The following is a 72,089-nucleotide window of genomic DNA, read 5'->3' on the forward strand; positions in this document are numbered from 1 at the left end:
TTTTTTTTGTTTTTTGTTTTTGTTTTTAGCACAGGAACGAGATCTGCTGACTGAAAGTAAGAGATTCTGCACAGCACGAAGTGCACAAGGCCACCATGGCCTGTTCGGATTGTGCATGGTGACATTCTGAATCTTATTGTCACAGCTTGTTGAAGCTAAAGTCTAACAGATATTAGATGTGCAATAGGGATACTCAGCTGCAATAGTCAGTACTAAAATATACTTAAGTAATTAACTTTGAAAGGTCTGGAGTAACAAAGTATTTAAATATAGCATATTAAGGCTATAACTTGGTGTCTCTCCAAGGCTTTCATAATTTGATTTTAAACAACATCATATTGGTTAAAAATTCTGCAAGTAACAGTCTTAGCAAACAAATGAGATCCACTTGCACTCCACAGAAACATATTTTAAAGAAGGGGGGGGGGGGGGAAGCAAAGCATTTATCTTAAAATCATTGCAATATGCATATGCATAGCATTTACATTTTGAAGAGTTTTGAACTCACTGTAGATATTTTCTATACCAAAGAGGATGTATAGTTTCTTACACAAAGCTTAAAGATAATTTTGCAATGAAGTAAGAGTTGGAGGAGGTAAGGGGGAGGGATGATAGAGAGTGAGAATCTGAACTGGAACATTACTAATTCTCACAATGGTAGCTCAGTGAAAAAAAATGCTGCAGAACAAACCTTCCTCCATCCAGTCAATTTTTGGAAAGAATTATAGCCATTTGGAACTGAGATTTTACTTGAAAACTCCTTGGAAACAGGATACCGCTTGCAAGCTCTTTCAGCCCTTTTGAGACCTAGAATGAGATTCATCTCACTCAGCTTTAGACATCTGCATTGTAGCTGTCTGCATCTGAACCCTATGTCCCTTTGTCACTGGAAAGAAATACACATTTGTAATGTGCAATTCATCTAGCCTATTATGGACATCTACTGTAGGGTGAAATGAATAGCATGTGTGAAGTGCTTTCCTCTATTGAATCTAAAAGGCACCTATAAAGACTATTTCAGATGCAGATTCTGAACTCCACGAGAAGAATACCCTCCATAGTGTCTTCTTCTTATTATTATTATTGAAAGACTATGAAACAGTTGTTATAGTTTCATGTATTTAGACGCAAAAAAGGATAAGCTGAATAGTGTAATACAGTCTTGGCAGAGAACATTCCACTGGAAGTAATTTATGACAGCAATGTTTGTCTTCATTGAACAACTTACATAAATATCAACCATAAAGTAGTCTGTAGAGCAGTCTGAGGCCAGGGATGGATTCATCTGATCAACGGTGAAAGCCTCCTCCACATCTAATAACTTGGACTCTCTCTGCCCCCTTTGCAGTCAATGGAGAGAAACATGAACACGGTCTTATAAGATCAATGGCAAAAGCCACAAGCGTTTGACCCTCCAAGTGTCTGCTTTTCTCCATTGACTAGCAACGGTGCCCAGGTTGGCTATTTAAACACACTTAGAGAGTTGCTTTAGGCAGAAATAGCGCTCCCATCAGCAGCGGGGAACTGCTTCTGTGGACGCAGTTGCAAGAGAAAACCTGAATGACAAAAATAACCAAGAAGGCCAACCTGATGCTGAAAGCAGCTGTTAAAAATCCTGGTAGGAGAGGAAGAGTTATTTTATGCTGCTGTTGGGGAGCCTAGCAGCCCATGGTAATTCCCTGGCTATGCTTCTGCTCACTGTGTGACTTAAAACAGGATAACTATGGATTTTTTGTCTTCCAGTTGCTACCTCTGGGAAATAGGAGTAATGGTATCTTCTGGTGCCTCTTTGTTTGTCACCACTTCATTTGACCTAGGTAGACATAGGTGAATTCTGACACATTCCAGCTCAATTTTGCAGTTATCAGAAACCTGGGGATTAAATTTTGAATGGCAGCCCTTTCTTTAAACTAGGATTTCTTTAAGCTTTAGTCCTGGATCAATGCAACATAACTTGTTTGGGAGAAAATCCAAGCAATTAATTTATCAGTGAATCCTTGGAGATATGAACTTTATTTTGTTTTGCAGTATGAACAACATATATCAGAACGTAAGCTGCAGGGTTGTTTTCCCTTTTCTTCTAATTTCTTTTCATTCTGCTATTGTATACCAATGCAATGCATTCTGGCTCAAGTTTGGGAATTGGAGACAAAAGCGAGGAGCAGTCCACTGTCCATGTAAGCATTCTTCTGTTTTGGAATTGAAGAGTGAGCTCATGTAACTCCACCATTAGCCACTTGCCTTCCTATAAATCATAACTGGTGTGTATGCTAAGAACGTGTAAGGGGGGCACTTGATGACTGCTGCTATGAAGCTAACCAGTGGGAAGGGATTTCTACATACCCTGAATTGTTGCAACAGCTCTGTATGGTTATTGTATAAAAGAAGCCAAAATGCCTAACATAGCTATTTAATTCATCACTTTCATGAAGGCAGTGAAAATCCATCTGAAGGAGTACCTCGGGGAGAGAAAGGGTCCTAATTGGTGAAAACCATCATGACAGAGAACGCTAGGTTTTGCAGTCCCATTGCAGGGCTTGGAAGAAAAAACTGTAGCAATATTGATCTCACAGTTTTGGATTGGACCTGTGTCTCTCTGAAGTTGCTTCCCCTCTATTTTCTGTAATTTCAAGCTTGTGTATGTGTATGTGCTTTTGGGCGCTTATGCTGCCTATGTTGTGCTTCTGCAATTTGTCTTCAAAATGCCTTGTAGGCTGAAGCTACTGTGGTGGAAATTATTAGTGACAACAATGAGTATAGTGCCAAATTAGTACTGGAATTCAAGCCTTCTTCTTGCCCCCATCTAAAAATCTTGAGGTGACTTATATCATGTTAGCTCTGTTGCATTAAAAAAAAAAAAAATCCTGATTCAGCCTATAAGTGAACTCCTTCTTCTAAGTGGCTATTTATCTCATCATTGTGGTTCCAGATTTGTTGCATTCTGACATTCTTATCCATTCACATTCATTCCCTGTACAGGGGCTTGAAGAACAGTATGTTAGACTGTTTGCTGAAGCAGCCTGTTACAAAGTTTTCTCATAATAGGAGAACATGAAATCATCCAACTGTCTGCTGGAAAATGTGCTAATTATTTTCTGAGTGGGTAAAAGGTCACAGCCAATGGGACAATGGAAAGACAAGCAAGCTACATACAACTGCACATTGGAATTACGCTGAAGGAGGGAAAGTAATATTAGAAATAAGTCCATAAAGATAATTTTAAAGCTTTTTTGAAAGCTTCACCATTGCTTTCAAATGTTAAATTCAAGAATTATTCAGCTCATGGAAGCAGAGATTCAGAAGCAGTAAAGAACAGTAACACTTTCTTTTCAAAATCATAAAGGAAACTTTGATCACTATGCAGGAAATACACCAGACCAAAAAAGTCACACCACTTACCTCTAAGGTAGAATAAAACAGAGAGAGAGGAGAAACTAACTCTCCAAATTCTTAATTACTATTATGCCAAGACTTTTAGAGAGTTTGAATCCCAAACATGTATTCTAGGAAAGGAAAACATTTTCTTTCATTGAACAGACTTTATGAAGTGGTGAAGTGGATGTTTTTTTCTGCCCCATCCAACCCCACCCCCCTGACTTTTTTTTATTTTCTTTTCTTTCTTTTTTTTTTTTTTTTCCTTGTATGTACGTGTAAAAGCACAAAATCATTTGTAAGAAGTTCACTTAATTCCTCACTCTCAGCTCACATTTGTTACAAATTTTGTTTGGCTTCCAGTTTGCCAGAAGGGAAGGGAAGAGGGTGCTCCAGCCAGGGAATGCTGCTGTCCACTGAAAAATGTGTTTGGATGGCGGAACTCTTTTTCATGGATGGATTGTGGCTTTTGGCAGCGGAGGTGGCAGGAAGCAGTTGCCATAACTACTATACCATTAAAAAAAAAGTCTTTAAGTAAAGATACTTTTTTTTTTTTTTTTTTTTTTTTTTTTTTTTTTTGAAATTATGCTTTATTAACAATCCTGGTAGAATCAATCAGTTCAATACAATGGGTGACAGAATGCTAAATGTGGTCTCCTGGGTGTATGCTAAGGATATGTTTCGAGGACTGTATTCAGGCATTGGCTTGTAAGGTACATAGGGGAGGAAAATATGTAGACAGCCAGAGCACTGAATATAATCTGCCTTGCGTGGGATTTCAGGGCTTGGCTCGAATCACACTGTGGTGTTAAATAGCAGACTTAAATATATATATATATATATATATATATATATGTTTTACAAAAACTTAAAGATGGGATTTACAAATTCACTGAAATGATTTAAAGGCATGAGTTAGTCTTAAATCAAGACTAAGGACTCTGCATTAAGTGTAGACGTAATTTATCAATATTCAAATGGCAGATACTACTTAGATAAAAAGCACAGATACATTTGGTTAACACTGAGTATTACTGTAGTAGGCCCAGGGATTTTCTACAGGGGTGGTTTATACTGGGTCAAACCCAGCAAAAAGTTTTTAATCCTCATAATTATACCACACATTATTGTCACTGGCAAATTGCTTTGGCACTTTTTTTTTTTTTTTTTTTTTTTTTTTCCTTGTCGGAATCAGAAAATATTTCACACTGCTGAAATAACCTCTGCCTATTGCCATATGAATACCAATTTAGTTTTTGCGGTCCACTAGCTACTTTCCTGCCGTGCTTTGAGATGTGTCCCAAATGACCAGGCTCATTTACTCATTTACTCATGGCACCTTTACTGAACCAGGCAGGTGAATTGGACTCACACTCCTGCTTAAACTCTGGTTCCTGGGCAAGCTTTATCCTTTAATTCTCACAGGTGTCTGGGGTCAGCAACTATGAGGCTGTCCTTCAGTGAGCTTTTGCTACTCATCGTAATGATGGTCCTTCAGCCAGGACCCCTACTCAGGTCCAGCAGAGAGAAGTGTGCCCACTCTCCCTTTCCATTCAGCCAGCGGCTTTGTATTGAGACATGAAGAGCTCTTGGGTGGTAGTTAGTCAAGATCACATCTAAATCCCTTGTCTATGAGGTTTTTCCTATAGTATATCCTGCTGACACAAATACATGTTTCAAATAAACTTTCTAGTCTGTCTACTAACAGTTTGCTTTAAAAGAAAGTGTTTTATTAGGAAGTGCGTCAGGAATGAGTTATTCACTCCCGCCCCTTTGTGAATTGTAATGTATATTGCAGTTTCAATTGCTTCAGTCCAAGAGTAGGAGCCTCCTGGCATATCTAATTCAATAAATCAACTATGACTTTATTTAAGTTGTTAAAAAGGCTTAAACCTCTAAACCCATCTGGGCTGTATTTTTTTTTTTTTTTTTTTTTTTTTTTAGTAAAAATATCCACATTCTGACATTCTGAGCTATGCAATCTTCATCTAACTGAAGACCTAATTTCTAATTGGAATCTTGACATCTGTAGGTATTTTAAAATCTCTTTTTGTTGCAGCTGCTGTTGTTGCTGTTGTTGCTTACCTTTATCTGGTAAATTTAATCTTATATGAAATAATCCTAAACTGAACTCTCTTATTAGTTGTTTCTTGTCCTTCAATGTATCAAATTGAAAGGAAAAGCATTTTTTTCCTCTATATACTCTCTTATTTTAGTTGTTTGTATTTTACATTTTCCCCCAATAAATTGATTTCTACAATATCAAATTCAACTCCCTAAGTTTTTCAGAGTTTTTGGACACTGCCTGGCTATGGCTTACATCCAGATTCAAGATAGAGGAGATACTGTTCATAACTACTGTTGCTCCTTAGACCTCCCCCCCTCCCCCCTTCTCCTTTGTAGTTGGAAATTAAAAATAACTGCATTTTTTCTTTATTCTCTCTCTCTCTCATTTGCCAATATCCCTCTTTTCTAATTTGCTAGGACTTTATCATTCTCTTACATACTTCTAGAAATCTGGCTAGTTCTGAAGACAAAGCAGGTGATGATTTAAATAAACATTATGAATGCAGCCAAAGGATAAGGCTCTTGGGGTAGAACGTGCAGGCTCTGGGAGCACAAGCCTCAGACTGGAGTCTCACTGGAAAGGCCTTCTGCAGGCTGAGGCAGGCAGAAATCTTTTGGAGGAAAAGTTGTTCTGCAGGAACCTCACAGGTTGCCTTGGGTTCTGGCTCTGACTCTGCTGTGCCTTCAAAAACTATTTTGGGAAAAATAATAGCCAGAAATACATAATGAACTCATTCCAAAATAATAATTATTTTGATAGAGAGAGAAATAAAACATCCTTTGGTTCCTTGTCCTCTCCTCCAAAGAAGTTCTTCATAAATAATAATTCACTTCGCTGCCTCCTTTTAACCTGATTAAGGGTTAGCATTTTGATGATGATTTCCTGCATACATTAAGAGGCTGAGCTTTGCACAGAGAAGTCCTGCCATTTCCTTTCTCCCTTTGAAGAACATTACAGCTTGCCTGTATGGCCAAGAGTCTGATTGTGTATTTTGGCATTTGAATGCCAGACTGCTTGGTAATTTCCCCTTAAATCCTTTCATAACTCAAATTCCTATCAAACGAGCCCATCTCTCCACAGCCACTGGGTTACTATGCAGAGACTGTCTCTGCTATCAGTGGTGGCCCCTCCGGTGCCTGGTTTGCCCCTGAGGAGCCTGCCATTTCACGTGCTTTTGTTTGGGAGTTCTCTGCAGCATGTAGATAAATGAAATATTAGCCAAAAACCTTCTGGATGGCTGTTAGATCTCAGCATGCCACATAAATATTAGCATGAAAATATTCCTCCCAGCCCACACAGAATGCCTGTAACGCTGTTTTTTCTGGACAAAAACATTGGTAAGTACAGCGAGGCCTTCAGTAAGGACCACTTCCAGTGGGCAGGGCCCCGTCTTAAATAGACCACTTTAAAGTTCTCAGAAAGTTTCCAGTATAATTTTTGTTACCCTTTAGTTACAGACCACCTTTACTAGGTAGCGTAGCAGCCTGTTTGCCAACCCTTTGGGTCACTGCCATGTCAGCAATTGCTGAGATGGCCGGCCGCCAGGCTTCAACTATTTCAAGATGTTAGTTACCTGAGGCTGCTGGGGACGGTACTGGGGTGATGTTCCCCTTTCAGATGCATTTCTGGTCTACCAGCAGTTTTTTCTCTCTGGTATCTTCACTACTTTGTGGCTGCGAGCAGCAGGTTTCCAGCGGGCCTCTGCGGGATTGCCTGCTGAGGGTAATTTGCACATTCTTTGCAAATCTCTGTGTGTCTGACCCAGGCATGTGCCCCTCAGTAGTTATCCGCATGGCTAGAGCAGGATTTACATCTGCAAATCTCATCAGGGCATAATGGCCCTCTATTATTAAATAAGCAAAATTATCAGTCACCATGAGAAGATCCAGCTTCCATCAACACGGGGTCCAGGCTGAGCACCTGCTGCCAGGGCACTTGCTTCATGCTCTGCTAAATTTCTGTGGAAAACAGGGAAGTTTCAACTCTGAGTGTTTAATAAGCACACACGGGTGCCTAAGTTATTTCAACAACAGTTCTGCAAGTGAACAGCTCTGGGCAGGCAAGCTTGAAAGGAGCCCCAGTGCCTCCAGAGCAAAAAATGTAACAAACCATTTTGACTGCACTCTCAAAAAAACCCACACCACACCACAAATGGGTAAGCAGGAGAGAAACAGTGACTAGCAGAGTGGCAGCTATAAAAAGAACATATTTATGATGCACACCTGTGTGAAGCACTCAGCTGTGCTGGAGATAGGCATGTCCTTGCACATATGCAGGATCTGCGCGTTCAGCTGGCTTCACCTGCTAGGACAGCCTGAGAGTGCTCCCCACCACTGCGCTCCTGGCAGATGCAGGGACAGGGAGCCCGAGTCCTCTGGCACCCCCCTGGCTCCATTTGAGGGCTGTTTGGAAACATTGGTACTAACGTGAGTCTGGGCAGCAGAACTTGGACTGCAGCAGCTGGAGGTTTGCTTTTAGTTCTGTAGATGTGGGTTCTTTACGTAAAGTCTTACTGGGACAGAGGAATGGGAAAAACAGAAGCAGTAAAGAGACATCAGTGAACCAAACTGCAACACCTGGAGTAGTGAGACTGTGGTGGTGATGGCCACCATGGCCATTTTAATAAGTAAATGTTTAGGTTTCGCGATTGCTACAACAAAGCTTTATCAAGCAGCTGCTTAAGATTTTCTTAAAAGTTTAAAGCTTAAGATTTTCTTAAAATCTTAAGATTTTTAATTGTGTGCATTTTTTCTTAAGCATACGTTTCCCAGAATAATCAAGGGAGAGCATGGAAAACAATTTCTTTCCATGGATTTTATAATAATATTTTTTCCCCTACATTTTCACTTCAACCCTATTGCTGGGTCAGTATAGAATGCTGAGTAGTATAAGCACGATTAATCCATTAATTCAGTCTTCGCAGAGCATAGCATAAGAAGAGTGAGGTAACAGTATACGCAATGTGGAAAGACTTGAGCATGCTCTTGTTTGATTATTTTGGTTTCCAAAATATTTTTTAAAGGATCAGTTTGGCTGGAAGACTAAAATTGAATCAAATGCATCTTGCATCCCAAACTAAAAATGAGACTTGGGTCTATAAGTTCTGAGTCTTGAGAATAAATCTCCCCCATCATATGTAATTATGTGTGGTTTCTGAAGAGGTGAAATGTCACATTATGAAGAGATGGAAAATACATTAAGAGAGAATGAGTTCATCTTCCTGATACAGAACAGTCCCTGCATGGTAATGGAATTATGACAGCCTTGGACGTTTGAGAAAGTCTATACTGCTGTCTCTGCTGTATTTGATTTGTATATGAATGGATTTCCATTCCCAGTAATAGCTTTCTTTGAGCTACTGCAAACTCTAAAATGGGAAATAAAAACATAATTTTGGGAAGATAGCACCTGCCATAATCACTTGGTGACACTGCAGCTTGTTTTGCAGACAAAAATATGAAGGAGGTACTGAAGTATCACTGAGGTCTTAACACTTGTGGAGCCCTGTAATAGACAAAAAAATACTTAAACATAGAGGACAATATTATGGAATAGTTTGTACGACTGCTGTTTCTACATGCAGATGGGCAGGGGGAGATGAGGAATGGGTGGAGGCTTTGCCCTGACCCAGGACCCTGGCTGAGAAAAGATGCAGGGATGGAAGAAAACTTGTTAAGTCAGTTATTACCGAAGAGACTGGAGCACGTGAATCACCTCCCTCAGCCCTTTAGGCAGGATAAACGGTAAAAATGCACTCTTACACAGGTTTTTCACTGCATGCTTCACTGATGTTGAACATAGTATTCTTTCTGATGCGCAGTGACCAGTCTTAAAAACATCTAGTTTAAGTGTGTAAACAAGATTTTCTGAAACATTTATATACATACAAAGTATATACAAATATATAATATTGTGGTGTATATATATGTATATCTAGACATGTACTGTTCCAAGCACTATCAGGAAAGTTCTTATGTAATGTGGCTCAAGAAGACTTATATGTAGTGTAACAGATTATTAGACAAATTTTTCTGAAGACCTCAGGCCTGTCTCTATAGGTACTGGCCACTCTGTAAAGCTTCACTGCCATTGTATGAACAACCTAGGAAGAAAAACTATTCTTAGGCATGAATAAATGGTTTCTGTAAATAAGAATGAACATAATTTAGAATCTGTAAAACAATATAAATCAAACAAAAAACAACAACAAAGCAAAGTCCAAATTTCAAAAAAATGTCAGCAAACAATAGATTAGACATGCACATGGATGGGGTGAGACAGTTTTTGAGTTGGATTTGCTTTCACTTTTGGAAAGAGCACATCATTTTAGGGAACATGAAAAACTCCGACTTAGTGTTATGGAATTAGAAAGGATAAGCAGGAAATCAGCATGGAAATCGAATTATAATGCATAATATAATAGTACAGTTCTACTGGAAAAGTTAGTCTTAGTACTAAAGTGTTTTAAGAGCCATGTTTCAACGGGAGTGTGTAAGTCATTCTTTCTTACCAGCCCAATTGCCTTAGTTGCTGCTTTTCTCTTTCCTTTGGTACATGCTTTACTATCATTTTTGCACACACTGTATGTTTCCATTACCTGTTCTGGCTGGTTTTTACTACTCTAGTTAATTTTACATTGATAATTACGAATTATGAACTCTGCCTGTCTTAATCCACTGTCTAATTCTGTTGGATGATGCTTTTGGATAGATCTCACAGATGTCATGGGGGCTTTGTAGGGGCTCAGGAGATCACCAGTGTTTACCATATCTACTGGACTTTGTCTAAGGCTCTGGAAAGGTACTGCACATGCTGTTTTCTGCACTCCTCTGTTATACTTCATGACTCAAAAGAACACTTTCACAGAAATCACTTAATTTAGTGATCAGCTCAGTCCCTCTCAGCTTACCTGTCTTTAGTGGGTCACAAATGGCAAACAGTAGCCCACAAATATACCATATAGAACAAGTACCTGGACCTATGATACAGTTTATATTTATTACTTTTACTGAAATCACAGAATCAAATGTTTTAAGATTACAACTGGTAAATTATACATATGTAATAGTTTACAAAACAAAATATTGGCCTTCAATGTGTCATAGTACAGTGTAGACCTTGTACAATTCAGTTCAAATGAATTTATATTTTGCATAACATATTAATTACGGTGTAAACTGTCTGACATAGTAGTGCTCTAAAAATGTTAATTCTCTTTGATTAGACACAAATTAGAATGAAAAAAAGTTTTGTGACACATCTTAGTTTTCAAAGGGTACTGGTATTTCAGTCAAGTTATCTATAATGCACAAAGTGACACTTTCCAGAATATGTTGACACCAATAGAGTGTACAAAGAGGCACATGAAATAAACTAAGACAAAATAAAGATTGTGCTTTCCTGTTAGTCTTCCCTAGAATACCTCTCTAATTTTATCTGATGTTAGGCAATAACCTGACAATGGAAATTAAGTATATTTATTGCTATACAGGGATACACACTGTCTCCAATTTACTTGAATACAGCGTATTATATCCCGTATATGATTAGATTTTAGCAATGCATATAAGCTTGACTGTCAAGGAGTATGTTTCATACGATAAAACTATTAGAAAACTTCACAGTTTATATGGTAAATTGTGTAAACCAGTTCCTATAAATTACAAGAGAAACTATGTTGTCACTTAAAGTGGTATATCACTGAAACAGCTCGTGCAAAGCCAAAAGATGTAAAAAAAAATACTCTGAATTTAGTTGCACTGGTGTTAGTTATACCTACATATTTCACCCTGTGAATGGGACTAATGGAGACCCAAATACTTGTTTGAGTGTATACGTATGTGAACATGTTTATACGTACACATGTATATGCAAGCACACATACAAAAATATACATTTCCATTTAGCTATAGCTAAGTTCTATGTGTCCACCTATGCGTTTCAACACGGACTATGAAAAATTCTATCTGACATGTAAATGTTTTTAGTGTCCTTACAGCTACTGTGAGCCTCTGCAGACAGCTTTCAGGGCAAACAACATCGTGAGTTTTGGTTTCGATCTGTAACTCTGTACAGAGTGGCTGGACGCTATCAAGATGTTTGGTACAGGGTATCCGGAGAGAAATTCTGTAGCCATTTACCTATAAGATTAACAAGGTGTTTGGGGCTTTTCAGTGTTTGTATGCTGTCACTGAAAACTGGCAGAGCTACCCCAGAGCTACATATTGTGATGCCAGCTGAGTATCTGACAAGTTGTCTCAGGTTAGGAGTCATTACCACTACACGTGATAAACCAGAAATATTTGCATTAGCAATGTTTTTTGAAACAAGAATGCTGAACTACCTTTAATATACAAGCTAGCATTCAGTGTACCCAGAGTAAAACGAAAAAAAGACAAAAAAAATCTTGAAAATGTTACCAATGACAACTAAGAATGCAATGATGTACTCTCACAAATCTATAAAAACTAATCAGTTAATTAAAAAAAGGAACAAAGGCCTCAAAATCAGCAACTTTTATTATTATTATTATTATTATTTTTTTTTTTTCCCTGAAAATTGCAGCCCATGCTCAGAGAATCTAATTTTGGCTCTTGTCATAGGCTCCATCTTCCCCAGTGACAAAGAACAGCACAGCATTCATAAACATGAGAAAAAACAGTCACCTAAATGTTTTGCTGAAAACCCACCATTATTAACGTTTCATCCTTACGAATCCCTTGTTTAAAGCCTGCCCTAAAAATTATCAAAGTCAAGGCTTACTGTCATTTCCTGGCATTTTGGAGTGAGTCTTAAGGGAGGCCATTACCCACTGGCTGTCGTAATTTTATCTAAAGCTTTGTGGCTGGCTCGGAGTCTTGGGTAGTGCCTTGATGGCAGCAAACAGTGGGCACAGAGGCTGAGCTGGAATTTAACTTGTGTGAATCTGGGCACTGATGAGAAAGGTACTTTTTGGTCATCTGATATAGATTATTTGCTGTCTGTAGCACTGTCCTTACAGGGAAGTGGTTACAAAAATAATTTGTATTGTTAAATAAATTGATTTTATGGGTTTATCTATATTGCATTTTTAACCTCACAATGAGTCCAGTGCTAGTTCCCTTGAGTTCATCAGAATTTGGACTGGACGAAAAGTGGAAGTAAGTAGATACCATTATTTTCAAGGAAATACTTGGAATGCATGCTTGACTGGCTTTTCAGTGCCTAACTTTGCCTGATGTGGTGTGAAGAGCTACAGTACTATGAAGCAAAACATTGCAAAGTGTTCCAAATTGTGCTTTTGACTTTTTATAGCTACAGATAAATACGTATGTAAGTATAAAAATGGTGAAAAAACTGAAAAGGTAGCTTTTTTAACGGTTCAGTCTTCATAAACCAAATCACACATCATTTCAGCTATATTTTAAGGGCAGAACACAAAAGAATTTCCCTACAGAGTTTTCCCTTAAATAGAAGAAGCTGCATGAGAGAATACTCACTTGCCACGCTGAAAACTCAGAGAAACCTCATTCACATACAGAGAACTCCCATTCACTGCACGCTTGAGCTTGCTCCCACTGGTGCAAATGGTAAGATTTAGATTTCTGCCACCTTCAGTGGTAAATTATCAAGGTGTGTAACAAGAATTGCACGCACCATTATGGAGTCTGCTGTCTGACTGCCTTTTTTTTTTTTTTTTTTTTTTTGTGATCCACAGACCTCTATGACTTGCTAATTGAGAGATTTTAGAGCGGAAGTGTAACAAAGCTCCTTTGAGCATGAGGTGTCACAAACTTAGAAATCTACAACTTGTCTAAGAAAGGTGGTAGCAGAAAAAAGAATATACATCTATACAGTGTGCACACGCGTATACACATATACTCCTGTTTCATGCAGAAAGCTTTCTAAATAAAAACAAACAAAAAATAACCAGTGCCATACATTATGTAAACTCACAAGGTGTACTTTCAACACAAATTTGAAGCATAAATTAGAGAGAGAGCAAGAAAGAGAGAGACAGAGACAAAAGCAAACATTTTAAATATAGAATTTGCACAATTGGTATTTTTGTTAAATAAGAATAAATAAATTCATTACATCCATTCACATACCAGTTGTAAAAACAATAAATTATTTTATTTTTTTCAGTGCTGTGTTGCTTTTTTTTTTTTTTTTTTTTTTTTTTTTTTTTTTTAACAATTGTGATTAATCCACAAGATGATTCCCTCTCTCCCTTGTGATAAAACTGTTTCCACAGGAGGGCAGCTAAATTGAATTTCAGGTATACAGACAAAACAAAGATGACAGACTTTTTCATAATGAGGCTGTCATATTTGAAAAGCAGATGCTCTAAAAAACAGATTCTAAGGGGCCCAACTCCACCTAAAGCACTGGAGATGTGTCCCAGAAAACCTGCAGTGAGTTTAACACTGATTATTGTTTATTTCCATGCACAGAGTACTACTCTGGGCTTCTTAGACAGTGTCTCTATCCAGAGGAAGCATTTTATGAATCCTGTTTGGCATGACTTGGTAGTAATATAAACAATGACATAACAGTGTGACCAACAAAGAATGTAGTTTGGAACACAAGTTGAAATGACAAAGTCACATACCTTGCATCATTTTTTCATTCATCAATTACATGAAACAGCTATGACTGAAAAAAGCAAGGTTGGGAATTGGAGTCTGGTTACAAAGATCAGCTAAAGAGCAAGTGTTAAATAGAGCAGGCTGGTCTAGTTCATCTTGCACTTTTAGGATTGCTTCCTTTGTCCCCTTTGCCCTCTCATCAATATAAAGGAAACTTCTTTTGCACATTAATTTGCTTTGTTTAGTTCTCATATTTATTTAATTTTTATAAATAATCTTTCTATGAAAAAGATAGTCTTGATCTAAGAAATCTTTAAATTTATACCAGCTTATCGTATTATTCTTCTGGAATCTGAGTAGCATCCAAAAGCTTTACTCATTTCATTCACTATATAATAAATTATTACTATGATGCAAACACAAATACTTGTACGTTCTCTCTTCCGATATAACACAGGAAAAATAAATGTCACTTAATAAAGCAGCTGTATGCCAAGACAAATATTAAGTCTATGCACATTAAGACTCCTTATTTTTCCTCTCCTGATGGTTTCTACTTATTATGAACTTTCACGAGAGTTTCTGGAACATGTGTTTATATATGTAAGTATAAAAATCAGATTACTTTAAATGAAAATAAGATACTTCAAACATGATCTTACGGTAATAGGTAGAGGAGGCAAAAAACTTTCCAGAAGTTTGCAAATATTCAGAGCCTTGATGTAAGTTATTAGGATGACATCAGTTATTAGCAGGGGAATTTTCCTCAAGACCCATGTTTTTTATAGGACTACTTCTATTAGGTCACACCATTCTTGAAAGCTGAAGATGACTATTAACATTCCTTTGTAATTCAGTTTTAGGGAGGATGAGGTCCTATCCCTATTCCTGTTTACTTATAATAGAGTACAAAAACAGATATTTCTACAGTTTCATACTGGTAGATGTAGCAACTCTATGCTGTTTTAAAATCATCACATGCTTTCTAGAATTCACACAAACACGCCACAGTTGCAAAAACATGTTTATGTCAGCCTGGAGTGAGACCTGACCTTCTCACTACACAAACCAACATGTTTTCTTTACTGATTTCATTACTGGGATTTTTCCTAGAAGAGTCTAGGGAAGTTCAGTGCTCAAGTACCACTGACTCACAGCTGTGTCTAAAAATGCTCCTACAGTTTCACATTCTCCTGGGTGGATGAACTGAAAAATAAAAGACAAATGGGCTTCTATTTTCATTAGCAGATCACGACCATTTCTTTTGGTACCTGTTATTCTAGGGCTTAATTCAAAACCTGATGATACAAAAGGAAGCAGTTCTAATAGGGTTGGTGTCAAGCCTCCACCTGTTACCTGAATATGTTGAAATACCCCTCCTCGGTCACACAACTTCCACCAGACAATAATAGGATTCAGAAGCTGCTGCCAAAGAAAATTATTACTAGCTACTGCCTGTACTGTGGAAACAGTCTTATTGATATTGGGTAAGTCCTCCACATCCTGATGTGGTTTGACTTTCTAATGACCCCTCTTCCTCCCAGATGTGGTAGATATACAAAATATGAATAACTTCTACTGCTTAAAAAAATAAAAACAAACAAAAAATCAACAAACAAGAAGACAAATAGTTACAAACTTCTGCTGGTAAGATGAATACCAGAGTTAGACATGATGGACAAAACAGTGATAAAATATTAACTGCTTGCTGTGTTTTTTGACCTTTATAGCCTCTTCAAAAGATGTAGGTACATTACACATTGTTAGATTCCAGGTGGAAGCCATAGAGAAAATAACAGAGAAAGCAGTTGTATACAGCCTCAGAATATCTGAGTTAGAAGACACTTGTTTATTTTACCTGTAATTTTTGGTTCTCTAACTAGTTCTACAAAATACAGTATGCCTTTGTTTTATGGATAGAAGGAACTAGCAGCTATTGTTCATCGACAAGAAGGACCCCGTGCTGTGACACAGCTGGAGCTAATGGAAGGTTTACGAAGTCGAAGGTACACACATTCTTTCTAGCAGCCAAATCCTCCTGCTATGTGTGTCTGACATAAACATAGTAAGGAGCTGCTGATGGTGCTGGTATTTGAGCAATGTAGTTGTGGGGATCCCTGGTCTGTGAACTGCTGCAATGCTCCTTTTGAGAATTTATTGGTGGAAACACAGTGTTTGTCAGAATTATGATCTGCTGTCAGGAAATTCCTGGAACAAAAATGCATTTCCTTTTGTCAAAACCAAAAGGTATTACTTTTTAAAACCAGCAGCAAGCTCTTCATTTTCCAGTAAAACATCTGCAGCCATTTCTGAAGACTGGACCAAATCCACAGGGCTGCAGATATACTTTGGTCAATCACTTTGCTTATATACTTTGTCTTTTGATTTCTTTTTAATAGAACCAAGTGATATAAAGTGACATACCAAATCAAATATATTTACAAAACAGTATAAAATAAGCTACTGTGGTATCATGGGTACATGTGACATTTTCTAAGGACATACTGTATTAGAGGTAGGTGAAAAAGGGGGAGATGATTCTGTAACCTTCAAATATCCCAGGATCCTCCATTCACTAGTTTTTCTTCTTTTTTATTATTTTAATTTATATTTTTGCAGACACAGAGGGCTTATAACAACTTTGATGCTTAGGTTTTTTGACATATTAAGACCACCCTACTATTTTTTAAAGCAGTGCACATCTTCATTTGGTCCAAATAGGCAGATTCTGCCCATAATTTGAGACTATATGTAAGTACATCGAAGCCTTTGCTTCTCTCTGTCTGGGCAGACCTAATACCAGTATGTCAACAATGGCTTCATCAAACCTCTTTTAAAGAAGATCACAACCACAGGTTAACACTTTTTCAACAAGCACTGTTTAAATGCTGACGGTCTCTGAGAGAGAAGACATCCTTTAGCTAGTTTTCCATGCCCGTCTTTGCACTGGACAGTCCTGGTGTGCCATCCTGTGTCACATGTTCGAGAACAAGAAAGCCACGGCCCCGTAACCCACCGGGGTTGCATGAGCTGTGGAGTTACTTTGCTGTTGCTGCCACTGCTGGTGACAGAGTTAGTCATTTGCCCTTGCTTCTTTGGCACGAAGAAACTATAACGGACATCAACGGGTTGAGTTGGGTCAGTCGCAAGTATCTGCACAATAAGAACCTCTTTTGTCGCAGAGTGTCCCATCGCATGCAAGAAATCATCTTTGTGACTCCAGCCACTATAGTTCATGACAGTCCCATTGATGTCAATGATTGTTTCTGAAGTGGAGATCATATATTTTCCATTGACAAGGTACTCACCGTTTTTCTTTTTCAGGGCCAGGTAGGCAGTAAACCTGCTCTGGTCCTTAGTCTTGAATTGCCGAACTTTGATGTGAGTTGCCCCTTCTGGGATTTTCACTATATCTGTGTAGCCCTTACTGAATGAGGGAGGGAAAAAAAGAATAAAGAAAAAAACAAAGTGTTCAGTAGCTAGTGTGAAATAAACCTTAAGTCTAATGAAGTCACTGGTACGATGCATCTTTACTTGAATCCATCTGGCTAGTGGCACATCTAATATTAGTTTAACCAGGTTTCATTATTTGTCTTGTGTACTGTTCTTTATCTTCTTGAAGAAATTTCTACTGCACTTACTTCATATTGCTTAATCTTTAGCATTAGTAATGATTTTACATGACTCAGATACAAAAGGAATGAAGAATAACAGATAGCTTATATATTTCAGCAAAGGGTGGGAGATATGAAATACGATGCACGTTTTGCCTGCCAAGGAAAGATAATGAGATATGCATTGGTTACAGCTGTTTCTTGCTGTCTTTGCTATAATGATGATTAAGGGAAGCATGAGCAGAGTAACAGCTGGATAAAGGTACCTTGGGAACATTTAAAAATAATCTTGATCACTGAGAAAAAAACTGTTTACTTTAAAATTCATAAAGCTGAAGATTAATTGTTAAGTGTCTAACACAAGGTACACTCAAATGTTTAATTTGTACCACAAAGTTATCTTAGTTTCTACTTATGAAATGTTTTAATGCAGACTTAGAAGAAGATATTTAACTTTTCTACCAGAAGTGACAAGCATTCAAAAGCTGCAAGTATGTGAAAACTTTTACTATCTCAAGTATATTATTTGTTTTAACTGTATGGATAAACAGAGAAAAGTCTGAACGCTGCACAAAGCTGTAAGCTACCAGCTGGACTTTGGAAACATTTATTTTCATTTCTAATTTTGTGATAAAACCGTTCTGCAAGTACCTCATATCTGAAAAAGGTTGGTGCTGAAACATCTAGAGGAAAGGGAATGAGAAAATATATTTAAAATGTATAAAAGTGAATGGGGTCCCTTGGAATTGTTTAAAGAATAGACTACTACCTTTGCAAATTTTTGGTTGCAAAAGTAAAGACTGCAGAGACTACAGATTAAACACTAGTGCTATTCCCATGCTATTTCAAGCAGTTACAGGACAACTACTAAAAGTCCCTTGATTTAGCACCTCTATAAATGTGAAGGAATATGGTGTAAAAAACAGGCTGGGTGACTCTGTTCCACAGCACTGCACAAATATTTTTACTTAACAGTTGCCAAAAGAGCTCTGTTAAAACATGTTATTAAAGTTACAAAATAATTTGTTCAAAAATTAAAAGAAATGCTAGAGAATGCAACATTTTCTTCAATATTTCATGTGCAGAAAGAAGCATGTGCATCTTTAATTCTCCTATTTCCCAACTTCTGACTATTTAACTTTACAGCCTTTTAAAAAAAAGTTATTACGAAAGACTTTTCCAGAAGATTGTGTTTTGATTGCTTTAAGGGGAAAAAGTACAAACAAATGTTGTTATGGCAATTGTCTACAATGGAAAATACTAGTTTTCTCTTATACATTTAAGAATTTCCCTGTATATTTAAAATACAGGTTGCTACAGTTTGGTAGTGGATAGCAAAGAAGGAGCTGCTATTTTTCAGTGGAGAAAGATAATTGTACTAGAGCCACTGCACTTTAATGTACAAAAACAGTTTACAGACAATTAAGATTTCACTATTTTAATGAAGTTTTTTTTTTCTTTTTTTGAAGTCAATCACTTGCATAAATGAATCATCTCAAACAATATTGCCAGTTAAAAATATCTTCTTGACAACCCAAATTCAATCAAAATCAAGTTAGAACCATTTGATTATTTATTACTTTCTATATAGGACAGCTCTTCAAATGCACTGAGGTTGAATTAATATTTTATTCTCTGACTGGTCTCATTACAGCTAAAGTCATGATTTTTGGAGTAAGATGGTACCTTCATAGGAATAATTGCAGTAGAATCTCACTGATTCCAAGTACACTACAAATCTGGCTTCACTAAAATTCATGGAGTCTCTTTAGCATCTTTGCTGGAGCCTGGTCTGCACCACAAGGATCATTGCTAAAACACATGAAGTATCTCTTGCACTGCCTTCTTCATTTAGACATCTCAGACATTTCAATATTTACAGATTAGAATAGATCTGGTTTATATAAGTACTAAATTGGATGGAAATTCCATTCTTTTTGGAAGAGGTGTTTTGGCATCCCTAGGTGAGTAATCATTGGTTTACTGAGAAGAAGATCGGTTAAGTTTATTTTTAGAAAAAAAATCACTCTTAAAGATATTTTTGACTGCTATTAATCAGTACGTTATAATGTATAGAAATAAAAGGTCATTTCAGGAGTCAGATTTCAACTTGTAGTAGCGTTCCATATGCTATGTAAGAATTTGGAAGATACTAAACAATACAGTTTCTGTAAATTTTAAAAGGTGGTACACTAATTCAGTTGCAAGATGCTGAGTATAAATGTTCAGCTAAAAGTTTCTAATAGTAGGTCACTACAGCGGTCCTCTATAACCTTGGAATCTATACAAATGATAGTAAAAAAATCCTTATTCTTTTATGAACTTTAAGAATGGAAGGGGGGGGAAACAAGAATTCAGACTGAAGGCAGACTTATTTGACATTGGTAATCTGTAAAAAGCTTGCTGCTGCTCTCAATATGGTTAGGAAAAAACATGGGGATTTTTTTTGTTGTTGTTCATATTAAGATGTATTGTAGCTAAAAGCTGAATTCTGACAGAAAAATGTCTTACAGATAACTGCTATAAATATTTTAACTTAAAAAAGTACATCTGGAGATCAATATGATCCTAGTGAACACTAAGGGATGTAGAAAATGCCACATCTGACGTCTCATCTAGTCATCTAAGCTCCATGTATACTGAGTGGTGTGAAAAGGTATTTTTAGGGTATAATCCCTCTCAGCTGCCAAGGATGACTTTTACAGCTGTGCTCTAATGCTGTCTGCTGCTTCTCTCCACTAACTTACACAAAGAGTCTGTCACTTAATCAGCTGGGATATCCTTACTGTTGTTCAAAGTTAGATGAGATCAAACACATTCCCAGAGCATAACTTCCTAATGCAGTATCACCTGGGAAATGCAGTTTCAGATACACACAGATTATTCTGACCTCAGTAATTGTCTGATGCATCCCTCTCTTCCCTTCCCTCTAGGCCATCTGCCACAGCAAGACTGGTGAATAACATAAGATTCTATGCCTTAGTCTAGGCAGACTTCCTGTTACTGGGTGCTCACCTGTATCACTCATACTTTATGTCAGAAATGAACTAGGTGCAGTGTTTTTACAAGTGATTATTTGCAAGTTTCAGGGTATTGTTAAGAGGCCAGCTGTAAACATCTGTAAACATCAAGTAAATTGAATTCGGAGAAAGGAAGGAAGGAAGGAAGGAAGGAAGGAAGGAAGGAGGGAAGGAAGGAAGAAAGGAAGGAAGGCACAGACAAGTAGAAATACTATTTGCACAGCAAGTATTTTTGAAATATTTACTAATACTCAAGATCAATACCTCTTTTTGGTAAAGGTTCCCATGACCTTTGTGCAGCTGGAATTGTCTCCTCCACACACCCCACATTTATCATACTGGAGCTTTGAACCGATGATGCCATCACAACCAGTTCGGATGCATTTTCCCCGGACGCAGACCGAATTACTGTATGGTCGACATTCAGTACCATCAGTTACCTAAGTAATCAAATGCCTGTTAGTTAAAATTACCACAAATAAAATAAAAATAAATTGGTGTGTGAATCTGACTGGCAAAAAAAGTTATTTATTTACGTGACCCATACAGAACAGAGTTCCTATCCTAGCAGCCCGGACTGAGTTTCTCTAACATTCACAGCACTAAAGCAGATGAAGTTTAGGCAGGGGCTGAAAGCAGTGACAGATAACTCTAGCATAAAACACTAAAATGACCCTGACTTTAATGATGAGCTTACAGTTTATTAATAATAACAATATCAGTACTTGTAGATAGCCTCTCACTTGAGCATTTCATTTCACCTTATTAATGCATATATCCTCATAACATTTAGAGGCAGAAAACTACAAGTGTAAGTGTAGGAGACATTTGAGTTCAAATTGCATCTGAGATAACAAACTGACTACAGGTCACATCTATAACAACTGGCTAAATAGTTTATATTAATTGGCTTTGTATGAGTTACTCTAGACACCCTTAACATAATTCAGGTTAAAATTTATTCTTTTACTCATGGCACTCTCTCTCCTCCAAAAGCCACCACACTCATAGATGAGTCTGCAGGCAGAAACCCCTTTATCCAATACTGAGGGGAAACTAGTGCAGAATCGACTAACAGGCCCATATTTTTATGAACACACATACTGAAATGTGAAAATACTTGTCTAATTTCAGAGATCAGTTCTGGTCCTACTGTATAATTGCTGGATCAAACCATTATATCTAGTCACACAGTTAAAACTTTGAATCATATAACTAACTTATTTTCCCTTGTTGTAGGGAAAGATTTCTAAGATAAGGACACTTCTCAGCTTGAACATGAAGTCATGATTGGAGATGCCATTACCTTTTGAGAAAATACCACATAATAGCCAGTTCCTTTGGCTCGGCAGGTGAGCTTGCAAACATCTCCAGGAAGCACTCCAGCATACTTGGGGACCCATTCAACAAATGTTTTGACACCCTTTGCATCAGACTGATAACCATTCCTTGCTTCACACTGCTCTTGTCGAAAAGATTTAGCTGTAGAATTATTCAAATCATTAGTGACTATTGCAGACTGTGCTGCAAAAAATCATCATGCACTTACACCTATTATTGCAATTTCTTCTTAACTTAATTTTTGAAGTTATAAAACTTCACCTTTTAAAAACTTTTTTAGCTTGGAAATCTTCCCATGCTATGAAGGACTAAAGCTAGCATTATAGTTCATTTTCCAGGACAAATTTCATTTCAATGTCCTTTCTGTCTGCGGTCAGTGTGGGGATGGGGGAAGAATTACTATATTGTATGAATGATGAATGTCTTGCCTTGGTAAGCACATTTTAGAGGAAGTACAATAGATCTTTGTTGATTCCTTTCTCAGTAGATGTTCATTATTTACTATCTATGTAAAAAGAGGCTGGAGCACGTATGTAACATACCATTTGCTGGGCAGGGTGCGACATTGCAGGAGCGATAGATGGCCCTCTTGCCAGTGCAGTACCGGCCGTTGTTTCTAGGAGCTGGATTGTTGCAGTGACGATACGCAAACTGAACGCCTCCACCACAGGTACGGGAGCACTGTCCCCAAGGTCCCCAGGATCCCCAGTTACCATGGCTTGATGCCTGAAACATATAGAACAGTGGGAGGTAAAGGTGTGAATAAAGGTGCTAAATCTCAGAGACACTGATAATGTTTTCCACAATTGAAAAGGTGTTTTCTTGGTCATTTTAACTGGGGATAAAGGGCTTTGGAGCCTTCTTTTTCTCAGTGAAATTTATTTCTGTCTTTTATCTGCAGATTGATGTCCCCTAATTTGTCACTGTGCATGCAAGCGCAATCTAGGCCTTACTATCAAAGCCAGCTTCAGCCCACTCATGGAAGACGCACATGCACCAGAAATATGGACTACATTCTCATGTGCTGCTCTTATTTTCTGCTATTCCCATCAACAGGCCCCCATAAACTAGCTCCAGGTGATTCAGCTCCCAGAACATGTTCGTAAGGCTACCTACAAATAATAAATGCAAATTATTATGATGAACAGGTATTGCTCTAAACAACATATGCAAGCATTCTTAAGCATACCTGAATGCTGGATTCTAAAGGACAAGAGAGAATCCCTTATGTTGATGAGTTTTGTTTCCAAAGACCTACTTCAAACACATGCTACAATACAACAAACCACCCATAGTTTTGCCAAATGAATTATCTGTCCAAATTGCAGTAGTAGTCTACTGAGTCTAAGTTTAGGTGATCGTTGCTGTTTTTCCCTTTGTAAATACATCATATTGAATTTCAGAGTGTTTTAAAAGCAGTAAATGAAGGCATAAAACAAAAATGTTAGCAGGGAAAGTAGAGTAAAAGTTCCTTCCGAACCAAGTAGTTAACATTTCAAGAGTACTGGCAAGAGGTGGAGCTGTCAGATACAGTTTGCAACTCTGCTATTTTGGCTCCCTAAATACAGTATTGCAACAATTAACAGTATTGCATGAAGAAATATACCATTCTATAAAAAAGAGTGTTACAAAGGCTGTAGCTTGATTTGAATGACTCTTGCATTTTTTAAGTGTCTTCGAAAAGCTCTGCAAGTCTGTCTCTCTCCTGTAGGTATAACAGAAGGGGCAGTGCTACTTACTGTCTTCCAAGTTAGTTTCAAAACATTTGAACTGTGCATTTGGCAATCTCATGAATCTGGCCACTCTCTTGAGCCTGGGGACTCTTAAGAGGTATTAAGTTCACAGTGGGGACTCTGTCACTATAAGGACAAACTACCTGATTCAGAAATTGTATTCTGTATGAATTTCATCAGTCTTTCTCTTAACGAAAGTTAGGTCCCTGGAGACTTCTGGATGAGGGCTGTGAACTAAATTTACAGATTTAATTTACCTCAGAGTCCATTACCAGGAAGTCAGGAAGCTATGAATCGTTCTTTGAGAATCTTTCTACATATCCTAAGACCTGACTTATTGAATGGGTGAGTCCTCTAGTCTGAAGGGATGCTCTCAGTTTTCCATGTTTGAAGGCTTCCGTACTTCAGGAAGAAAATCTCCTGAATGACACTTCCTGAAACTCAGTAACATTTTTCCTGCATCCCTTACCAGTAACACTCCAATTACATGCTAAAATATAAGGTAACTTTCAGTCTGACTTTTGTCAAGTCCCTTTCACTCCCACAAAAATCAGTGCCTTTGAGGGTTACTCCTTCTAAAATTCCCTAGGGTCACAGCAGGTAACTTACCGAGTAGTATTTTTTCTTGGTTTTGTCAACACATTTTCCCTGGAGGCATATCCTCCCTTTTCCACATGGTGTCCCTTCCACAGCAGGCAGCTTCTTAGTCAGACATACCATCTGACCTTGACGAACAACTGCACACCACAGGCGAGAGCACACATCCATACCAGGACACACTGTGTATTCGGATCCAAATGCCAATTTGCACTGACGAATGGCATCATAGGTTTGCCCTGGAAGCTCCTCGGGGCCCAGGATCTGCTTTTTTGGTTGGTCCAGCAAACAGTTACCTAAAAGAGCAACCCAATCTATTGTTACTCATTACTACCTAGTTTTCTTTGCAGTGCTACAAGTCTGTCATTCATGTTACAAGAACTGATAATGCCAGTGAACCTCATTCAAAGGACACTGATGTCAGTGGAAAGGCTCTCTGAGGTGTCATCAGGTTTTGTACAAGGTCATATTATTGCAACTGTTGTGTCTCCCAGGAGTATACCAGGTGTCAAGCTATTTCCAGTCCAGGAGTGTAAATGAGTTTTATTCAGGTCCTTTGCTCTTTCATTCTGTTTTCCTTTATTTGAATTGACTGTGAATACATTCCACTCTACCAATATGTGGAATCAACTTAAGGAATGATCAAGACTCATGGCAAAGTAAACAAAATTCCCATTTGAATTTTGAGCCAAAACATCAGTAATGCTGAGAAAGGGAAGCCAGAAAAATCACGAAGAATAGACATCTAGCCCATTAGGCACTTAAATACAACCACCACCAACAAAAAAAACCACCACCACCACCAAACAAACAAACTGAACACAAAAAGATTAAAGGAAAAACAGAAGTTGTATACCAAAACTAATGGTGGCAAATCTGGACTGGGCTTCCCTTGTAAAGAATGATAGTTGGCAGCTTCTGGAATTAGTTTGAAGAGGGCTATAAATTTTATACAAAAATGCACACACACACCAAAAAGAACAGACAAGGAAAAAATAGCATAAATATAAAACACAGAATTGAATATGTGTGTTGAGATATACTGCAGAAGTCAAAATTTGTCTGGCACACTCTTTAGAGATTTTTAAATGAGAATTTGCATTTAGGTTCTAGACAAGCTACTAATAGATTTTTTTTTTTTTTTTTTTTTTTTTTACTATTGAAAAAACTCAGTTGTTGACATGCAGAACTATTTATTCAGCATAGCCTCTTTTACACCCCATGAAAGGGATATGTGGTCTGGGCAAGCTTCACTTATCCTTGGCCAAAATAACTTACCACAATTTACATCACTTTGCAACATACACCAGTATTCTTCAGTTGGATCATGAATGAAAAAAGGCTATCTAGAAAACTTCACTATTTAAACTAACTGGAACTGAATTTCAAGCTGTAGCAGTGAATTTAAGTCAAATACTCCATCACTCAATGCCTTGTGTTTTCCCTCCAGAACATACACTGTAGCTATTCTTTTTTTTTTTTTTTTTTTTTTTCCCTCTTAAGGCTAAGGACAATCAGCCAAAAAGTCTTCCTACATCATCGCTTACTACCAAAAGGCTATCTTGTTAAACTTGTTGTTCCATTTATCCTTTGCTGATCCACATTTATTCCTTATCTTTCATCTGGATTATGCTAGCTTCTTAAATAAAGACAAGGTGTGCCAATGCTAACTGATGAGCTGAGTAACATGTGATAAAGACAATTAAAAACATCCTAGCATTCAAAGTCTTTTATAGTATAAAATATTAAAGACATGCTAAAAAGTGAGGAGGTGCAGATTTTTTTTTTTTTTTCCTGGGGTCATCAAAAATACATTTTTTAAAAGCAAGAACAGCAATTCACTACATTATAATGTACAGAGCATGTATGTACTACTCCTCCCATTTTTTGTCCTGAGTATCAAAGAACGTTAGGGTGCCTTGGTCTAGAGCAACATACTTGACTGATTATGGTATTAATCAAGCCAACTCATTCTCTTTCCTCAGTGTTATGTGCAATATAGCCTGGAAGGCAGAATAAAATTTGTGCGGGAAGTAGATAACCAGGATATAAATTAATTAAAATATAAGTAGTCCTTTTTTTTTTCAGGTTACAAAGAACACCAAACACTCTGACTAAACACAATAAATTGCAAGCAGTAATACTACGGTCTAGTGGCTGGCATGACAATAAAGGCAATTACTATCTTAGGAAAGGGTTGGCTAAAAGCAGATGGAAATAAATGTCACTGTATTCTGGACACTAATTGAACATTTTCTTTCTAAATGTCAAACTGCTGTCTGGGATCATCTTATGAGTGTAAAACAAATGGTGATAAGATGATAATTATGATTATAGTTCTCAGAGTGGGCCTGAGGAGACAGGGAATCAGCACCTTGATCATCCCCAGGCCTCCTGGCTGACCTTGGGTAAGACATTTATACTGAAATTTATTTAGCTGACCATAACTGTATGTAATGCTGATGTCTGCAATACAGTCAGCTGTCAGATGTTTTACTAGTTAGTACAGGCAAATGAGCCTGTGGTGTAATTCAGTGCCACTAATGCACCTGATGACATCAGTCAACCCACTAATGCCATTGATTAGACCCCTCCATGATGCGATGGGAACTTAAATACCCACTTTAGGCATATCTGCCTATAGAGCAAATATACACTTTTAATAAGACGAGTCCATTTATCAGTACAGCTTTCCAAATACATAAAATATGAATCTCAGTTCTTGACAAATAGATGTTACAAAATTCAAGAGTTAAGATCATGATTTTGCTGTTGCAGTGGTATGGGGTGAGTATCTAAATTTATATGGATAACTTACTTACAGCTTTGATACAATATTGACTACTTGTCTATAATAAAATACTGCTCAAAGATCCAGGTTTCTGGACTTCGTTCACATTTCATTATGTTGAGTCATAAGGAGCAGCAGATGAAGTACTTCATGTATTTACTTCCTCACACCGATACTGCCATGCCTGGTTTGTCACAAAGCACCTGTGGCACAAAATGCCCATTCAGACCAAAAGCACTGTGCGGAGTGCTTATGTTGCATACTAAAGAATGGAAAAGTCTCCTCTTGCTCAGTGTTTCCCACATAAGCTTCCTGTGACTATACAAAAACCAGTCACAAGCATCTTAAAAGAAAGCTTGGTATATGAAGATCTGCATTTTCTCATCCTTCTGTTGTAACTGATATTTTTTGCCTTCTTTGACTACATTATGCCTGCAGCACTCACAAAATTACATCTGAATGGGTAATTTTTTTTTGTTCTCTGCTAGCAGCACTTGAGAGATACAGGATTTTCTCCTTTCAATGGGAAGACTGCAAAAGAGCACCTTATCTAAAACAAAAAGGGAAAGCACTGTGAGTACACAAGTACATCTGCCACAGATAAGGAAAACAAACAAACAAACAAAAAAACAACAAAGAACCCCAAAAGCAGAAGTATGTTCATTCTGAAGGAAACATGGAAATATGGCACATTTGCACTGTTTTATTATCAGCCCAAAGCAGTCTGAAAGGTGGCGTCATGCTCTACTAGGGTTCTGTTGCTTTTGGTATACTCAGTATGTGTTACAAATGAGAATTACAGAGCTATGGATTTATTCAGTCTGGAAGAAGAAAATAAAACCAGAAGCAGTTCCATTCCTATAATAACTCATGTCTTCTCAGCACAATAATTTGAAGAAACTGCACTTTAAATCATTGATCTTCATCATTATTTCATAGATTGTGTTTGTGTTCTGCCAAGACAAATCTTTGATTTAAAATAAATAGCTAAAAATGATAAACTTCAACAGAAAAGGAAGACTGTTACATAGACAATGTCTCTGAAGGCCTAATCTATCAAAAAAACAGATTTCCTAAAAATTATAGTTTTGAAATTGTACCAATAGTATCAGTAACAAAATTAGTTCACAGATCTGACTGGAGGCTCACATTTTCTGTGAGTTATTTCATTCTATTGATAAATCTTTGAGACTACACGCCTGAGTGGTAACTACTCATGAGTATAAGAAAGGGCAATATACCCTAACCCATCCGTTAACAAACTGACAGATCCTAAGCACTTTCTGTGCAGCAAAGAATACATGACTTTGTGAAAAGTGTCAGCAATGGAGGACTGCTAAACTTCTTGTGCAGGAAGGCAACACTCAAGCTGAACATAGAGACCATCATGCAGCCCTGAAGGATTTGAAGCTCCTACCGACTTGTGCTGAAAAAAATGGCAAAATTATATTTTTAGACCTGTAGGACAGTTTGTTACAGCCCCACTTACTTCCATGTTGAGACTAGGATATGGATCATGGATAAGAGTCCAAATTTCAAGCATTCTGCCTTTCAAACAAGCCAAAGGTGAGGTGTGTGGGAGAAATGCTCTTTCTTTTTGTTATTGTTGGAGGAAGTAGCTGGCTGGATGCATAGGGAGGTGAAAAATCCAGATCACAAAAAAGGGAGAAAATGAATACAACATTTCAGTTTGGATAGGACATGAACAGAAGAGAATAGATACACTCATAGATATATACAGATAGATATATTCATAGATCTTTACACTCTGTACAGGGTCATACATGGGTGGTGAGGAAGGTCCCTTTTTTACCCCAGTGAACACTTTAAAACTCCCAGGTGAGAAGAAAGGCAATGAATATAACTAAACTCAAAAAGGAAAGATCTCTTCACATGTGGAAACTAACTTGGTAATATTAAGTCAATGCCAGAGCAATATGGACCATAAAATAGGACAGCACAGATTAATGGATCTAATAAAACTGGAGAGAAAAAATGAAGTAATTCTCCAGATAGGAGAAAAAAGGAGAAAATATTTCAGAGAGCACTAAAATTAGCCAACACAATATTTAAAAGCAAAAACTTTACATTCAGCAGACTTACCATACTTTTTATCCATAAGTATTTCAGTTACCATAACAACTTGATTCAATTATGTCATTTTTATCTCAGCTTTTTGGAATTTGAATGGTTTAAAAACTGCAGTTGCTTTGGAAGCACAATGAAGATTTAAAATTCATTTAAGAGTGCAGACTATACTTTATTATTACTACTTGTTGGAAAAAATGAAAGTTTTGTACTTATTCTCCAAAGGGTAAATGGCATGTTTAACGAATACTACTTATATGACAAAGCTGCTGGGGCAGAAGCAGACTTTTCTCATATACAGCATAGTAGAGTCTTAATACTTGCTTATGGCTCCTCTACATAAAGGTAATAAATATTGTAATAATAAATGCTGTAAATGGTAAGAAGAACACATACCCTTTGCTCATATCTGTAGTCTAATGCTATGTAGACCATACTAACCTCAATTGCTGTGAGGAAAAAGAATTTGCTTGTGTACTCTGTTTAAAATACTCTCTGAACTCCTATATGTGGCATTAGGGAAGAAAAGTCTAATTTCATGTTTAAAAAAGAAAAAAAAAACAACACTCTCCATGTTTCAAAACAAATTACTGCCAGCACACATTCCATCAACTCTTTTCTCTTGCATTTGACCCATGCAAAGAGGAGGTGAGACCTTGAAAGCCTTTTAGACCCTTGCCGTGTTTTTCAAGCTCTTCCAAGATAGTTCTAAAGATAAGCAAGGAATGAAAAAGCTGGCATAAAATGTTCTTATTGCAAAAATGGATTGCAGCAAAAACTGACATGTAACTGATGCAACGTGTGTGAAGCAAAAGATACATACCATGACCATCATCAAAAAACTCTGTTATAGTTGCTGAAGTGCATTTGGACCAGGGTTTGGAAGCATCAATGCTAGTCAGAATGGAGGACATTAGGCGCTTATCTTCCATGGAGCCAAAGTTCTCCTCACAAAATTTGGAGTCATCATGGGAAAGACCAAGCAAGTGGCCTGTAGAAATGAAACAAATAAATAAAATGAAACAATTATCCATAACAGAGTTTACTAGCTGGAGTTCATAGTCAAAGTAAAATGAAATGCATTATTTGTTCTCAAATTTCCAACAGCCCCCCAAAGCTGGCCACTTTAAATCTGGTATCTCTGCTCAAAAACAAAAAGGTGTAACAGTTTATACCATTACATATAGCAATGTCAGCAGGTTACATGCCATCAAATTGTGCTGATTTAGATCTGAGGAAGACTACAGTGAACAGTACTTTTTTTTGTATTAACCATGAATTTAGTTTTCAATGTTTACCATATCATCTGCAGCAAGAAAGGCTAATGCTTCACTCTATAAAGAACTTCTGTGACTATTTAGAAAAGTGTTACAGGATTTTTCTAAATGAACACAATGGCTTTAATTTATGAAGTAACTAAGCAAACTGTATGTTAATTTTATACTGCACTCCTCATTGAAGAGTGATCACCTGGATGAACGTGAGCCAGCTGTGTGCTCAGGTGGCCAAGAAGGCCAACAGCATCCTGCATTGTATCAGAAATAACATGGCCAGCTGGACTAAATAAGTGATTGTCCCTCTGTACTCAGCTCTGGTGAAACCACGACTTGAATACTGTGTTCAGTTTTGGGCCCCTCACTAAAAGAAGGACATCGAGGTGATGGAGCATGTCCCGAAAAGGGTAACAAAGCTGGTGAAGGGCCTGGAGAACAAGTCTTATGAGGAGTGGCTGATGGAAATGGGATTATTTAGCCTACAGAAAAGGAAGCCTAGGGGAGACCTCATATCTCTCTACAACTACCTCAAAGGAGGATGTAGCAGGGTGGAGGCAGACTCTTCTCCCAAGCAACAAATGATAAAACAAGAGGAAATGGACTCAAGTTGCACCAGGGGAGATTTAGTTTGGATATTATGAAAAAATTGTTCACTGTAAGGGTTGTAAGGCACTGGAAGGGGTTGCCGAGGGAAGCAGTTGAGTCACCCTCCTTTAGAGATCTTTTCCAAACTAAATGATTCTATGATTCTACCCTCTACAATACATCGAACAATTGGAATAATGTTTTCCAATAGCCTCTTCCATGTATTGTGCCTTTGTTTGTGGGAGGGTGCTTTTTAGTATTGTTTTGGTTAGGGTTTTATTTTTTATTTTAAAATGTATATGGTATTGGGTATTTAGACTACGGAACACAAAACAGTGTGAACACAGAGCAGCACATGATGTGACTTGCAAAAATCCTGAATACCTGGTAGAGTTCATTCAAGCAATAGATTATTTCCTATAAACATGGCAGCAACTTTCACTATAGTTCAAAGATCCCTACCTTCTCTAGCCTTTGGCAACAATAACAGATTGCAGGCAAACCACTTTGTTCCCTCTGTAAATATCCTGTTTAACATTTCCATGCCCACAATGGATTATTTCATTGCCAATTTACTATCTAAGAGGTAGAAGACTGAATGGGTACCAAAGCTGGAGGGAGCTCAAGCCTGAACTTAACATTCACAATCTTCAATGCAGCCCCGGAGATGGTTAGTTGGACATCCAGGGTTTGACCAAGAGGGCTTTAACGATAAAGGCAAAGACCACCAACCCATCACAGCCACTGCAGAGGAATAAATCTGACATAATTTTATGTTTTGGTATAACTATTGTACCCTAGCTTAAAGGTGGCAAAAGTAGGAACACAGATGGCATAATATCATACTCTGATATCCATAGTAATAGCCATGACAACAGTAATAATAATTACAATGCCTACAATACAGACTGGAAAAAGCAGAATATCAGCAAATACCTATTTGCCTTATATACATTTTTTGATATGTTGTTATCATCCGCTTTTGGGGAGAAGCCAAGAGGAAAGAGAAGGAGGCAAAACTCACTGTCTAGCCATACTTGAGATTAGGAAAGTAGCTTCTGACCAGAAATATGTGATAAGGCTTCAGAAGACCAGGAATCATTGTTTCTGGCAGTCTTACTCCAAGTGATGCTGGGTTCCTGACCTAAGAATGGAGCTACAGAAGATGTGACAAGAGGACCTTGATCTGTCATTTCAGTTCAACCAGTGATGACAAAGAGCAGCCAGTCTTACTTCCATAGCTACTGAATCCACACTGGAGGGGAGGTGAGAAGGAGAAAACAGAGAGCATTTATCTTTTTTTCCTCTCTTCTGCTGTGTACATATTATTATAGAATCACAGAATCATTAAGGTTAGAAAAGACCTTCAGGATCATCTTGTCCAACCATCAATTAACCAACATCATTCAACTACAGCTACTATTTGAAGAAAAGGCCCTGTAATATTATACATGATATCTAGATTTTATTCAAGCTACCTGGGTTAATGGTGATGAGTCAAATAATTAATACCCTTTCCTTTCCTTGCTGCTATTTGCTATTGCCATGCTGCACTGTGGCACCCACAAATACATTCCCACAAGAACACTTTTATACATTCCCACAAGAACACTTCAAACTTTTATACGAAAGGCATGTCTAATTACTCATGTGTTTCATATGCTAGATTCAGGACTATTATTTTCTTATAGGTAAAAACACTTTCCTATGGTGATATTTATTATATATGGGCCAGATAATGCTACTTTTATTTTGCGCTGTCACACAGGCTGAATGTCAGCTGGTACATGTCAAGTTTCAAGCTGATATAGCATTGTAAAAATACTTGCTCTGAAGAGATGACATCTTTGTTTTTTTTAAGCCAAAAGCTGGTGTTGAGCAAAATAATTCACTAGTAGGACTATTATTTCAAACAGACACATTTCTCTGACAAAGTAACCAAATAATCAGTGCATCACTTCTAACTTCAGACAAATTCTCTGGGTGTCACAGGCTAAACAATTAATGAATCAGCAGTTACTGTGCCAATGAGGGCTACCTCCAACTTTGCCAAAGTCTTAATATGCTGACAATGAATATCTTCAGCAAATGTGAAGATGGTGTTGGTTTTGGCTGCCTTTATATATGATGTTATCACTATGCTTGTATTCATGCTAATGCAATGAATGGCACCAGGTCACACCTCATGTCTGAGAAGAACAACAAGCACAGCTGACATGTTAATGAACCCCAACAAATGTCTAGTAGTAATATAACTAGAACAATTTTCTGCTGACATTACATAACTCTTTGTAGTAAGTTTCACCAGTATTCTGCAAACATAAGCAAACATTTACGGGAGAGGGCTTTAGACCCATCCACTAACTTTTATTGAGGTACCTCTGTATATACATACAGTGTGGTTCCACACTTCAATCAGGTCTGCATATACACTGTTTTGATGAGTTGTTCAGGAGTTTTGGCCAGTTTCTTGTGATTTACTTGAACCTGTCCACTTGAATATGCATATATTTCCAGCCAATTAAACAGAAATATTTGCACAAAATAAGCCAAACAAACATGAAAATACCACTTTGATTAGACCTAGGTCTCACTATAGCAACCTTCTTTGAGACAGCTTGTATGCTTAAAGGTCGCAGGAAGAATGCTTTTGTATTTATTGTCCCAAGATGGCTCATAGTTGTAACACTGCAAGAAATTACTTCACTGCAGCATGTTTGTGAAACAAAGTAATGAGATTCTGTTTGTGAAAAAGAAGTTTCATTTAAGCCACTGGACTTGGTACTGAACAGCTCTGTGTGAATAACAAAAGCTGAAGGACAGTTCTAAAAGTAACGTTGTGTGTCACAGAGTGTATGTTCGGTGTAGGATATGAATAATAGTTGGATCTGGAACAGCAATTAGAGAGCCTAGTTCTTCAGAGTGCTCAACATTTTGTACCATCTAGAAATACTTCAAACTCGGTGATATGAAGTATTCAGTCTTGTAGGGCAGAATTCAAGTTTCTTAACCTTAACACTCTCTTGTACTGCTCTACAACACTCTTCTTAAGATACAACTTCACTTTTATAAGAATCCCTTTCTTGCCTAATTATTCTTCACCATTCATAACTGACAGAAATCCTACATGAAAACTTTTTTTTTCCCCACATTTTTTAGACCCTGCTCCTTTTGCAATGAGATTTGTAAAAAAAAAACACTTAGCTTAGACAACCTAGCTGTCGGAGCAATCTGGTCACAGCACATTAAATCATGGAAATCCTATAGCTGAACAATGTGAATGCCCCTGGCGCAGGCCAGGGAGTATGTTGTACTTGAGCTTGCTCCTGGCTTCCAGGCCTAAAGATGGTGTAGTTTTTGTGCTTCTTTACTATTTTCTCTCCTGCCCAACCATCTTCTCTTGTGTCCTGTGAGTTGAGCACAATGAGGACAGACCTCTCCCTGGGCAGGAATCAGCACAGCTGATGTTGGGGTGCTGGGGACCTGGCAGCCTGCTGAGGCTGAAGGAAAGCCCTGACCAGACTCAACAGCCTTGAGCGACAATGACTCCGAGATGCACTGTCTCTATGGATAATTTAACTCATGAACTGCATAGTGAAATTGGTTTACTTCGTTTTTCCTCCTCTGTATAGGACAAAAAAGAATATCCTTCATAAACAAGGAGCAACCTTACAGCCAAATTTCAAGCCCTTTGCTTTGAGAAAAGAGGCTTCAAGTTTCCCCATAAATTGGTTGCAAATTAATCTCCCTCTTGGAAATGGCTGGACAGTCTCTGTAGTTCAGAATAAATAAGATGAAATGCTTCTCAGGCAACTATTCAACACAGAACATTTCAGCCTAAATACTTTGGCAAGAGTACAGGAAACTGAAAAAGGGTCATCTTCTGGAAAGTGTCAAGCTACCGGCTTCACCTTTAATTAGAGTGCACTGTAACTTCTAAACTTCATGGTGATAAATGAGGTGAACTGAGGACATACCTCATTAAAAGTGTCTACTTTGTCATATTAAATTAGGCCATTGTTCTAATGAATGATGAGAACTAGACACTAGACACTAGACACAGCATACCTAAGCTTTTTGAGAAGCTTCTCAGAGTATTTGTAAATGTCTCTGGCTACTTCTAAAATTTTCAAAAAAAATCTTTGAACAATCATAAGAAAAGAAGTAGTGCATAATTTCCAAAATATTGAACTCCAATTGTCAGTATTTGAGCTTCTAAATAAGCCATCAATGACATGAGTGAAGGTAATATCTGTTCATGGCATTAAATATATGAATTCTATCTGTCCATATTGATTTGCCTGTTAACTTTGTATGTATGTTTACAAAGACTGAGAATGCAACTTTTAAAGAATTTTATGAAAATAAAATTCCCAATTCTTATCACAACCTAAATCTTTCTCCATCCTAACTTCTACTTTTAAAGCATTATAGCCAGACTCAAAACAGATTAAAATATACGACAAACTTCCAATGACTCTTAAAACTGTTTTGGCTTCTCATTAGAAACAATCAAAATTCAAAATATCACAGCAATCTGTGATCTCCAAGGTATGCTCTTTTTAGTACAGATGTAACAGCAACAGAGTACTTCTGCACCAGTGCCCTTCATCCTTTTGGATCCAAGAACTAAAGTAGGGACACTTCCCTCTCTACTTGAGAAGCCTGTCCTCTCCCCACACACATGCATGAGCATGCTGGTATTATCACATATTGGTCAGGACATTATGGTAGTTACTGGCATTTACTGGTAGGGTGCTTCTTGTCATAAGAACCAAAGTGAAAAGGTTATAGGTGATTCTTCAGGAGATCCACTATGTAAGCATGAATTAATTCCAGTGAAAGCTTTGGGCAAAAGCTAAGAGATGTAAAGAACACAATTTTTTCAATGAAAGTTTTTAAAAATTATGCCAAATTTAGAGAACTTCAAACCAGGCTATTCAAAAAAGAAAAAAGGGCTCCCAGCAGCTGTGTAAAATGACGACTGATTGAGAACAGGTTAGTAGATCGTCTAATGTTTTCTACTTAATGAAGCATCTTACTGGTGTTGACAATTCCCACTGAGTGAAAATGACATAATATAATTTTACCAGCAGGATGGTGTTTAGTTAAGTTATGCTGTAGGAATGCACTAAATGGTAAAAGAAACAGATGGAGAGGAGGCAGGGATTTACCCTTCATGAAAATGAAAAGGAGCTAGTCTTCTTGTAAATCCTTCCCTTCCCAAATGGCCAAAAGACCAACCGGATAGAAGGACTGTCAGCCTTTCCTAACAGCCTTTTGTCTCCCCCTAAAAGCAGGTGTGACTACATCAGTAAACTGTCAAAACAGCATGAAAGTAACCTGCTGACTTTGGACCCTAATATATTTTGGAATGCAAACTGCAAGGGACTCTTGGCACAGCTCAGTCTGTTTAGATCCTCAAACAAGAAATGAAAGAGTCAGCAGCAGCCATCAGCCCCCGGACCCTTGTTCACCTCCACTTTCTGCATTCCTGATAGTGAACCTTGCACTGCACAAGCTTCATTACCCAAACAACTACTGAAGGCTAACACCTACTACAGCCCAACAGGGAATAACTCCAATGGGATCAAAAAGAATTCCTGCATCTGGTAGGAATCAGGTATATTTTCCTGAAATAAGGTGGGAAAACTCCTAAGCAATTATGGCAAATCAGCTAACGTTTCTATCCTTGCTAAATATCAGGATTAAAGAGCACTGCAGGTAAATCAGGAGTACATCAGAACTATGCTAGATGTGTGGTAAAGCACATTATACAGCAGCTATTTTCTTCCCAGGAGCACTGGGAAGCAAAACAGAAGTTTGGATATTTCTGAATTTTCTTAAAATATGTTGTCAGACTATCTGTAGAGGTTCTCTGAGTCAATAGTGTGAAAAAATAACAATAATCTCATTTATTTTCCATTGATAACTGAAGCATAGTAATAGAGAAAGCAAAAAGCAGCACCAATGTATGGCAAGTAAAGGCCAGGTTTTGCCAAAATGTAAATCATGATGGTTCATTCTTTTGGAGGAAACACCCTTGTTTATGGACATACCAAGATCTCTAGAGCTTGATCTGAAAAGCATACCGAAGTATTGCTCTTGCACTGAATTTGACCACAGCTCACATGCAAAGTGACACAGCACATTAAAAAATGCTACAGGCATTGTAATTTGTTCTCTTAGAAAAGCTCAGTGCAGATTAAGCACGTGTTTTTTAGTGAGCTCATGCCTTTCACCTAATTTTCAGTGGGGATGGCTGAGGTACAACAGAAGGTCAAGTGACTTGCCCAAGGTTACCCAGTGAGTCACCGTATCTCCTGGGATCAGGATTCAGGAACCTCCTGGCTCAACATTCCTTGGTCTAATCACCACCCCATGCATTCTGCGCAGCCCTCTTGCTCTCTCCTTTTCTAATAACAGATTGCATGCAGTAACTCTTTTACAATGAAGCCATTTCTTTCTGCATGCACTGTTTTTCCAGTTTGTACAAGTACTTGGCTCCTCATTAAGAACTGCACATTGGTATCACTCATAGATGGAAATCCTTTTGAAGTCATGGGAATTTTGAGTAAAGTAACAAATGATGAACCTAAGCAATAACAATTAATAAAGTTTTTTTTTTTTTTTTTTTTTTTTACAAAACAGCAGTGTTTTGAATTACACAAGCTTACAAAAACATGCGCCGAATGTAAAACTGGCTATTCCCTTTTCTTCATACTTGAACTTTCCTTCAAATATTCTTTTTCTTTGACTGCTATCCATCACTTGTGAAAGGAAAAAAAAATCACTCTCTCTTTTAAATCCCCAGCCCAGAGGCAGTTTTTAATATCTCTGGCTTAAAAGAATTCTTCGGACTGAAAGAAACAATAGTCTGAAGTACAGTTTCTTTTCGGGAGGCAGACATAAAAAAAGCCACAATCAGACATTTATATACCAGTCCTGCAGACTTTACACAAAACAAACTTCTACTGAAACATCTTGTTATAACAGACTTCTGTGGGAGATCACAGATACATAACCCCAGTCAGACAGACAATTTGCAGGCAAGATTCTGTCCAGGCAATGCAGACTAGGCAATAGAAACCACTGTGACCACAAAGACTCAAATTATCATTAAAAGATGTGGTCCATGCTACATCTGCTATGCTATGGGACGTGTAGAAGAGAAGTCAAGATTTTAATGAAGTGGGATGTGGCGATTCCCATTTCATGTCTCCCAACTCAGAGTAACTCACAAGGAATATAATTTGCTGTAGCTCATTGTAAATGAACGAACTCCAGGAGAGTAGATAGTGGAAGAATGAATACATTACACTGCCTGCTGCCTGTTTTTGGGGTAATTCTGCCGTCCTCTATATGGTTGGAATACTGACTTCATAAAAACTACATGATAGTGTTTATCTGCCAAGGAGGAAAGCAATCCCTACTTTATTCTGCAATATGGAAGACTGTGGGTTCAGGCACACACAGACAAAGCGAACTTGTATTGATAGTGACTGTTCTGAAACATTAGGCAAAACCCTGCTTCATTCTCAATTCCCTTATGGTTGCACAGATACTGATATTTCGCTCTACCTATTTTGCTTCATGTTATGATGTTTCAGAATCCACAGCAGCTTCTCAAAGCACAGCACTGTTTAATCCAATTCTTCACTAGGTTACATATATACAAAGATGAACATAACACTAGAAAACCTCTGAAAACTCAGGCAATGCTGCTGTTGTGTCTGAGTTGCTTCCTTAAATCTCTGGTAGAGAATTTTGCCCTCAACCCCCTTGCTTCTCTTCAGAATTGCTTCACAGTTGGTGAGAAGGCAAAGATCCCTAATCTAGTCAGAGTCAGCAGTACATGGTAGATAAAGAAAAGCTCAAGCATATTCAGGTCCTGAGGACTCATTTTTTCCATATCATACCAATTTCCTCTTTCCCTATCTCCAATTATCCACACAAAGGCCATTACAAACTGGCTCAGCTTCACTAAAATTGCTAGATTTAATCACCATGTGTGCTGCAGGTGGAACAATTATTATGCATTGCATATAACTGAAGTTAATCACACTGTTGTTGGAAAAATGAGGATTTTTTAGTCAAAATTTTTAACCAGGACCCTTTTGTACATCAGATACTTGTGTTTTGAAACATCGTTTAAGGTTTCTGCCCTACTCTTCACTTCTCATTAAGTTTTGACTGTCCATCTTCTCTCTTAATCAAAGGGGATATGTTGATGAGGGCCTAAATCAAGTGCTGCTGCTAACAGAATTTAAAATAGAACCTTGAAAAAGGTTCAAAGAGAAGGAATCAAATAATACTGCTGATGTATGTCATCAGAGTAGATTTGGATGACTCTACTCTCTCTCTCTCTTTTCTGTTGTTTTAAGAAAGCAACTCTGCCTAATTATCATTATCTGGATATTTGCCTAAACTTTGTCTGTCATGAAAGAAACATAATATGAAAGTCAAGTATCCTTCACCATCTTTTCATGTTCCTCTGAGATTCTGTGCCCTTGGCAATGTATCCCCCTTGAAATGAAAGGCTACAAAAGATTTGTACTTGTCAAGTCTGAAGCTTTCTGTTATCTGCTTTATCTTGACAGCCTTGAAATCAAAGGGCTAAATGTTCAGCAGTGGCAAAGAAAAGATGACTCTGTATTTAATTACTTTGAGTGTATATAAAATGACCACGTGTGGTAAAACATGGAATTAGAATATTTTTTGGTTCTGCTATGTACATCAAAAGCAAGACTACTACTTAAACATCATACACATTGTTCTTGGTTTCAGTTTCTCCTGGAGAAGGGTCAGAGTCATACATTTTTTTAATAAAGTTTACATAGGTTAGATGTGGTATACATGGCCCTCTTTCTACAACTCTAATTCAGTCTCAGGCCCTGAAGAAATACTTTCAACCCCACTCAGAACTCTGTATAATGGTATTTTTGATGTATTTCAGTGAACTGCCTCAGTTCACTCCAAGAGCGATACTTCACTTCTGAAATGGTTTCCTTACATAAAATTGTGCTTTTTAATAAAATCACTACACTTTATTGATAGCATTCATGTTATTTTTGTCTTCAGTGATGGTAGATGCCACAGAATGATGGCATATGGAAAAAGATTTGCCATTAAAAATGCTGTTCTCTAGTTTTAGTTTCTGTACAGGTCCTTGATTTTAGGTGTTCAACTATGTAACACAGCTGGAGAGAAGACTGGAATAACATCACACAACCACAAAAAAATGAGGCTGAGAGGAGACCTTTAAGAGTCATCTTGCTCATCCCTCTGCCATTAGGTAGGATCAGCATTCCCTAAGCCACGGCTGTTTGGCCTGCTGACTCCTGTAAGCCTCCACTGATGGAGATTTCACAGCCTCCCAAGGCAATTCGTTCCTGTGCTGAACTGTCTGTATGGTTAGATGACTTTGGCTAACGCTTAAAGAAAAGCTCCCCTGCTGCAATGCAAAGGCCATTACCCCTTGTGCTGTCCCAGGTAGACATGGAGAATGATTTATTATGTAAATTTTTGCAACTATTGAAGACTGCTTTTATGCCTCCCCTTTAGTCTTTCTATCTCAAAAGTCACATGCTAGAGATAAAGAAAATTAATGAACAGAGATTTAATTAGTTCCATGTAGAATTTTTTAAGCTATAATCTAAAAATAAAATACTTGGAAAGAAGATCAGTAAACCATATTACTCAGGAGGATACAAGGAGTAATAGCATGCCAGAACAATTACATAACAGAGAAATAGGAACTTTGCAAAAGGTCAAATGGACAAGAAGGCAGAGCTTTCCTTGTATCCCCTCTTAAAAATAATAATCTTTAAGATTGATGGAAAGAATAAAGATGCATATAATTTAAGTTATTAAAGTCATGTAATTTTCACTGAGCTAAACTGGAGCCTTGCCTGCTTAAAGACTGCAAAAAGGATGCTTTTGTGTTTAAGGAGCAGACTGAAATTCAAGAGGCAAATTTAATCCTTGGCTTTCATTAAGACTTAGTTTGTGATTTTGGCAGTCGCCAAATTTCTGTATCTCAATTACCGATTGATAAAATGGGTAGTAGCTCCAGTTCTTTTCCCCTGAACTCTTCTTGTTTTGTTTTTGTAGATGATACACCCTTCAGGCTGGTGGTTTGTTTGCACTGAAGCATGCAGGACTCCAGCGTAGGAAGGGCTGAAGTCATCAGAGCCTTCTGAAAGCTACTGCATGACAAAACACAACACCAGGCTAGTAAACAGAGAATTGTCATATATTGCGTATATCCCACCATGAGAGATGTTAAATGTAACTTGAAATGGGTTGATTGTATCTTTCGAAGATGTTATATTACATATCTTTAGGGGATGCACAAGCTGATTTATAATTCAGCATCATAAAAGCAACAAAATCTCCTATCAAAAGGCTAGAGCATTAGAGTAAAAATTAAAATCATTTATTTTTGTTTCCTTATAGTTATTTTAATAAGGGATATATGGATTAGCAATATGCCAGCACTGACCTATGAAAAAATGTTAAATAAATGTTGAGATCATAGGTAATCATGGGTTCTTTAACACTTTCCTCCAGATGTTTCTGTGATGCAGGGAAGTACATGAAATAACGAAGCATCATTTTTTTCTTTTTATAGCCCATAGTCTGATGATAACAAAGACTTGGAGAATATCTATATGCTGTGCCTAAGACAGTTCTGAGCAGAAGCTATGGAGAGCGGAGCTATGGAGGCACATCATGGAGTTGCTTAAAGTCCCTTAAGATATCTCTGTGCCACAACAAGGAATTGAACTCATGATTTCAAGAAAGAATTCAAAAGACTGTTTTTGTGGCAGCAAAGCTACCACTGTCTAAACTGATATCAACACGTTTCCTGTGAGAAAATAACTGTATATGGATTTACCATTAGTGGCTGAATGTCTTGACAGGCTATGATTTTAAAATAACATTTATGATGTAAGCACTGCTACTCTTCATTCTGAGGAGAGACCATATTATCACTTTCAAAGCTACAAGATATCCCTATTAGTACTGTTTTTGTTGTTGTTGTTGTTGTTGTATTTTCCTCATTTTATGCACTTGACACTGGACAGAAATTGTTCCTGATTTTGCTACATGCAACTAGGACAAGATTTGGGTCCTAGATGCTTTGTCAATTTTACAGATAGGTCTCCACATCTTATTGTCATCTAACCAGTGTACTAAGAATTTTGTATCTAAGCATCTATTTCTTTCTGTGCTTTTGTTTACAGCTCTTTAGAGATCTTGCCTGTTGATGCTGCTCATTCATATTCTCCCCCTCAAAAACCATCAGTCAAAATCCATCTATTTTTTTCTAAAAGGAATAAAATAAACATTTAATGTGTAATGTGGTAGAAACCCTGGCAACTCAAGCAGCACGCTTTATTCCGCAGCAGGCTGCTTTTTGGCTTCCTGTGCATGTATGTATCCAACCTGAGTCCTTGGGCTGTGCATTGTCCTGTTTGGCTGAGCTGCAGCTCCATTTACTTTGGTTGCCTTCCAGGGAAAGAACACAATCCTCAAAAATGCTCTTGGATCCTTCAGAGAGGAAACAGGAGCACTCAGGTCATCTTGAAGTCAAAGTAAGGACACACAGCCTTTCTTCGGAACAAGTCCATACTAATGATGCTGCATCTACTACAGATGCACACATAGCAGGGTTATTAAAAAAATTGCAGACAGTGACTCCAGTATGCTTAGAAGCTCACCTTACTCTTCCTATTGACAGAAAGGAGGAGCTTATGCTTCGAGCCCTGAGAATACCCTCTGCCTGGCAGGGTATCTCCTACCCTGCAAAGTGAAATCCACCGAATAACTAAGCTGCTGTAAAACTAAAACTACACTCTACCCACAGGACAAGGGGGAACTTTAAGACTTCTGGATTGGAGGAAGAAATCTGGTCTCCAAATAAAATAAAGTTTTCCTCAAAGTGCTTAACTAAAGAGTATCTGTGCCACACTTCAATTTTTCATCCTTTTTTGACCTTTAATTTAATATAAGTACTCAAACAATTTTAGCTGTGTTTTCTTCTAAACATCTCCCACTTCAGGCCACACACACAAAGGTCATTCTGTGATTTGACACCCCTCCTTTCTTCAAATCTTATGGTGAGGAGAAAAAAAGGGATGTTATTTTAAACAACCTCAAACTAGAGGTTTTTTTTGTCCATTAGGGTACTTATTTATCCAACTGTTTCAATTCGTGTCTTTTTTACATTGAAAATTATAGCTTTTATGGATTCCTATAAACTTCCAAGGTATGAAAATGGCTCTTTTTCAAAAATGTGCCTCTAGATTACTAAAAATAATTCACTTGTGTTTACATTTTCTTCGAGTGGAATGCAAAGTAATAATACGCATATTTTCTGTTCATCCCTATCTTGACTGATCTTTGCTTTTCATTTTTAATCTATTTGCACATATATCTATTGTTGATAAAATGACAGTCCAGACACATTGCCCATGGCTTCACACAATAGGTATATACCAACACCAGCATCCCCAAAGGGTCTTCATACAACAATGACAATGCCCACAAAGTGTCAGCAGTAAATATCACTTCTGGATGTCAGAAGATACAAGCAGTCCCTCTATCAGACTGGCCTCTGCATGACAGACTAAGTTAGCCAGTCTATCTTTTTGTCCCAGTTCTAGACCAGATTCATAATGAGTTGTCAGCTTTATGGCATCCAGGTTTGATGCCACTAAACTCACCTGTTTTTAACCTGTCTTTGATGTATTGCCGTACTTATCTTGAAATGCTCTAAACCAGCAATTTCAGAGAGCTTTTCTTTTATTACCAAACCATCTTGTTTACTGAAATAAATCTAGTCTGGGGACTCACTGTGCTGTAAGATTTTATGCTTTCATGCAACACATGATCCCTCTCCAGCTTCTGACCTCAATTCTTTGAGGCACTGTAAGCTGTAGTGTTAGTATCACTCACCATTGAAGGGCCTGGATACTACCATGCAAGCTGATTTTTCATATTGGTGACCTCTGTTTGCTGAGCCAGGTATATAGCAAACACAGAACTCAGGCTCTACCTGCTAGCTACTTGAAAATTGAACTATTGCAATGATACTCCCAAAGCAAACTTTACTTTGGTTTGGCAGGAGGTACAAGGCAATTCAGAAATTGGCTCTCCCAAAGTTCTCCTTTCCTTGTTATTTCCTTCCAAGAATATTTAAAAAAAAAAAAAAAAAAAAAAAGTTCTCCACTTTTAAATTGCTGTTCACTCACCAAAATGAAAAGCCCACATACCAAATGTATTTCTAGTGAACACAGGTCACGAAACATTAGTAAATTAAAAATAAGCAAGATGGCAGCAGTCTCCCTCTAGGAATGTATCATGCCGGAATACAGAATTTCTTCTGTCACTAATTCTATCTTAGATCTTTCTGAAGGGTACAAGTAAGGCTGCTACATTAAATTGCTGTGCACTGAAGTGGAGAGTGAAATGAAATTAAGCAGGTTTTTAAACAAATCTTTAGCACCTAAATACTATTTCACTTATTTCAGGATTTAGATTAGTACCACATTTTACCGTAAAGGTGGAATTTCAATACCATTATAAAAATATTAGAATTCCGCTCTTTTCCACTAAAGCCTTGTTTGCAGGCAGTACACCTCGTTCCCAAGAAAAAGTTTCATAACAGAGCATGCAAATAATTCAAAAAGATGTGCTACTTTCCACTGTGTATACACTAAATGAATATGAATTATAACAGATAAGCCAATAAGCTAAACACCTTCTCTGGAGGGACATATATTGACATTTTTTGGACAGTAGCAGCAGCCTTTGAATTTTCACTCTGACTACTGCTTAAAAACGACACTGTCAGAAAGGAAACACCTACTGTGCACCTTCACTTGCCTTCTGATCCCTTATTAGTTAACCCTGAAGTGCATATGTATACAGCCTTAATCCCCAAGCGAGTATCTGGACCAGGGGAAATCTGGAATTAATTGCAAAGTATTTTGGTTACTAATGCAGCTGTTACAAGTGTTTGATTTGGCAAGCGAACAGAAAAGGCACTACATACCAATTTCGTGAGCCACTGTAAAAGCTGCATGGAGGCCGTCATCTTCAATCACTGCACAGCTGCGCTCAGGAGAGCATATGGTCCCAACGTCTGCCATTCCCAGAGTATCACATGAATGATGCCCACATAAATCCTGCCCAGGAAGGAAAAAAAAAGTCATTAAAATAAATTTTTACACCCATAGGTAAGAACAGGCTAAAGTCACTGGCCTTTTGCAAACAGCAGAACCTGGATAAAACCAGCAAAAGTTTTCACCTATAGATCTCAATGCAGTTTAAAAGCATGGTGACCCAATTCAATCCCTACTAAAGTCAATACGAGAATTTTTATTGACTTTAATGGGGTTTGGATATGATATATAATTAATTATTGTTATTTACACTTGTATTTCTGCAATGCATACAGATGGTCAAACTTGCACTGAGCTAGGTACACAAAACATGCCACAGAAACATTTCTCCATTGACAATAAAAATAAAAGAAATATCCTCTTTATTTACAGAAGGTGAACCCAAACACTGAGAGCAAGTCTCATATTCCTAATCAGTTCTTGAACTACAGTTTGCCCTCCTTTTCAAAAGGCAAGTCTTATACTTGTACCTAAAGAAATTAGATTGTTATATGTTAAACCTCATGTCACATCTGTCAAGTAGTACAATGATTAATAATTTATTACCCAATATACCAAGTATTCAAGCAATTCTCAAATGTTGCTTAAAGTCAGTGACAGGAAGGAGTGTAAACTCCCCTTGATTCCTAGACCTACTAGCTCAACAGCTAGGTCACGTACTTTCTACTTGCAGGTATGGGGTGGATCTACTGAAAGAGGCAGGTTTGGTCAGACATACAGGGTTTTAATTGTCAGTAATAACTTTTCAGTGCTGCTGCTGAAGCAGAGGAAAGAATATCAGTTTGAATGGACAGATGTACATAGGGTTTTTTTGGTTGAGAAGGAAAAGTAGGTACCATGGCATTTGGAGCACTCCTAGATTTTTCATTGTGGTTGAATGAAAATGTCATTTTCAAGGCATTACAGTATTATCAAATGTTGTTATCAAAATGATCAAAGAGTACTTTTTTCCCGTTCACTTTTAAGACTCTCTTCTTCCCTTCAGATCTCCTTTTATAAATAATTTCTTTAATGAAACCTTTCACAATTAATCCATCTACAGATACCCTGTATGAGGCTCCAGGTCAACAATACTCACTGATTATAGCAGTTCCAAATGTATGTGAGTTTGAAAACACATTCAAGTCCCACTGAAGTCAAAGAAAACACTGAGTTAACCAATAATTTGAGGGAATATCTCTTTACAAAAAAATAAATATAAAAAATGTCAAGCTCAAATTAGATGAAATATTAGATATAAGGAGCAAGAATTTGTGATCAGTTCTTCTGGCTTCCAGGTGTCTGGGTGTCTGGGAACTCTATTCTGTAAGTGCACTCTAGGTGCTACTTAATGTCAAGATTTAAATGCCAAAATACCAATGAACAGAACAGTCTTACCAGAAGAGAAGGAATAAAGTTCAAAAATATATCAATTCCCAAATTTTCACAGGTATAATCCATGGCTTAAGCAAAACTTCCTATCTGCAACAATGCAGATAATATGCAGGGAATTTTATTTATGTCAGAGCCCTCTCTAACCTGGACATCCAATTAGATCCCCAGACTTTGCTTCTGAATCTGCACCAGTTATGGGAAGATACAGAATAGGGATACATGTTTTCAAGTACTCTAAAAGAAATACAGTTTTTAAGGTTTTATGTGGGCAAATATGATCATTTACAGCATCTCCGGACCAAGGTCGGAGAGGCCCTAATTGAGGTCCTGTTAGTATACTGTCTGTGATCTGGGGCATATTCAGCAAGGAAGATGCAATACTTAAATTTGTGTTAGTTTTGCTTAGGTTCATATCAATTTAGCCTTCTATGCACCACTCTGAACCTGGCCCTTTCAACCTAAGGGTACATTTTATGTAAGGCGATTTTAAGTGGTTTACCTACAGCAGCATAGTTCAGGTAACAAAACTCAGAAAAACACATGGGCATCATACCAGTATAAATACCTTTTCATGGTGATATAATTGGTCTAAATGATTGAGTATAAGCTTTATAGGAAGTAGTAGTTCAATTTTAACTGAATCCACACAAGCAGTTGAACTGAAATTCTTATACAAACACCAAAAAGCACATAAACCAAACAGAAAGCAACTTAACTAGAGGAGGTCTGAACTACTCTCATGTCAAGTGTGCCAAGAATGGTATAAAATACATTAATTCGGGCCTTGTCTCTACATGCAGATTCTATGTCATTTGCTCTTCTGTTGTACCTAGGGTGTCTTTATTACTCTTTATTGCTTACATCAGGACTACTCCCAGTATGGTACAACCATATCAGCACACATACGCCTCGTGCCAGTGCATGATTTCCATTTGTATACAGCAAGAAACTAAGCCAGTGATATGGCTATGAAGCTATACCAGCAGACACAACCAGACCTCACAGTGATTATCTGGATTAGACAACACGAGTATAGTTAAAATAACAGTCTTTCCAAATAGTCAATCTCATAAACTTTCTTAGAGTTACTTCTGATGGGATCTGTGGATTTTGGAAAGTTATGACAGGGCTGTTAATCACAAGCATCTATTGTGACTTTTGGCTGGTTAATAACACTACTCCAAAAATTTCCAATGCTATGCATGGGTTTGTGTTGTGCCACCTTCTTTAGACATCAAGAAAATAGCTTTGCACATACGCAACCACAAAAGGAAATAACAATGTTCAGTTACTTTTCACATGTTATGTGTTACTGACATTGCACTACATAGCATGCCCAGTCACTTCATCAAACAGTTGTTCCTCGATTTCCATAACTTCCCAGAGTATGACACATATTCAAACATCTCAACATCTTACTTGTAACTTTCAAGCTCATTTGTGTAATAATTGTCTAGATGTAACAAAACAGGCTTTATGCTTTGTTTAGATATAATTGAATTTCAGGTCAGATAAAGTGAATTTCTTGAAGGACTTCATTAGTTAACGGTCACTCCTAGAATATCCCGCTTATTATCTAGCTCCTGCAACATCCTATGGGCAGCTGGAAAACGGTTGTCCTCAGATAGTGGGAAGGTGGTGGTGTGGGACTTGAGATCCCATACGGGAGAAGAGAGGAGAACAACTTCACTGTGCACAGAAAGCGGTGGGCTGATTGAGTAAAACTTCATTTCCTTCAGCCAGCTAAGTGACCACATCTGGACTGCTCCCTCAGCATACTGAGAAAGATGGCGTGGGTAGTCCTGCAGCCAGCTACTGAATTCCAGCTGGGCAGTAGTGGAGCAGCATCGTAAAGGGTCTTGGAAACAGGGACAGGAAATATTTTCTGATGTTAGCTTCTTTGCATGAAGTTGTTATTGGAGGGATGTCTACAGGTTGCCCATCTGCTAGTAGAGCAGTGTGTGACTAAACTCTGAACAGAGAACATGCACAGAGTCTTCTGGTTTTCATTGCACATGTCAGTCCTCAGTGACTGCACGAGATGAATTTTTTAAACTAATGCTGACATTGTCAATAATCAGGCAGATTATCCAGGACTTGTCTCCACTGTGGTCTCAACTCACAGTCTCACTTATTCTTTATTTCTCTTGCCTCCTTATGGTTTGAGCTTTACTATATTTCTTCTCATAACATCCCATGGTACTACACAGAAAAATAAAGTCTATCAAGTGGCACCTCTGAAACAAACATTCTGAAAATTCTACTATTGGGTCTTTTCTTTTCTAACTCATCATTCCCCGGTTACATAGCCTTTCCCAAGAGCACATTTTTCTTCTCATGGAAAATCACCCCTGTTTACACTTCTACTCATTTAGATCTTTATGGCAAAATTTCTTTTGACTTACATCTCCTTAACAACGCAGATGATCTGTTAACAGCATCAATATCTGCATTTTTAGTTTTCCTGGACAGTTTTAGAAAGCAGTCTCAGATTCTTCTAAAGTAGTTTCTGGGACAGTAAAAGTTCTCATTTCCCTTTAAAACAGTTTCTCAAAAACAGGCCCTGATATAATGATATAATCTAAGAAAATCTGTGTGCATCTCTTTAATTTTTCAAACTCCAGCTAAAGCACTAGGAGAGCAGGGAGTCACATGATACTTAAAATCAGTTTTGAACAATTATTTCACCATGGTTTGTAGCTTCCATTTAAAAAGTTGGTTGCTTATTCAGATCTGTATTTAATTGCCGCCAAACAGCAGCAGGAACTTCTAAGAATAAGTGTTTCTTGATATTTCTAAAGAAGGAATGCAGAGTCTGGCTTTTGATCTAGATTACAGTAGTTTCAAAATATAAGAATGAATAGGAAATGCATTTGCTACACAGGAGGCAATAGATGTTAAGCCTTAAGCTTTGGCAAACGAATGATTTGGGAAAAATGAGCTGTACATCATAAGACTAGTAGTTAATTAGACAGCCTATTAGAGGCCAAGTTTTCTTGGCATTTGCAAGTATATCAAGAACAGCTGGCTGTTAGCCAAGTATACGTGGCATTGTTGTGCATGAAGATAACTGTCGTGGCTCCCTGCTGAAACAGCTCATTTATTACACCTGAAATTCTTTCATTTGTGCAGTAGCCTTAAAAATGAGAATAAACTGTTTAGTGGAACCTGATATTAGACCAGAGCTTGTGGACTGGAACCAAAACAGTATTTAAGCACCAACGTAGTTTGGTGGAATATAAGTGCAGAAGAACAAAACTGGCTCATGTGTCCCCTGGTCTTTGAGTTCCCTGTCCTTCGTAGGGCTTGTAGCTTGTGACCGTATTGGCCCCAAAGTGCCACAGTTTTACAGTCCTGAGCAGCTTAGCACTTAGTTTATACTAAAGCACAGATACTTAGTGTTTCTCAACCCTTGTCCTTTGTGGGAACCCCAGCCTACAGATGCTCTCAGACTGTATATATGAGATGGGATTATCGGACACAGTTCCACATCACCTTCTTTTAAATAACAGCTAAAAGCTTTTCTGTCTCTGTGTTTGTTTGCTTGCCTGTTTTTCTGCTTTCATTACGATGACCCAGCAATTAAAGACTTTGCCCCAAAAGATTCAGCTTCAAATTCCTCTGAGGGATGAGGACACTTAGAAGTATGTTTCTTAGAAAAGTGCCCTAACCACCAGACTATGGTCTGCAATGAAGTCATGCATGCGTCTGTGCGTGCGGGGAGTCAGGGATCCTCCTGTTGCAGCCCATGTGCCAAAGGTTTCTGTAGCCCAGACTGCAGTTAGTGCTTCCAGCACTTCATGAAGGGACCTCATTTTTGGTCCCTGTTCCTCAGACTACTTCTGTAATTTACATTCAACAGCCCTTCAGTAAATTGCAGAAACAGTCTTCCCTACGCTTTGGGAACACAGGCCTTCTTGCTCGAAGCAGTTCACTCCAATCGGCAGGTCATGATTTCTCTCCTTCCCACCACATGTATCTTGAATTACTTGCTAAACAGTGACATAGCTTTGGTCAGAGGGGTGGAAAGTTTCCTTAACACCTGGAACAGCTTACAACCTACTGGTTAAGGACCTCTCCTGGGAGGTGGGCGATACAGCCCACTAAAATCCCTGAGGCAGAGGAAGGAATTAAACACGACTTTCCAACTTCCTGCACAAGTGCTCTCACCACAGGCCTATAAAAGGAGGGTGGGGTCGCTCCGTACTCAGGACCCACAAATCCATCCTCCCGCGCTCAACCCCGGAAAGTGGGTGAAAGTTTATTAACGTTGCAGCAACCGGGAACAGCACGTTTGGGGACAAGTGTGAATAAAAAGAAGATTGAAAGACTAAGGCTCATCCAAACAGAAAGGATAACCAGTGTCACCCCAGGAGAGCATGATGTCTGGAAGGCAAAAGGAGTGCAAGAATGAAATCAACAGACCACTAATGGTATACTGGAAACAAGGGCTAACTGGTAAACAAAGTAATTAGGAAATGGTCTATTTAACCCTCCAACTGATACAATGACACTTAAAAAGAGAGACTTTACAAGCCCAAATGGTTCAACTGTTCTGGAGGAAGCCTGTTGTGAGAAGTCCTCCTCCTGAGAAACTGCTGGGTCTGGCTGATGGGGATGTCCAGGTAGGGGCACAAGGGAGCAGGCCTGGCCATTGCTGTGAAGCAGTCAGACCCACTCCAATCAGACCCAATGAGACACTGCTTTGTCATCCCCTGCTATATTTTGAGTGGAAAGAATGAAGCCTGGCTAACTTTTGGGGAAAACAGGAGCGGCAATAACTGCCATACTTAACGAACAAAAAATTATATATTTTCCCTCAGTAGTTTAACTTAAAAACTGAAGTCATCTTCCTTTCAGGTTACTGAGTTAAAGACAGGAATAAGTTTGGTGTATTTGAATACTGAGTAGTCTTTCTGAATTCTAGGTGAGGAGAAATTCAAGAAAATCCAAGATATCTGTGATGTCCTATTGAGACCTACCGGTAATTTAGACATGTTCTTACTCTTCCCTTTCCATCCCAGGACACCCTGCAGTGAAGTATTAGAAATGGTCTAAACTGGACTAAGTCTTTGTGCTCTGAATGGACGAAGTAACAAAACTACTTTTATTCCTACGGCATATAAAGAAAATGCAGTGGCATTATGTAAAGCACAGATTATTTTAATATACTGACAAAATGAACAGAAAGCTTTTGCACTTTGCATGAGGAGGGGAAGGGCAAACACAATTTCAGATGTGAAACAGGTGGCTGGTATTTGATTTAGCTTTCCTATCCCATAAATCTTTTGAACATAAACTCCACACAATTTCTGTAGATTAGCATAAATCATACTACTTCTCCCACACAAATAAAATGCCCCACCTTATTTTTCCCTGGGACATTACCTAAAAGTAATAGATTTGCAACAAAACTGGTGAAAAACCTACAAAACTGATCGATATCACATTATAATTTCCTCAAAGTATTAAAAATAATCATTAGTGAAATATGTTCTATTGACAATTGATATGGTGACCTATTTTACTAAGAGAGGATAATAATTGTGAGGGGATGATAATACAGAAAAAAAAAAAGAGCATGTGCTCCACTCAATGAAATTATTATCTATTGGGTTGTGATAATCCAAAACTTGCTGTTAAACTTCAACAGCACTGTCAGACTGACAGTTAAACTAAATCACACACAGAGGACCCATGTAATTACTGTGTGGAAAAAGGCAGGAGGGTGGCCTTTGGCTCTAGGTATGAACTTTGTATTAGAGCCAGGCCTGATGGCACTGTCTCCGATGATACTAGCAAGCACTTAGGAAAGTATTCTTTCTTGTTGCCTCTATCTACTGTGAGAAATATGTGTTTTAATCTTCACATTATTCAGAGTTGGGGGGAAAAGGAAAGGAAGAGAACTGGATTTTGTCCAAGTGCACTCAATAGTTCACTTGATATTTAACTAAGAGTCACTAATGAAATAGTTGGAAGAATTCTAGAGGATAATTACAGAGCAGGCTGGACCTCAGAAAAGAACAGTTGGAGTTTGCAAGTCACAACTAATATGTTTTTGTACTGTGACAAATAATCTGGCATGTATTTTCTGCACTGGTAAGAACCTGAAGACTGAAGGTAACCTGTTTCCAGCTTCAGCTTATTGTCAACTGTTGACAGTAAAGGAGTCCAAAGCAGATGAAATTTGCTGTTGACTTCACTGACATGGAGAACAAAGTGAGCTAATCTCTAGGGGAACAGGGGTTTACAAGCTCTTCTTCCTTCCCACCACGCAGCCGCTTCTCTACTGCCACACAGGACAGAGGACTCACCTGGCCACCAGATGATTGAACCCTTGCATCTCTGTATTCTGTGGAGGATGCTCTGAGGATCCACGTGCCCTATGGCTCCTGCCAAGGACTCAACCACGAGGTAGTTGAACAGCAGGGGATGCATGTATTCTCTAAGGCTGTTAAGGCCACATGGCCCTAATGAGGGCTCTCACAGGATTTATCAGAAAACTACTACCTTTCTGTTACATTTCAGTACTGAGAAGTCAGACCCCTGTTGTGCTTGATACAGGACATACTGGGTCAAAATAACAGATTGGGAAAATTAGATATGGGAAATTTAAAATAATCACTGTGGAACCCGACTGAAATATTGAGGAATGGATAATTTCTGAATCCACTGAAGTTTTGCAGTCTCCTATTGCAGGGGATAATAATGACCAGAGGTTACTGCAGTTTTCTGGTCGTTACAGACTAAATGTGGGATTCACTGCATCTAATGGATACAGATACACAGCCTGTGCCCACACTGATAGCAATATAGAGCATTACTTTAGTTTTAACACAAGTCACCTGTTATCACCCAAAACTGAACTCATGCTCATGTTTATTTAGTATTTATTATACTCTGCAGCATGAGTGCTTTAAAACACTTTTCAGATTAAATTATGACCAAAAGTGAATAGACGTTTTAATGCAGAATGAGTAAATCTCCCTCTAAAAATCTTTATCCATGGGAAATACTTCTAGTGTGAATGATGATGATAATGATTTGAACCACTAGTACTAATTTTATAATAGGGAAGAGCTGCCAGCATTCTTAGTCTATCAATGGTTATTCATTTATCTTTAAACAAGTAATGACAAGAGAAAAGGAGGAAGTGATGGTGCTGAATTGTGAGCGAGCCTCTTTTGGTGTCAGAATAACACCCAAGCCAATGTGAATACAGGATAATTATTATATTAGAGACTTGTACAGCAACAGGCATGCATAACTCAGGTTCTAGATCCACATAAACAGTTGCATACAGCTGAGGACACATGTTCAACTGACAAACGATTTGCAAATATTATTCTGTTGACGCAGAGACACAAAGTTTGAGGTGGCCCTGGTTAGTAAACAAAGATGGAAAATGTACCTCACACATTTACTCTGTGCCTCAAAAACAAGCCATTTAGAGGAAGACATCTGGATGTTCAAAAATTAGCATGATGGTATTCAGAGCCCATCAAAACACGCAGCCATGGCTTGGCGTCTCGTAGCTAAGCAACGCACTTCATACATTCAAAACATAGTTGTAAAAGTTGGATCCTCCTGCCAATTGCTGCCGTTCTCATTGAAAAGCTAAACTGGAAAAAATCTCACTTTAGCTCAAAGTGTGGCTGTTTTCTACGGGAAACATCTCTGCTCCTTTCTCATTCTTTAACCCTTTTCGTGTTTACATTCCAGGAAGAGCAGATAGCTTCATGTTGACATTTTGATTGTAAGCATACAACAATTGCATGGACTCCATACAAAGAACATCATGAAAACATGTAGAAAGAAACTGCAGTCCTGCAGTTTAATTGTGCCAAGTACTGAAATACGATGCCAAACAATGTCCTTGTGCATGCAGCTAATCATTAAAACAGATTAAGTTAGACTGAATTGCACTGTTAGATGCATTAAAACGTAAGCCAGGCAAACTGAGGCTTGTGATTTTCTCTTACAATGTACTTATGTCCCTAAGTAACAACGCAAATGGTATTTGCATCTTAAGAGGGGAAGGTGATTACAGGAACTGTGACATTTAGTTTACATACTACATGCATAGAAAAGAAGTAACTCTATTCGTGAAAGATGCATTACTCTGGAGTCTTTGAAAGTGGATTACTGATCAGCACACTCTGACGCGAAGGCATCCGACCAAAGACTTACAGATAAGTACCTATAAAGCAAGTGCACTTTAAAGCCACATTTTACGTTAATCCAACTAAGTTAAATAATTAATGTTAGGATTGACAGTCTGCCACCCTAAGAGTTTCTGAATCACAAGAAAACCCAGGGAAATAAATGGGAATACCAGCAGGGAAATGCACCCCTTAGTGAAAGAGTGATGGATTCTGGCCCAAGAGTAATTAATAAGCCATTAGAAAGGATGTTTATAGCAAAAAATAAGAACAGTATGATCCATCCTAGGTAGCCTGCTTTCATTCAGATTGTAATGATTTAAAAAAAAAAAAAAAAAAAAAAAAAAGAAAGCTTGCAAATTGGACTGATGGGTTTTAAACTGCCAAAAAAAGGCTCCTGTTGCACAAGTGATGCCTGACTGACACAGAACCTAATGTTTCAACTATTTACAGCTATAAAAGCAAGCCAGGCAATTTTTTTCCCCACTTCTGGAGCAACTCCTTCCACAAACCATCCAAGGCATCCTTTTTGGCAGGCTCCTGTGATGTAGAAAAGCCGGAGAGCTCGAACTAACGGAAAGTCATGCAGTTATTTTTTTCGTACTTGGGGAAGAAAAAAATAATAATAATAGTAATAAAAAAAAAAAAACACCAAACCCAGACCGCTGAGGGAATATTCTTACAGAAGAACTTCATTGCATAAACTCTACCACATGTCTACTACAGCAATGTCCCTTAACGACCTCTGGCAATGCAGTTAATTAGCAACCGGGCAGGGAGCAAGGCACAGCTCCGTGTGGGTGACTGGTAGGATGTGACCCGCAGCTGCTCAGGACACCCGCTTCTCGCTTGAGGAACAGGAAAGAGGCTGCATCCCCTCACCAGCAGCCCAACTCACTTGACTTCTCCAGCTCTGTTTACCTGCGGTTTGCATTTACGTCCCAGCCTCGAACCACAAGCACTGCTGGCTTCCACTGCAGCGGAGCTACCCTTTCATGCTGGAAATAGCGTGTCAACCCACTCAGCGAGGAAGTCGCGTGTACTTTTAAGGTGTTCTGCACCAGTTTTGCTAACAGCAGAACGAGTTCATGTGGGGACTGACACAAGGTAGGGAGTGCCGCCAGCCCCTTGAGCAGACCACCCCCCAGAGAGAGGGTGTGAAAAGCCTGCTAGGAAAGGACAGTGTGTCATCTCTCAAGCGGGGATATGTTGGATGGTGCAAGCCGCCAAGCCCCCTGATCTGACAAGTTGCCACCTCCACACCCTGGCAGATGTCCTAACACAACACTGACATGGACAACCACAGACCCACAGTGTGGACAACCTCGCAGGGGAGGGCATACGCACAGGCACGGCCTCAGCGTGCCAGTTTTCCAGCCCCACTTCATCCATCCCTGGTGGTGGTGCACTTGGGTGCTGGTCACACGGGGACCAAAAGCCCAAGGGCATGCGTGAGTGGGAGAGCAACCTCGAGGTGAGGCATGGTGGTGTGGCTCCAAGGCAGCCCTCCAGACATGGGAGAGCCCAAGGACAGACCGCCAGGGAGGCCCTGTTGTGAGCATCCCAGGACGCCTGCAGGACGTCAAGCGGCTGTTGGGTGCCCAGTCAGAGATGTTGTGCTGTTGAGGTTCACCTACCTCGCGTGTGAAGAGGATGGCGGCGTCGTAGTGCTCGTCGTGGTCGTCGTCGAGGCGGTTGTGCTGGTGCTGCCACTTGCAGAAGTTCTTGAGGGTGGTGGCGGCGTTCCTGTTGACCTCCAGCCCCTTCTCCTTCTCGCCCAGGACCACCACCTTCACAACGGCCAGCCGCACGTGGTTCTCCAGGCTGGCGTGCGCGTAGAGCCGGGAGGCGATGGAGGCCAAGGTGAGCAGGTAGTGCTGCAGCCCCTTGCCGTACTTGCGCGCCATCGAGGCGTCGGCCACCAGCAGCAGCTCCACCTGCCGGGCCCGGGAGACGGAGCGGCGCCGCCGCCGCCTCCGGCCGCCCCCCGCAGCCCCCTCGACCGCCACGGCGTCGCGGGTGCCACAGCTGTGGCGGGCGGGCAGCGCCTGGAAACTGAAGCGGTCCCTGCGGAAGAGGTGGGGGACCCGGGCCGGGCCCTCCCCGTAGATGCCGGCCGCCTCCCCGCCGCGCCGCGCCGGCCTCACGGTGTAGCGGGCGCGCCCCACGGCGAAGTAGCCGTCGAGGCCGCCGCAGAGGTTGAAGACGGCGAGGGAGCGGGGGCTGCCGTCCACCGTGCCGCGGTAGGAGCAGCGAGCCGGCGCCCCGTCCCGCGCCCCCAGCGCCTCGTCGCGCTCCAGGTCGAGGAGGAAGCGGCGGCCGCCGGCGTAGAGGACGTAGCCCGCCCTGCCGCCCCCCGCGTAGGTCGGGTCGAGGCGCCGCACGACGCCGCTGGCCCCGCGGGGCGGCTCCGGGGGAGGGCCGCCTAGGGACGGGGGAGGCGGCGGCGGCGGCGGCCGGTCTCCGGCGGCAGGTGCCGTTGGCTGGGCCGCGGCGAGGTGCAGCTGGGCGGCCAGCAGCAGGGAGAGCAGCCCCCGCAGCATGCCTGGCTCGGCGGCGTCAGAGCGAGCAGCGGTGGTGATAACAGGAACGGGGGGAGAAGGAGGGAGAGGGGGAGAGGGAGAGGAGAGAGAGAGAAGAGGAGAGTTGTCCCTCCCGAGCGCGAGTCAAGTGTGGGTGGGAGAGGTAAGGATGTCAACAAAAGCCGCTCGCGTGTGAACTTTGTGTTTCTCTGCAGGGAAGAGCCGGGAGCACATGGAAGGAGAGAGAGAGGCAAAAATCCCAAATCGCTGCTGCTGGGCAGGCAGAGGGGGGGAGAGAGGAAAAGGAGGAGAGGGATTCGGAGCCGGCAAGCGGAGAAGTTTGAGCACTTCCCACTCCTCTTGCACTTCTCCGCTGTAGTCACTGGATCATCACCATCAGCAGCAGCGGCAGCGGCAGGGGCAGGGGGCAGGTCTGCTGCGACTCGGCACTTTCTCAGGCTCCGGTGGCTCCCTTTCTTTCCTTTGCCCCCTTTTGTTTTGAAGAGAAGGAGGAGAAGGGGAAAGAAGAAAATCAGACACCAAAAGCCGTCTCGATCGTCTCCGGTGAGATGATGGTTAAAAAGGAGGAAAAAAAAAAAAAAAAAAAAAAAAAGCCGAAGAAGCGGAAAACGTCCCGGATTTTTGTGCGAGCCCCCTCCCTTTATCTTTTTCTGTTGTTGTTGTTGTTATCCCCAGTCTGCCGATGTGAACAAGAGGAGAAGGGAGAGAAATGTGAAGATGAGAGGAGGTGGAACAATGAATTTATAGCGGAATGCCATCCTGCAATGGCAATTTCAACAATTCGTCACTGCAGGCTGCCTCTTAAAGGGAGAGCTTCAAAACCACCACTCCCACACTTCCTTCTCATTTAATCAGACAGAGGGAGAGAAACTTGAGGGGAGGGGGAAAGGCGGGGGGGCGGGGGGGGGGGGACGGAGGAGGGAAGAGGGAGCGAGGGAGAGGGCGGCAGGGGAGCGAGCGAGAGGGAGGAAGCCGGGGAGGGCAGGAGCGAGCGGCCGAAAATGTTTGTGCACGGAAAACACCAGATTTCCCTTGAATCGCTTTAAAGCCGCAGCGGCGCCCGCCGGTTTGATATTTCACAACTAGCCGGGGGCGCTCGGGCCGTGCTTACCTCCCGGCGCTGCCGCTCGTCCGGAGCCTCGGGGGGGGGGGGGGGGGGCTGAGCCAGACTCGCCCCCGGATGCCGGGAGGGACGGGAAGCGGCCGGAGCCGTCCGGGGGTCCCGCGGGCTCCCACCGTCCGGGGCTGCCCCCCCGGGCTCGTCCCCTGCCCCCGCACCTTGCCGGGGCCAGCGGCAGCGCCGAGCTTCGTCCTCCGCTTCCTTTGTCTCCGCGGCCGCGGCTCGCCCTGCGCCCAGGCTGTCATTAAGTCTCGGCAAGCTGTCATCTAGTTTGGGCGGACCGTGATCTCCCCCGAGCCCCCGAGGAGGAGAGGGCGGGGAAGAGTTAGCGCTCGCTTTGACCTTACGGATGACTTCAGATGCTTAGATCATCCCCCGCGGGCTGACACACGCGTCCACTCGCGCCGTGCCCCCCCTGCCCTCTTTACCCCGTCTCCGCTTTCCGACAGGACAGCACAAAGGGCAAATGTCAGGACTGACTTTTTCATCTGTCCTGCCCACGCTGGCACTGCCCCTACGCAGAGCAGACTGGCAGCGGCTCGCTCAGGACAGATGAGGGGGTGCACGACCCCCGCCGAGGTGCTCCACCCAGCAGCCGGTGCCCCTCCGTGCCTCCGTCCCCCTGCAGGCACAAGGATGCTCTCGGCTCCAGCTGTGCCTCGAGCCGGGTGCCGGGAGCAGGTGCTCCTTAGCTGCGGGACTCCGAGCGGGAGGCAGCTTCCCAGCCTGGGCCGAGCCTGCAAACAGCCCCCCGGCTCGACGGCTGCGGCTGCAAGGGGCCGATGTGTGCGGGGCCCAGGAGATCGGGGGCCAGGCCCGTGGTGGTGGGATGCTCGAGGTGGCTCACCCCTGCTCTACCTCGAGAGCCTATCCCTTCTGCAAAGAACAGGTTAACTGGTGCCGCGAACGTTTCAAAAATTAATATTCCCGGGTAAAAGATTACATTAACATATACCCAATCTTTAATTAGATTACCCTGGGGTTATGCTTATGAAATATTTAACGAACCAGAGTTTTGCAGGTGTTCTTTTTTTTTTTTTTTTTTTTTTTTTTTTTTCTGGAAACAGTGATACCTGCAAACAAAAGTTAATTTCTCAGACTCCTGGTACTTTTTCTACATTTCAGCATTTTGCCATCAACAAAGTTCTTGACTGGAGTCAGTAAATTCCAAAATGGAGTTATATATCAGGTAGGTCACATGACATTTTGTGGGCATTGATCCAAGGCTACTCAACATTTTTCAAATTTAAACATTTTCTCAGTTATTTTAAAGAAGTTATAAAGTTAAAATATTTTTGTCTTTTTCTTCCTTCTCTTTCTCCTTTTCTTTTTTCTTTTTCTTCTCTCTCTCTCACTCTAAAGGGAGGCAAAGACAGAGAAGAATAAGGCATGTTTTGATTAAAAGAAGAACCTATAATTTGTCTTCCACTTTTTCTTGGATGGCTTTTAGTTTTCATTTAAGCCTAGTGTTCAGCAACACCAGAATTTTTATTGACTTCAGTGGGGCCTGATCAAGCCCTGGATTCACATATATGCTTGGGTCCAAACTCCCCAGTACCTCTGGGAGAGGTGCTAAAGATGAGATCTGGGATAAGGAATGTAGTTTGGATAACAACCTCAGAAACTCTCATTAAAAAAATGTTAGTTTGTCCATGAATAGGCATATTGCACACAAGAGGCCACTATAACGTTCTCCCATGCTACAGCATAATTCCAACTGTCCAGCTATATAGCTTAGGAAAAAGAGAAATGCTTAGACAAGTTAACGGTAATTAAATGGTGCGTCTCATTGCTTGTCTGCTGTGTTGTCCTTGATTTCCCAACTGAGATGAAAAGCTGCCTAACTTTCCACAATGTCCTGTTTCGCCAGGCAAGGATCTAGGTTTTCCAGGAAGATACAAATTAACCCATGCAGATTACCCCATAGATTATGAAGTATTTCCTATTTACATTTCGAAACTGTAATAACTCAGCAGTGCAACAGTGGAAAGATAGGTCAATCATGCCTCATATAACAAGAGGAAGCCTCTTCTAGTCTGAGACTCTTGAAGTTCAAGGATAAATCACTTAAAAGAGTTGCCTTCTTTTTCCTCCAGTTTTGCCCTCTTAGACCCTTTTTACAGTTACAGCATACCCTTTAAACAAGAAAGCCTGTTAGCATGTCCCGAGTTGTGGCTGGCACTAAATCCTTGTCAAACAGTTCTGACCTGGAAATCACAAAACTGACCTTTTCCAACTGAGAGATAGAGTGCCACAAATCCTCAATTAGCTTTAAGGCACAACATAAGATTTGTACACTTTGGACCAAATTCAATCCTGATGTAAAAAGATGCAGTCCTTCTGCGTCTGTAAACTGCTTTCACTAAGGCTGCATTTCAGCCTTTGGTTTTGTCCATGAAGCTTAATTCTTAATTACGATTGACTCTTTCTTTTGGGGAATTAATTTATCTTCAGGTTTTGTTGTTTTGGTGTTAAGAATGCTTGTAAGTGCACAGATGAATCGATATGTGAGATAATAATTTTTTGTTGTTGTTTTCTGCAAAATTATAGGAACACTGAATCAAGCACAAGAAAATCCCCTGCTCAGTATTTTCTAAAGTAATATAAAGCATGCAACATTTGATAAGCTTTGATCAACACAAACCTGATGGTGGGAACTGGACCCAGGTTTTGGCAAGTTCCAATCCAAGCATCTACCTGCAGCAACATGCTTCCTAACATGGGGCAACTTTGTCTCTCCGGAGAATAGAAAGTCTCTGTTTACTTTATGGAACATTTTAAATATGCATATCGGCAGGATCAAGATCATATATGACAGGAATCTGTTCCAGTCACTCAGTGATACTTCATCACCTTTCAAATTCACCATGGTTTATTGGTCTTGTCAGCAGTTTTAGCAATCCAAACATTATGATTATAATGGTCAAGTTTATTCATTTTAAAGATTTCCTATGGTAATGCATTAAAACCACTGAAGACATTTATTTCTAAACTGCTCATTATTAAATAAAATACTCATTATAAGTCATTTTGCAAAGAACTTTTGAAAATGTATATTTTTGGTTAATATTCTGGAAAGGTCTAGATATATTGGTATTTGGAATAAGCTATACAGCTTTTGACTCTTATCCTAGGAAAATGGCATAGTCTATGTTGTCCCTTATTTGGACTATGAGTCTTTAAGTGGCTTAAATGTTTTTGGAAACCCACTCAGGATGGAGACCTCCTGGTAGTTGTTTTGACTCAGTCTAACTCATGCTTTTTGATATTGAAGTAGGATTGTGGTTGATAAATAAGCCAACATCACCATTACTGGTGTACCTTCCCACCAGTCTTACCAGATGAGCCGGGAACTGAGTGCTTCTGGAGACTGAGCAAACTTCTTCCTCTTTCTCATACTGCATGTGGCAAAGACACAAGTAGCAAGAAGTCTGCTCTTGGCTGCACATTGTCTCATTTTCAGGGCTGGCATTTCCTCTGTATGTGGTTGTCATTTCTATGGAGCCCAGGCCGAAGTTTGTGTAGACCCTAAATTATTTATTTAAAGATGTAGTAATGAAAACTCAGATTTTAACTTCAGAAAACTCAAACAATTAGAAAGTATTTTCATTATGAAAACACACAGACTGGTGTTCCTAGGTGTATGAGTTCCTGAATGGCATTCATGCCTCTGACAAGCCACCACTGCACATGACCAGCAGCTGTGGTTGTTGTAATTGGCCACTTTTACAATAAAAATGTCTTCAGTTACAATAAAATCATGAGCTTAAAGTAGTTGTATTTGGTAAAAAATGTAAGTCTTTTGGGTGTGAAGCACTGTAGCTTTAAGGCAAAATGTTTTACTTGCTTCTTTATGGTCAATGACATCTTCTTCAACTAGAGCCATGTGGGAGCAAAGGAGATGCCTTTGGCTTGGGGTTTATGTTTTTATAAGTGGCATGTGTAAGTAATGTATCAAGTATATAACAGTTCCAGCAGGCTGAAAATTTTATATTTGACATCACCTCCATTTTTCTATAAGGGCTAAGGAGGCAGCCTTAAGGGGTGTAGTGTTAAAGCTGGGCTGGGAACAGCTTAAATAGATGTATTGTTTTAGTGTAACAACACAAGAATATTGTGAACTTGTGGGTACCATATCAAATTAAAAAAGGAAATTGTCTGAGGCCTGGCTGGAAGTCAAATTGTTGAGGTATCCACTTATAGGGAGGAAAAGAAAAAGCTAGTGAGATTTTTGTGAGATTAATCATATATAAAAATGTATCACATAATAAAAATATGTCTCTTGCCTGCATAGCAGTATCTGGAGAAGGGGTGTGTTTACTGATTGAAAGAAGCTATGACATTGTCCAGTCAGGAGGAAAAGAAGGCACAAATGACAAGTCATATTTCCTAGGTATTGACCTAGAGGAAAGACTAGAATTCAGTCCCTCACCTTTCTACAACTGATGCAAGAAATGAACTCATATAAACCATAACATAAATGAATAATTGTGACCATTGAACCTACTATGAATTTTGTTTTAAAACACATGTTGGGTGGAGGTAGTGTTCTGCAGGAAGTATCAGATGTTAGTGTAGTAAGTCTAAGACCTTTATCCTTTTTTTTTTTTTTTTTTTTTTTTTTTTTTCTGAACAGCAGCAACATAATCGGAGGAAGGATAAGATGTTAAACTTATAAAAAAATGACACTTGTTATAAAAATACCTTTTAGGAGTGCAAGATATGCACATGATGTATTCTACAGCTGTTCTTTCAGAAGACTAGAAAGCCTGAAAAACTCTGGAGTCTAGTTTGTATGAAGAGCAGCAGATATTTAATTAATCTCAGTCCTAGAATTTTACAGCCTGTATGTGGCCTCTGAACATCTCTGCTCTAGTTAGCAGAACATCTGTAGTAGAAAAACAGAACTTAAATAAATCCAAGTATACTTGTATCCCTCCAAACCTTACCCCTTTTTATGGTTATTTCTTTAAACATTTTTCCAAAGATTTGTATATTCAGCTTCTCCTGTCCTCCCTGCTGTAATGAGCCATGTCTAAACAAAACACAATTCAGTACAGATTTAGCAATTTAGCAGGCAAATAACCTGTTATCCTCCCCTCTACCCAAATTGTTCTTTTTTTTTTTTTTTTTTTTTTTTTTTTTTTTTGCGCATAGGCTGGGTATATGTTCTTGCATATATCCTGGGACAATTACAACAAAAAAATGCCTGATTTTTTTATTTGTCTATTTTTTTTTTAAAATATAATAATAATAAAAAAGTGTGAGTCAAGTTCTCAGTTAATACAAATTGGGATAGTTCCATGTGGGCAAACTGTTAGAGGCATAGCTTTATGAATTTACACATCTATAAATGATATTCCAGTACTGTAGGTGGAATATCTTTTTCCATGTCATCTGAGGCATAAACCAGAAAATGTACTTCCCTAGACTTCAAAGTTAAAACTGAACGAATGATTAAAGAGAAATTTAAAACAAACATTCAATTGCCAGATCTCACCTGGCATTAATACACACACGGCACCACTTAAGATATCAAGTTCTGGTTGCCGTGTGCACAGATATTTCCATCTGAATCCCAGTTGCCCTGGAACTTGAGGAGAGAGAATTTTGCAGGACCTCTGAAGCAGGAGGCAAGGGGGAGCACTGTCAGGTGGCACCACTGCCTGGCACAGATCTCCCAGTTACTTGTCCTCACTCAAAATACAACCTCTCCCATGAAAGGGAGAATCTGAGAGCTTACTTCCTCTCCCATGGAAATGTCTGTAACAGCACCCTACAGGTGGGAGCTTTTTATGAGCACTTTGTCTTGTTCTTTGTCTCAGAAGGTGCATGGACATGCACAGGGCACATCTGTAGGACGGTCATGAATATGCTTCTGGAGTGACTCTCCCAGTCATTTCTGCTTGCTCTGCTCTGGTGTGCCCTAGGTAGAGGTCATCAAGCACTCAAATGGGATCCTTTTGGGGTGAAACTAAACTAGAAGGTATGCTTCAATGGGTGTACAAGGCATGGAATTGCACTGGAGATAACCCAAACAAATCCATCTATTCTCCTGTTCTGCACTCCTCCTCCTCCCCCTGCACTACTCATTAAAGCAGACAGTCATTGCTACTATTGTTGAGGAATATCAGAGGGATACAAACAGGCTTCAGTATCAGCCAAATGATGCACAGTATTCCTTCTCAGTTGCAGATGTTTTAGACAATTCTGCAGGCTAGGACGTTGAACAAAGAAATGATAAGAGAATACATATGTAAGACAGGGAGGTAGTCTTTTGAATATATTTTACCATCTTTAATGCTGAAAAACATACATTTTAATGATTAGCACTTATCCAGTAAGGCACCCACCCCCATCAAAAGGGCCAGGAGGTCCATGTAACATGTAAATGCTATGTTAGTTTTATTTTGAGGGCTTAAATGGTTCTCAAGAGGTGCATAAGACTCCTGCTGGCATTGGGCATAAGGGTACAATTCACCCTAAAAGAAGAGACCTAGCGTAAGTCTCATCACAGCTGCAATATTCATTTCTGGAATGCACCCAGCAGGTCTTATCCAAGCCACTACAGACAAGCAGTTTGAGTTTTTCCAGTTCCTAATGATTACACAGTATCCTGGAGTCACTTGGACAATTTCCACTGAGAGTGAAACTCTTTGCATTTAATATCCCCCTAAAATAAAAATGGTATAAGAGAAGGGCCTCAATCTTTTTCTTATTTTATTGCTTGTGTTGAAAAGGCTTAGCCCACAGGGGTTGGAGCACAGGGCGAAACTACAAAATATGCAGCACATCCTGTTACACCAAAGTGGGCAGATTCTCTCTAGTAACAACCAGATTGGTACAATGGAAGACTTTGTCTAGTTTTCCTGATCATATGGTATTATAGCATGCATGGTATTTCATTACGGTTTCCATTTCAGGAAGTGAAATGGTGGAAATCCCTAAGTATCATGACTCCATTTTCACCATTGCTCCAGGGGGAGGGGGGGGGGCGGGGGGGGTTAAAGGAGTGGGCAAATCTTGCTGGAGCTGTATTACACGATACTGTAATGTACCACAGGAAATTATTCCTCACTCTGCTGGAAACTCAGAATGTCATCAAATATGAGTCTCGACAAACTTCAGCTGCTATGCTGCAAAGAAATATGCAGATAAATAAACAAATGGAGTTACCAGCAGATATATCATATGGACAGAGCAAAGAATAGCTTGATCTTATGTTGATCTGAGCAACCAGTCTATCAAAATCCATGTACCGTGAAGTTCAGTGAAAGAAAAATCAGAGCAGGTCCACTAGACAACAACCATACCTTCAGTATGCATCATTCTACATAATGCCATTCCTACCTCATCTGACCTGGAATAGATCTACAAAGCAGTGTACAAAAGACAGGCACCCATGGAGGCAGCTTACCTGTCAACACGGTATAAAAATATAGGTATTAGGACAAGGGCAAGAAACCTCTGTATCAACCAAAATTTCTGTTCTCCTATTTAATCTGAGTTACAGAAATTTCATTATAGCTTCAAAGCTTGTTCCCAAATTACCTACCATCTCTCAGAACCCTTCTGCTTCTCTGCTCCTCTGCCTGTAATATTTTCAGATATTTTTTCTCCCATGAGGACATTTTGAAATGTGCATGTCACGGTCCAGATCATAACCACACCACGCAGCCTCCTTTCCTCCCTGAGGTTTATGGAGTTTTATATTCTCCAGTATGAACTGAAAAATATGTATACTCAAGCCCTTGCCAATGAACAGCATGACTTTCCATGCTTCATAAAAACTCACCCATCCCCTGTGTAGGAAAGCCATTCTCCTTTGCACAGAGCAGAAGTTTGCTACTTCAAAACACAGAAACCATATGGTGACATGTTTTAAAAGAAAACATAAAAAAACACAGTAAGAAACAAAACAAACCTTCTTCTCCCACCCTTCCCAACCAGAACCCAACTTTTTCACACAGGAAACTAGACCACTGTGATCACCTGGTCTACCACAAGGCTCTCTCTGCTGTTGCATAAGAAAGGATGAAAGTTAGCACTGTGTTTGTATTTGGCAACTTTAAGTTATCCTGTTGTCAGCCTTTCCACCTTCTAATGTGGTCCATGCCTTATGCCCTAGGCAGTGAGAGGGCAGAAGGGTGTTAAGAGGGTGTTAAGGGGTGGTTGTGCTTGAGCCTCTTCCTCTGCTGTGGCTGGAAAGGCCTTAAAGCTGAGCACCCAGGCTATGTGCAGGGATGTGCATACATAGTGTATGTCTGGGTTTGAGAGGGGCCACATTCTTGCACCCAAAATAACACAGATTGACCCACTGCCTAATGATGCCACTGGACTTCTCTGATTTTGTCCTCAGCTGGAACAGATTATTTCTAAAACAGTTTTTAAACTTGATTTTAATATTTCCACAGAGGAGATGACAGCCATTGGGGTTCCCACAGTTATTAACCTACACCATTTAAAAATTGTGGCTGACTTTTAGTCAGAATTCATTTAGCTTCAGTGCTCAGCCATCACACTTTGTTAATCTTTTGCCTGCCAGTCTGAAGAATCTGCTACTTTTTCCCCAGTTTGTAAAATTACAAATAACGGCCACATTGCTCTAACCTTTTATTTGGGAGGCTACAATACAATAACTAACTTGTGCCTATGCAAACATATATTTTTCAATACTTCAGTCATTCTCAGGTTCCTTCTCTTAACCTCCTTCAATTTAGCAAAATCCTCTCTAAGCTGCAGTCATTGCATCTGGATAAAGTGACGCTGCTCATGCCAGTGCAGAATACACATACAGCTTGATTTGCTTTAACCCTGTCTGGCAGAGCATCACACCGGGAGCTCACATTAGCTATTAACTGCCACAGCCTCTTCCTCTTGGGGCTTCTTCAGAGTCCCTGCTTCTCTGGGGAGCATGTCCCTCTTAAGGTCAGGGCTTACATTCCTTGTTTCCAGATGTGTTGCTTTGCCCAGTAGTTATTCTTCAGGGTCCTAAATTCATGTCAGTGACCAGCCCTTTTTAAAGCTTAGACTGCCTCCTGAAATTATTTTATGATTCTATGCCTATTTCTAGGTCGCTGATAAAAATACGAAATTGTGTTGTGCCAAGAAAAATGGTCTTTGGTATGCAGCAGAAAAGTCTGGCTTGATAATGAGCTCTTCACATGTTGAGGTCTATCAGTTTTCGACAGTCAACATTTGCTGCATATTTTCTATGCGTAGGCAAATCCACATGAACCACACTGAGCAACTACACTGTAATAAGGCTGAATAATAGCTGTCTGTCTTACAGTGACTTTCTTTTCCTCTGTCTGCTGGAGCGTTTGTGATTCAGGCCCATGGCTGCTGTCTAGAACATTGCTGCCGGGGTCCCACTGAGCAATGTGATGCTTCCTGGGTGGCACTGACAAAGACGTGACTTCACTCCAACTCTGTTTTGTCTGCTCTTATTTACATGCTTCTACTTACAGAGCTTAAATAGCACCTCCCTCCTGTATCTCTCAGAGGCACACAAAACCCCCTTTTTTTCCTGTCTGCATCTTCTGAAGAACTCTTCCTGGTAATTTCTCATTGCAGATGTTTTTCTCTTACTCAGAAGGTCTGTCTACACCTTCCTGTGACCTTCACTTCATAACTCTACTCATAAGTCAAACTCAGACCCGTTTCTACTGAAGGGCAATATAGCTGTCTCACTTGCTGTTATGTTTTAAGAATTATGGGGAAATACGTTTGGTGAGGGAAGGAGAATCTGCATATTCTCAATAAAAAGACTTAATACATATCATTGTGCTTATACTGTATGCTCCGTTTCCATTGCCCCTTAGGAAGTCAAAGCTGAGACCCTATATATATATATATGTATATATATTAATCTGCATGTTCATTAGCAGTGATACAGAGTAGTCTCCATTATAACTGACAAGGGAACTATGATGCAGCAGAGTCTTGCTCCCAGTTTGCACAAGAGGAAATCAATAACTGCACAAAAACATAAGGCAGTGGCATATCAGACTGTCTGTTCTCTGCTGTATAGCCCTTGTGGACCTTTCTCCTCTCTCATTTGGTTAAACCTGTTTTTACAAGCACCCAGAACAACTCAGCTCAGATGTTCCTGCTGGTCCTGCTCTGCAAACCCAAACCTTCACATATTTCTCTTGAAGCAGTGACATGCATGGGGCAGAGGCAAAATTCCAAAACAAAGTAAGCAGACACTGTTGGTCCATGAAAGCCACATGAAGTTGGAGCTCTGATGGCTTTCATTATGTTGTGGTGTACGCACCCTCTGTTCACATGGCCTGGTGCATTTTAGTAAGCTCCACCACTATTTTGAGTTTCAAAGTTTCTGCAGATTTGAAGGCAGTAGGTAGGCATATATATTTGGCTGCACATGGCGGAGATGATTTTATTTTTCAGTGTTGGAAGGTAAATCTCTCTCACTCCAGCTTCTGTACTTACACTTTGCTGGGATAGCAGGGAAATGCTAGAAGAGTTATTGGTCAATAGTTCTTATAGTAAAAGTTAGTAATGTTTCCCAATAGTAAATGTTGTGGGAAAGACATTAATTCCTTTCAAGTTCTGCATCAGATTTTTTTTTTTTTTTTCCTTCAATCCTTTCCTCAGATCTGGGGAATTCCAAAAAGAAGGGTTTTCATACTGAAACCAAAACCATCTATATTGTTAATGGGACTGTCAAACTGCTGTTTTTACAATGTGTGATTCAGAGAGCTCAGCCACCCACATGCTAGCTGTAACCACAACAGGCAACACTTCAGAGCATCCTATCTGAGAATCCATCTGTACGGACATTGCAGACAGACCTGAGGCTCCTTTGCTTACGCTCCAAGCTGCCTGGACAGGAGCCAGCTCTAATTTAGAAGTCCTGTAGACATGTTAGCTCAGTTCTGTGTTTGAGCGGATATCAAAGTCCTTGCAATCATCTGGGTTGAGATGATGCCTTGTAGGTAAACCTCAGTCCTCAGGTGATACAGAACACGTTGCCTCCATGGATGTCAGAGGAATTTTGCCTCAGAAGAAAAACATGTAAGGGAGTACGTGCTTATCTACTTTCTGTTATGCGTATGACATAACCCTTCCTCTTGCCCAACAGATTTTTCTACAGAACCGGTGCTCAGCCTACACCCAGCTTCAGAGAGTACCTGCTTGCACCCAGCAGCCTCTCCTGGGAAGATCAAGCAGCTCCCTACCAAACCCCACCCCCAGCCCATCTTTCCCTTCCTTTGTACCCACTCATGCCTGGACGAAATCCAGTCCTCAACTGAAGCCTGTAGAACTCCTTTCCTAGTACATACTTTACAGATAAGAAAAGTAAGCCTTGCCTTAGGGAAAACAACAACAAAACAAAACAAAAAACCCCTAGCCTGAAGTCACATGTCACACCCAGAAAAAATATCAAAGGCTCTCGGTCTCTGCAGACAACAAGTTCGCACCTGAATCGTTAGGAAAGGAAAATCTTTTCAGGAAAAAGGCATCCGTTCCAAAATACAGTATCAATTCCTTTGTTTAGTTTAGCTGAATCCCATGGTTTTGTGTTTTCATCCCTCAATCCTCCCTACCAGAGAAACAAATCTCCGGTAATTTGAACACATGTATGCTCTTCATGAACTCCCAGCACTGGTAACTTGTTCCATATTCTCAGTACCATTTGCATTAAGCAGTTCTGCCACATTCCCCCCTTACTACCAATGCAGAGAAACAGATGGGTAAACAAAGCAAAGAATGGCCATGTCTCACTGCACTTTTTTTTTTTTTCTTTTTTTCTTTTCTTTTTTTTTTAAAAAAATCTACACAAACTTTGGGACTAATTAGGTCATTTTAAAATAAGGGAAATTCCTGTAAAACCTTTCTTACTTCAAACAAAATGAAACATGGAAGCATTCTGGATTACAGCATGTAAACTGATGTGGAGATTAGATAGTCTTTGTTTTGTTTGAGGCTCAGAAAGATACTTTAGGTAAAGTTCCTTGTAATTGGCAGCCTACTTACTTTACCAAAATGGAATTTATAGCTATCATTTCCAAGTTGTTTTTTTTTTTTTTTTTTTTTTTTTTTTCACAACATCTTTACAGGAGCAGGAGGAAAGTGGTAGTGGGAAGTCTTTCTACATGAGGTTTGCTTTGCTGAATGATTATGAAAATTTTGTTAGACTTAAAAAAAATGTACAGAATGTACCTCTGCTTCTTCTTTTTTTTTTTTTTTTCTTTCTCTCTGAAAAGTAAAACTTATGGATGTCTGTCTTTTACATTATGTTGATACTGCCTACAGCTTTGAAAAAACTCACCCAAACCAAAATCAAAACTCATGAAACCTCTCATCTGTAAAAAAGGTGTAGTCCAAAAGGATGTTAGTTAGCATTTTAATCAGAGGCTGAGACAATGGGTATTTTACTGACTCAGGTGATTGTGCTTAATGATTGTTACCAGTATCTAGTGACTGTGAATGTTCAACCGGTATTTGCTTTCCCTCCTCTTTTGCCTCTGTCTGCCTCCATAAAGAAGAGACGAAAACCCATCAAAAGCCAGGGAGATTTTTGTGACACTACATTTGCTACACTTTGTGCTTTCCAGCTCCCTTACCTGCAGCTAGCAGCACTTTTGATAAATGTCACTAACAGGTACTGCCTCAGTATTTCTGTTGGTCTCAGTCACAGGCACCGTGTCCACTGCTCTGGCAGCGTTGGTAGTGTGGCCTCCAGCTGCCCTGACTGTGTGGGTTGGCGGCTTCTTTTCACCTTTTCCCAATGCCCACGAAGCTGTTTGCCTCCAGCTGTGTCCTGCTGGGAAGGGCTGGTGGCTGCTGCCAGGCTGACTTCTTGCTTGCCTGGAAGCCCTTCCCTGCCATGGAGCTGGGGAGGGAGCAGGGATGAGGAAGGAACGACTTTTTGTTGAGAAACAGCAGCTGAAATTAAATGAGACCAATTGCAATAATAAATAAATAAATAAATAAAAAGCCTTCACAAAATAACGAAGTTGTTCTTAGTTCTTAGGCCACAGTTGTTGCTGTTATTGTTGTTGCTGTTTTTTTTTTTGTTTGTTTGTTTTGTTTGTTTGTTTGTTTGTTTTTTTTTTCTTTTTTTCTTTTTCTTTTGTTTAGTATGACACCAACAGAAGTTCCTTGATTAAAAACCAGTACAGATTTGGTACCTGGAAGGCTAATGTCTGCTTCTATAGATTTCAGAGACGGCAGCTTTTGGTCTGGAAACTGGAGAACTCTCTAAGCCCACAGCACAGTGGTATTGAAATATCCACTGCCTCTTGAATATACATAAAAATCTGCAGACATTATGGTTTTAGTGCTATGCTTAGTAAACAAACATATTCAAAAGCTAGCTTTTTATACCCCATCACAGCTATGCTCTTCTATTGCCAATTTCTCCACTCCTCTGGCCACCGAATAGTCACAGCAGTAAGCTGCACAGGTTCAGCAGATAAACATGTAATCAGGCTAATAACAGGTGAAATTATTCATAAAGGGACTGACACCAGGGAAGGAGCCTGAACAGCATCTATTTCTCCAAGGTCCCCTTTATCACAGCATCTGAGACTCTTGCAGTCACTTGTGGTGTGGCATTGCACCACAGGGACGTTCACATTACTCTCCTTTTCAAGCGAAGCAGCTGAGAAAAGCT

General features: G+C 39.6%; 1 protein-coding gene across 1 annotated transcript; it reads right to left on the minus strand.

Annotated features, from left to right (window-relative positions):
* Positions 1 to 15,723: 15,723 nt before the first annotated feature.
* On the minus strand, positions 15,724 to 58,167 carry ADAMTS5 (ADAM metallopeptidase with thrombospondin type 1 motif 5). Its single transcript, XM_035315536.1, has 8 exons — positions 56,419 to 58,167; positions 45,116 to 45,248; positions 30,018 to 30,185; positions 24,328 to 24,611; positions 22,528 to 22,711; positions 21,951 to 22,126; positions 20,909 to 21,084; positions 15,724 to 17,437 (listed from the first exon to the last, which is right to left on the minus strand). Exons 1-8 carry the CDS (start codon positions 57,322 to 57,324, stop codon positions 16,867 to 16,869), a joined length of 2,598 nt encoding a protein of 865 aa, XP_035171427.1. The 5' UTR covers positions 57,325 to 58,167; the 3' UTR covers positions 15,724 to 16,866.
* Positions 58,168 to 72,089: the final 13,922 nt, after the last annotated feature.

Source organism: Oxyura jamaicensis, chromosome 1 (assembly GCF_011077185.1).
Source record: "Oxyura jamaicensis isolate SHBP4307 breed ruddy duck chromosome 1, BPBGC_Ojam_1.0, whole genome shotgun sequence".
NCBI classification, from domain to species: Eukaryota; Metazoa; Chordata; class Aves; order Anseriformes; family Anatidae; genus Oxyura; species Oxyura jamaicensis.

Excerpts from the sequence above, each read along its gene's own strand:
- ADAMTS5 (XM_035315536.1), bottom strand. The coding sequence starts at position 57,324 with ATGCTGCGGGGGCTGCTCTCCCTGCTGCTGGCCGCCCAGCTGCACCTC. Across the intron at positions 45,249-56,418 it reads CCATCCTCTTCACACGCGAG|GATTTATGTGGGCATCATTC; the intron begins GTAGGTGAACCT and ends CTTCCTGGGCAG. Across the intron at positions 22,712-24,327 it reads CCAAGAAAAAATACTACTCG|GCATCAAGCCATGGTAACTG; the intron begins GTAAGTTACCTG and ends TATATGTTTCAG.